Genomic DNA, 71725 nt, shown 5'->3' with positions numbered 1-71725 from the left:
TCAAAAAAAAAAATCTCTCTCTCTCTCTCATCTCTTCCCCACCATAAACCGCCACCCAACCCACCGCCTTTACCTCTGATCACAACCAAAAATTTGTCTATCATCCTTGTTCCATTTTTCAATTTGATGTTGAACTATTCCGATCTTTTTTCACATAGATGCCATGCAATTATCATATTTTTGGAATTCCAATTGCGATCTTTCTCAGTGCTTTCTTTCTTTTGGTTCTACATATTTGTTTGGCAAATTGTCATGGGTCTTTTAATGTGGGCAATCTTTGTGGTACTGCATTGATCCTGCCAATTGAGTATTGGTTCTTCTCTATCCAATCTCACTGTGACTTACACTTTGTTTGTTGTCCTTTGCATTTTTGTGTTGTTTGTTTGCTTTGACTTGATTGCATGATTTTCTAGTTATGGGGGCGACGTTGAACAAAAATGGTGAACCCCAACTGATAAAAGCCAAAATTGCACTGGGGTCACAGCCCCCAATCATCCTATACTGTGTCCGTCTCTACTTGAATGGATTGGAAAAAATATACATGATGCAGTAAACTTGAAGCAATAAGATGCTTGTTCTTGGAACTGAATTTGCAAGTAGCAAGCTCGAAATAATTCACCACTTCATGCGCTTGGAGGGTTGCATTATAGGATTAGGACTTTAGAGCAGATATGTGTGTGTGAACAAGGATGAAACTTGGTAAGCTACATGGATATGCACAAGGATGAAACTTGTACTTGAGTTTGCTCAAGCCTTCAAGCTTCGTAGGATATATACAAAAAGGATAAAAACTTGGTAAACTAGCTCTGATACCAATTACACAAAGGAACTTTTTTATTGATGTAGCTAGAAATTTCTTACAGAGGTATAGACAAAGAAGGAAAGTTTTTATAACTACAAGGAAGCTAAAGAGGTGAAGGGATCGATGATCCTCTTCTCACAACAATGAGTCCTACGTATACAATTGAAAATGAGCTCTAGTTAACTAACTATGATTACAAAATTGTCCTAACTAGGATTACAAATTATCAAGTCACCAACCATGGTTAGGTCAAAGTGACACCTAACGTTATCTACAAACTTCTACCGCCTTCGAAGCGACCAAAGACTTTTTATCTGTTGTCGTTTCTGCTAGAAGTGTCGTGTGGGTCCATACACTTCCATAACTTTTTCTAGATTTTGATAATCCATGTCGTATAATCCTAAACTCGGGTTTGAGTTGGAATTAACTTCTTATTGGCACAGTAAATATGAGATTTCTTCAATCTCTTTTGCCATCATCAATGGGATGTCCAACTGAGTAACATCTGTGGCCATAGTCTTTTGCCTGCTTCTGTTGTTCAGGAGTAGGCTGATAGTTGCTTGCCATGTGTTTGACGAAAACTATTCGTCCATCTGTCAGCTTAAGCAAATTGCTTTGTCTGACTTCTTCTATAACGTGTTTTAGTTAAGCTCCACAGTTGATTGCGTATTGCCCATAAAGCTTGCTCGGACGACTCAGAAAGTAGAAAATTTGGGGTTAGAGCAAGCAATATGATGATTACAGAAGTTGGGCATGAAGAAGAGGAAGAGAGACCTCCCCCTTATGTAGAACCGAAGATCAACTCTAGGCCCCGCTGCATTGCTCTGTTTGTTGAGCCTTCCCCCTTTTGAGTGAGTCCCTGAATTTTGCTTCTTTGACCTTTACTTTATTGTAAAGAACTAATCTTCATGAATAGTTTGACTGCATCTTCATCTGAGATACCCATCTTTGCAAAATGGTTTCTTTTGTTGCTTTTAGTTAGGGGTTTTAGTATTTTAAGCTTTAGTGATTAAAGTTTGTGACTTTAGGTCCTACCATTGGCATTGGATTTGGAACTTTGAGATCGAGCCTGCTTTAGCTAGACTTACATGTGCTTGATGAATGGACTATGAGGGTATGATATTGTAGCCACAATTTGGTTATTTTTTTACTCAGTTTATTTCATTTACAATTTCTTACAAAGGTTGTTTTAACAAGTTCCCAACTTTTGTTTATTTCAAATATCACTTTCTAGATCCGATTACTCACATTTATTTACTTCTGTTTATTAGGAAACTGAGTTTCAAGTTTGCGGTGGTTCAAGACTTCAAGGTATTAAGAGATATAAAATAGGACTAAATTTAGTTTGCTCCCTCAAACTTTAGGACAAACATTAGTTTGGTCCATGACTTTTTTTTTAATCACGATAGTCCTTACACTTCTATTTTTCATTACGCACGTCTAAAATTTAAATTTGTATCCAAACATGACGTCAGATGCTGAGCTGGACCCTACAGCATGACCCACTTTTCAGACTTGTTCCCTAATTTTAGATGAAATGTCCAAACTACCCTCCTCTCATCTCTCCTCACCTCCTAAATCCCACAACCCTCTCTCTAACCCCAAAAATCTAGATTTCTTCACAGCTCCGCTCAACCCCCACCATGAATGCAACCCAACCCTCCTCTCGTACTTCACTTCCCACACTCAATCCTCTTCACCATCAAAACTAGTCTCTGACTACACACTCTCTCTCCTCTCCCTCATCTCTGAATCTCCCCAAACCCACTCTCTCTGTACGCTCCAGAGGCATCCCCACCACCATCCAAACCGTCAAAACCAAATTTCACTTCACCTGCGCCACCCAAATCATCAAACCCAAAATTCAATTTGCCTTTACCATTAAAACTAGATTTTTCCTCTACCTCCAACAAGTAACACGCCGGCAAGTCAACTCAGCCACTGGCAAAGTCCACAAAGGTCCAGAACCCAGATTCCATAATTGAGCTAACCTGCGCACAAAAAAAAAAAAAAAAAACTGAACCAAAGATTGAAACTTTAGCCAAAATGAAAGAAACCCAAAAGAGAAAGATGAAAGCTTTAGAAATGGGTTACCTTGAAAATCGATTGGGGGAGTTTTTGAGATTTTTGAGGTGGGTGTCATCGTTGGTGGGTGTCAATTGGAGTTGACTCGAATTTGAGTTTTATGAAGATGAAGAAGTCAACGAGATTGGAGGACAGGAAGACGAGGATGGATATGAGACCAAAACAAACAGAGCACCACCGCTACACATTTCACATTTGCACACTCATAGTGAAATTCAAGAAAGTGAGGAACACGATCAGATTAGAAAGATGCATGGGAGGCGGGAGACCTTCATATTCTTCATCTTTGTCTTCTTGTTCTTTACAACTATGTCTACCTACACCACCACCTCGGACTACAAAATTCCACTCACCGAACAGAGCCAAGCATAGGCCTAACTCGCCGGAACCTAGCTCCGGCAAGTCGTCTTCGTCGACAACGACTCCAACTACCCAGATTGGACGGTCCTTCTCCCGGATAAGAGAACAAGATTTCTGCAATTTTCAAGTGTAGGAGAGAAGAGAAGAGGCATCGTCGGCTGGGGAGAAGAGAAGTGAGGACAGAGGAACTGGATTTGATCCAAGGGACAGAAAATGTCGATTTGAGCAAGGCCCATATATTCTAGTTATTTTTTTTTTTTTGAAAGAATTATGGGATTTATTATTTATTAATTTTATTTTTTGAGATTATTGGGTTTAAATGTCCATTATGCCCTTCGAAGTCTGAAAAGTTGGCCATGCTGTCGGGTCCAGCTCAGCCATCTGACGTCATTTTTGGAGACAAATTTGAATTTTGAACGTGTGTGATGAAAAATAGAAGTGTGAGGACCATCATGATTAAAAAAAAAAGGTCAGGAACCAAATTGATGTTTGCCCCAAAGTTTAAGGGGGCAGACTGAATTTAGTCCTATAAAATACAACAAAACATGTGGTGAAGTCAGTGTAGAATTGGAATTGCATGTTGCATTAATTTAAAGTTGCTTTGTTGTGCTGAGTTCGTGCAAATAAGAGCAGCATTTAGAACATTACATTTACCCTTAAGCTTGGGGCGATTTTTTCTCTCTATGTTGTTGTTTTTAATTTTGCTTTACTGGGTATATCTCTATTTTGCTAATGGTGGCTATTGACTCATTCTTTTATGTGATATGGGTTTATAGTCGTACCTATTGACTACCTTACGCATAAAAGAAAAAAAAAGAATAGTTGTTTCAATTTTTCATTATGCAAAAGATTGAGGATTTTTAGGTTACATTTGCTATGAACTGCGAAATTGGAATCTTGATTGTCAATATGAACAATGTTTTAATGAGCGAAACAATGTTTTTCTTTTACTGGTACGGTGGTACCAGTGGCTGAGCCATAAATTAATTTCAAGTGGGTCACCCAAATATTTAAAACAAAAATTGAAACTTAAAATATATCAAATTTTAATAAAAACTAATAAATTAAAATAAAGTTACGGAAATATCAATTATTTTTTAAAGACAGTTATATATTTTTTAATTAATTCAATAGTTTTCTTTATGATGGTAACATATTTTATCTTTGATTTTTAAAATTATAAGAAATAATTTTACCAAAAAAAAAATTATAAGAAATAATAGTGTTAATGTTAAAAAGGCAAGAGATTAAAAACAATACTTAGTCTAATGCTGCAAAAGGTCTTGAACCTGAGACCTGCAGTTGCATAAGTAGCGGAAAAATAAGGCGGTGCCACTACACCAAATTGGCATTCATTTAATGAATACTCAAACACTACTTATTCAGTAATCCGTAGAGAAATTTTTTTTTTTTTAAATCCAGTGGGGCACGAGTTCCACGAGTCCCAACGTGGCTTCGCCCCTGTATAATAAAATATGCTCTTTATGTCCTATTAAGGCACCAAAGTTATTCGCATGCAAATATTTGTGGTCCAAGAGTACCACGTGTCATCAATGTTGGTATTACCTTTTTTGACACTAAATCAGAGTTGAGAAAAGAAGGAAAAAAAAAAAAGGCTAAATACTGTTTACTCCTTGAATTTTCACGGAAAAAACAATTCAGTCTCTCGCCTTTTAATTTGACACTTTTACTCCTTGTTCTTTCAATTTTACACCCAATAGGTCCATTCCGTAATTCTCCATCCAAATCCTCCGTTAACTCCACATTTTTAATGATAAAATTACTCTAATACCCCTGACTTTCTCATTCTTTAATTTTTTTTTTAAATTTTTTATTCTTCTGTTCGACATCAGACCAGTATCTACCATATTGAACCCCAGACCTGATATTATTAATCCTTCTTCCAGCCATGGCATCACAAAATCACTCTCAGCCAAGCAGGAAATCCACTCGTAATTCGACACAAAAATCAACCCCCTCATCACCCTGTAAAACCCAGTATCAGACTATCAGTCTTCGATCAAAACTCATTGAAATCCCATAAGACCAACCTCTCTGCATTTCAAGCCATTTCCCCATCTCTGGTGTTACACTTCACCTCCAAAACACACCCTTTTCACTCTCCCCTTACTCTTAACCCAAATTCCCTATTCCCTATTCCCATTCCCATTCTCAACTACCAAATCCTCCCATAGCTCCTCCCCATTCTTCCTCTTAACCAGTTTTGGCTCCCCCACTTCCAGGAACCAGTGAATTCACCGAATCCTTCCTTGTGCCAACATGAACTTCAAATCATCCTATGATCAATACGCATACTCAGGTAATTGAATACCAACTATACATATACACAATATCATCCAAAGCCTCCAAGGAAGAACCTAATTAACTAACCTTGATGCCAAACAACATCAGAACAGATGAAGTTGTCCCTTGACGAAGAACACAGTAGCTGGGAAAAATTCTCCCTTTGCTCACGTCTCAACAAATTCACCAATCTTGTAACCGAAATGCAGTCATCATCATAGAAATCAGAATTCGAGTTAGAATTGGCCGAAGAAGAGACAAAACCACCACAGAACATAGTGGCCACGGCTGTGGCCGTGTGCACCCAAAATGCAATTTCTCCAAAACATAATTGACTTCAAAAATTAATTATAGCCCGACATAGAGTACGACGAGAGGATTGTTTCCATAACTCATGCATCCAAAACCGCCATCGGAGTCACCGGAAAAGGCATCGGAAAACCGAGAGCTTCTCTCATTTGATTTAACTCCTTCTTTCGTCCTTCGGAGAAACCAAATTCAGTAAGCTGTAGGAGGCCGAGGACTTGGCTATAGCCACGAGGTAGTTGATCGCGAAGTGGGTTAGGGTTTCGAGGGCGGAGATCTGGGCGACGACTGTTCTAGATATGGCGGTGGAGAACTCCGACGGGTTTGGGTTTTCCGGTGTGGGAATTATGACTAGTTTTGGGGTTTTGCACTGCTGGGGTTTTGATTTTGGAGGCATGATGGTGGTGGAAGAGAGGGTTTGGAAAAGATAGATCTGGGTTCTTGTGATGAAGAGGCAATCTGGTATGATGTCGAACAGAAGAAAAAAAAGAGAGAATCAATTAAAAAAAATTAAAGAATGAGAAAGTCAGGGTATTATAGTAATTTTATCCTTAAAAATGTGGAGTTAACGAAGGATTTGGATGGAGAGTGATGGAATGGACCTATTGGGTGTAACATTGAAAGAACAGAGAGTAAACGTGTCAAATTAAAAGGCGAGGGACTGAACTGTTTTTTCCGTGAAAGTTCATAGAGTAAACAGTATTTAGCCTAAAAAAGAAGAAGAAGACACAATTGGACAAGTCAACATCAACATAATTCCATATTGGTCAATAAAATTGTCTCGAATGGTGGTCCAAAACTATTTTATAATTTTTTTGAATTAAGTTTATTGAGAAATTTCGATCTTTTGCCTCATGTTCTTCTCAAAAACTTTTCAAAACGAACCTTAAAATTAAATAACTCTTTTATTTTCAGTACTTTAAGTTAACGGGAATAGGAAAAAAGCTCCTAAACCTGCGCCTCCTGTAGCCTTAACTCTATTCCCTCCTCTGTCCGGCGGCACATCCTAGCAACGTTGTCGTCGGACGGGACACGTTCGTCAGAACCCTCTTGGCAGCTCTGTTTGGTCTCTAGTGGGAATTTTTGGCATGAAAGTTGTTTAAGAATGGGGAAGAAAATCTATTCGGCGGAGCGTGTGTGTTTCCGGGATCGATGGCGGCGGGATCTTTGGTGGAAGAAGGATGCGAAGGGTTGGATCACACCGGTTAGCATCGCCGGGGCTCGAGGTTTGGGTATTGGGCTCATAGGGTTGAGGCGGAGATCAGAGATCGATCTAAGCTTGGTTGTTTGCAGGTGGGATCGGGGATCGTCTTAGCTGGGATTGATTCCAGGTGGTACCGGAGATCGATCTTCTCTGTGTGGATCGGTGGTTTGCAGGTGGGGACTGGAGATTGTTCTGGTCCGGCATGTGGCAAATCGGGATCAGCTCAGTTCAGGCAGATGGCTTGGGCTCGATGGTGTTGCAGCAATGGTGGGGAGGTCTCGACGGCGGTTGTGGTTCTGTTTGGATGGTGGTGCGACGTTAGGGGTGAGACAGCAACATTCATGGGCCGGTCATGGTCTTCTCCAAATCTTAAACGACTATTGGGATAGGGTTTAGGAATTGGGTCCAATTTGGGCAGCTATGTTTTTAGCTTTCATTTACTTTATGCTTTGTTAGTTGTTACTTATTTACTGTTTTCAATAAGAAGAGGTGGGCGTTGTCCCGATATGGGCACCTTGCGTGCCTTGATTGTCCTAGTTAAGCGGCGAGTTCCTTGCTTTGTCAAATGGTCACAACCTCCTAGTAGCAGAGTGTCGCCGGATTAGATTCCGTGCGGCAACATAGTAGGAAAACTGTGCTATTTGTTATGGTGCTTCTCCTTTGTAGAGTTATCTTTCCGTTATGCACATATTTGTCAAAGCAAATAGAGTTGTCAAATGTGCACTATTTACCAATTAGTGCATGTTAGAATACCTTACATTTTGTAATATGGGGTTTAGGCTCTATGTCCTCCCCTTGTAGTCTATGGTTTCATTAATCAAAACTTGAGGCCAGCCGCACCGGCCCACTTTACAGAAAAAAAAAAAAAAAAAAAGTTAACGGGAATAAGAGATTAGATGAATCTAACAGAAAAATGAAATTAGAGTCGAGAGGGAAACAACAAAAAGAGAAAAAGAAAAAATACCTCCATATTATTTCTCACATTTATAATTTCTTTTAATTATTGAAAATATCATATATTTTAAAGGGTGTGCTGGCCCAATTCCGGACCGTAACTTTTCTGGATCCCCTTGATCGGTTCGCAATTCACATCTCACAGCAATAAAGGTCTTCCCTCTCTTACTCTCCAAATCTCACAGTCACCCAAACCTTGACATACCCGTAATCGCCGCCTGAAATGGAGCCCGACGGCGCAGCGCCGATGCAAGTCGAGTCCGCGGCGGACAAAAGCCCTAACTCGGAGCTCCCTCCCAAATCCAGAGAAGAAGGCGAGCTCTCTTCGGATGATAATGACGTAAGATTATTACTCTCCCCAAACCCTAGCCCCATCTGCAACTTGTGTGTTGATTTTTGGTTCTTGATTATTATCTGTTTGAGCTTGTTGTTTCAGTGCATGAGTATTGTGTATAGATTTGGGGAAATTCTGGAAATTAGAATCGGATTTTTGATGTTAGATTGTTTCAGTTCCTGGATATTGGAGTTTACTTTAGCTTGGGTAACTTATAGGATTAGATTGAGTAAGAGTGTTGAAATTAGTCTCTGTGTACATGAAATTGGGGTTTGCACTGTTTTGAGTTTTAATTTCTCCGTTACGCTACCGGAAAGTTCTGGATTCAATGAGGGGTTATGGTTAGAAGTTATGTTGGAATGAGTGATAATATAGAGGTATTGGTTGGTAAGATCATAAGGTTCTTCACCTGATTGACTCTGCTTCCGAGCTTCTGTATTAAAACGGTTCTTACCTGATAATGCCTTTCCACCGTTTCTATTTTGCTAATGATTGTGTGTTGTGATTATAGTCAGTTAAGGAAGATACATAATTGTCTTTAATGGGTACTCTTTATCCAATATCCACAGGAAAATCCTGTTCTCTCGGTTGCACGTTCCACTGGTACTACAGGGCCCATGCTGGTGAACAAATTCACCCATGGGAATCAAGTGGGTAAGTCTTGCTTTTCATCACAGGGAAAGATTTCTATTTTGTTTTGTTTGAAACATTAAGATGGAATATTTCATATATATCATCTTGTCGAGCTCCCACTCCTACCAAATTGGCAATACATCTGAGGCTGATGGTTCCCAAAATAAATTTTTTTGACAAATTTTAAGTTGGTCTTAGGCATGTGGGTGAAATGAAAATGTGCAGATGTCAACAAATCATGTATGTAGCAGACTAGTGCACTTATTGGTGACTTTCTTTTGTCGCATTAAATTTCATGGTCCCTCATGATTCAGCATCGTGTACTAGATTTGTCTGATGGACTTATGTTTATCTCACAGGGAAGGCTGTATCTCCTGCAAGCTCTGCTGATATTCAGTGCCAAACCTCCAAGCAACCTACTTCCCAGAAGAGCAATGATGCGAACAGAGTACCAACACCTGGATGGCGTCCTCCACGTGCCCACTCGGGGCCCAACAATAATCTTGTGATAAGCTTCTCAGACGATGACAGTCAGAGTGATTCTGAAGAAAAAGAGCGTGGGAAACTAAAAGCTTTACAAACTAAAAGTAATATGGCTCGAGGGAATGCTAATGGAAAACCACCCATTTCTTCACTTGCAAAACCAAACAAGTTGGGACAGGCTGCCAGAAATGTGAACAAAGTAATGCCCAAAAAGTTGTCTATGAATGGCACATTTATGACATCAATGGCGAATATCCGTGGAGTTAATTCTAGAGATTCTGTGCCTTCATCAGTTGAGCAAGGATCTCGAGCTGGAAATTTCAATTCCGGCAACAAAAATATAGTGAACAGAGAGCGATTATAACATACTCGATTATAATATTTTTTCGCATTCCCTAACATAGAGTTTCATTATCCTGACAGCGACGAGAACGAGGACGTAATTGAATCTTGTCTCTTGTCCTGTATGTTCGGTGGGGACTATACGAGAGGGTTTTGGAGGGTAGACTGAATGCTATTATCTCTAATTCCATTTTATGTTGTGGGCATCACAGTGTGTCCGTTTTTTCAGGGCATCTCAAAGTGTGCTTGCTATGATTTTTGGACCCGCATTTGCTCATGTATGGAAAAGTATTGGTTTTTGTAATTTATTGCAATATTTGAAGGGGAGTGAAATTTGCACTCTCTTTTTTATAAACCACACACCCTTTTTCTCTTTTGTGAATTAAATTTTCCAAATTACCCTTACTGTCTTCTTATATTTTCATCTTCACTAAATGAGTTTCACAAAACAATCAGAGCTTCTCTATGTCTTCCTAGAAGTCGAGAAAACCAAACAAGGCCACGGAGAGATCTCTGACCCCGATCATCACTTGTTCAATCCTAAATCAAAACTCTGTCCAGCCAACAAATCAGATCCATCTAGCTCGACAATGCTCTGGTTCGCGCTACCAAGTCTGGTCCTAACTTGCTAGACCGCCTCCAGTCCAACAAGGGCTTCCCAGCCGGCGACAACCTTGAACTCGACCCCTTCCTTAGCCGAAACCCCAACTCCTCCTCGACAAACCCGAGTCCCAATGCCTAGTCAACTGAGTCAATTTGATCAGTCTCAAATCGACCCGAATCTTCCAATCCGACCCGAGACGACGGAAAAGGAGCTGGGCCTAATGAATGCCGCCATCTCCTTGTTGTTCTTTATCGATGGCTTCAAAGAAAGCTCCGAACTTTCCAACAAAAGAGTCCTCATAAAACAAACCGACCCCTGAGTTTGTGTCACCTACACCACCCACTCCAATAGTAAAGACAAGAGATGGAGGAGCACCAGAAATGACGTGCATGACCTTACCACGATCCCTTCCTTGAATTTGGACAACAATAAGGAATTGAATGAGGTGGAAGAGTTGGCAGACAAAGGGGAGAGAAACCTGAAAGGGTGTTCAAAAAACGAAGTAACTGTGATCGACACGAGTTGCGAGGTTTGGAAGATGGATAAGGCATGTTTAGGAGGTAGAGTGTGTAGAAAGTGAGGGAGAAGAAGTGCAAGTTGAGGAGCTTTGGGAGGAATAAGAGGAAAGTGGCCAGTGGTGAGGAAGGTGATGATAGCATTGAGGATTCAAGGAGAAGATCGAGGAAAGTGGTCAGTGCTAGTGCTAAAGCTCCGGATCCGCCATATTGAAATCATTCTCATTCAGATCCACTTCATCTTCTTCACCTTCATAATCTTCATATATGCCTTCTAATGGAGCCTTCACATTCCACTCAACAAAACCAGAAACAGGGTACCAAAGAAAAGAAACGATAAAAATAGAGATGAAGGACTAACAAGGGGTATTTTTGGAATAAACAGCAAAGAGTGTGTGGTTTACAAAAAGGGGAGTGCAAATTTCACTCCCCATTATATATACGCAACCATAATTTTTTAATACACACCCCTTCAATTTTTTGTCCAACTTTTTCTTTAAGCTTCCTTATATACCCTCTTCATTTTATTAAAAGAATTAATTATAACAATTGTTTCAAATCATTCACCAGTTCACCACCTACCTCCCATCGACAACGCTCGCAGCCTTCCACTGCCACACTCCTTCACATGGTTAACCTCGCGTCCTTCTCTCGTCTTGTCTCGTCAAACACCATGCATGGAAGCCACAGCTAATCATACTTATCTAATTATATGGAGATGTAATGATACAAATCAATATAGAAGTGCCAATACCAATTATACCATATAGGCTTTATAAACTTATTAACCATAGTTGCCCATCAACATCTATACTACGTCTCAGGGACTGCGATGTTGTTGTCGTCCTCCAATCTCGACGGAGTCTTTCATTTTTTTTTTTTTTTTTCAATTGAAGGTTAATGTGGTCATTAAATAAATTAAAAAAAGAAGGGAGGTGTATTTTTTTTTTGAGGGAAATGGAAGACTAATTCATTGATGAAACGTCATTACAATCAGAGAAAATTAGAACCTCCACACTTGGAGGGATGTTGGTAAAGAAATCAATACCAAATTGACCAGCTTTGGCCTCCTGCGCCAAAGTATGCGCTACTAGATTAACCTACCTATTACCAAAAACTACTTTAGCATCTAAAGCAGCATGCAACAAGTTTCGCAAGTCATCAATTAAGAACCCCAACTCCAATTGATCAAGGGAAGAGCCAGAAATAGCTTGAACCAAATCCATACAATCTGTTTCCACTATCACTGGTGTTAAATGCTGATCAATAGCCAACTGCACTCCTAGAAGCAAAGCCAACAACTCCGCATGGCGGGCAGAACTAGACACCATTACTGTGTGTCAAAAGCCCCCCAACACAACTCCTTCATGGTCCCTGAAAACACCTCCCAATCCTGTGATACCCGAATCCAAACAAAAGGCCGCATCAACGTTCAATTTAATAAAACCAATAGGAGGCTTTTTCCATTGGGTTAAAGACCCTGATCTATGAACAGAAGGTGAGGGAGTGCGAGTAGCCTTATAATCCTCCCACCAACCCAATGTTTTTGGCACAATATCAGTAGCCAACTTGCACTCCTCATCCAAAATCCGGGAATTTCTGTTACGCCAAGTAGCCCAGATGGTCATCAATGAAGGAGCAAAAACTGTAGGGGCCTGTGAGTAAATGGATACCAACCAATCCGCAACACAAGAGGCACCTGGGAGATTAGGAATATGAGCTACCTGGAGCATACTAACTGCATGGGGACAATCAAGTATGACATGAATTGGGGACTCAACTTCTTCATCACAAAACGGACATTGGGTATCAATATCAATACCTCTTTCACTAAGCCTGCTTCGTGTAGGAAGAATATTAAAGGCCACCTTCCAAGCACAAACCTTCACATTACCTGGCACGGGGGCATTCCATAATTGTTTCCAAAGAACTGCACTAGGGTTAGGATTAGAAGGCTCCTCTTCAAGAATCCTGTACCTAGCAATATGATAAGCAGACTTCACTGTAAATCTGCCTTTTCTGTCAGCATCCCAAATCCATCTGTCTACATGGTTCTGAGGGCTAAGTGGGAGTGCCTGTATCTTCTGAACAATATGTGTAGGGAATAAATGAGATAAAAGAGTAGTGTCCCACACACTTGGAGCAAGAAACAGATCCGCAACCACAGTAGCTCGATCGGACCTATACAAACTCAAGTCCTCCCCCATTAGCCAGGGATCTGCCCAGATATTAGTGGTTGTCCCATTGCCAATATGTCTTCGGATACCTTCCCGTAGAATATCTCTACCTTGCACGATACTCCTCCAAGCATAAGAGGGTTGCGCCCCCAAAGTTGCTTCCCAAAAATTACAATGGGGAAAATACAAAGCTTTTAAAAGCTGGCCAATTAAAGAATCCGGGTTTTGGATTAACCTCCACCCTTGCTTTGCTAACATGGCAAGATTAAAAGCAAATAAATGTCGAAAGCCCATACCTCCCATGCTCTTAGGTTTACATAAAGCATCCCAAGCACGCCAATGCATAGACCGCTTCTCCTCCGTACTACCCCACCAAAACTGAGCACATAATTGGTGAAGTTCCTGAATAAGAGACTGAGGTAGCAGATAACAATTCATCGTATATAGAGGCATAGCCTGAGCTACTACCTTGATTAAGATCTCTCTACCAGCGCTGCTTAATAATTTAGACAGCCATCCTGTCAGTTTGTTTGACTAGTTGTCTTTAATACAGGCAAATGTATCTGTCTTGGACCGGCCTACTAGAGTTGGGATACCTAGGTATTTCTGATAAGCTCATAAATTTACATGATTTTGTGTTGATTTCTTCATGTTTTCTCAGCTAGTTTTCTATCTATTTGAGTCATTTACTCTATTTTTATGTTTTGTAGGTGTTATGGAGCAAAGTAGAAGAAAGGAAGCTAAATCAGTAAATCTGCCTGTGCAGATCAGTCAACTTCGACATGAAACTGAGAGCAGCTCAGAACTAACTAGATACTGAACTTTATATTCTTGGAAAGCCTTGGATGTCTAGTTTCGAGAACTTTTAACGGTTCATTCATATCATATTTCTACAAGAAGTTATGGCCGATTTAGTACAGCAAGGTCGAGCAGTCCGGGAATCTGACACTTTGACGGAAATCCATGATTTGAGGCCCGAATTCCTTTTAGAAGCCCACCGACGACTATTAACTGAATATCTCTGTTTATTAGAGATATATGACATATTTTTATGGGTGAAAATTATTAGAAATCTTAGAGGAGAAGCTACTTGAATCCTAAAAGGAAAAGAAGTGAAAATTTGCTGACCTAAGCAATAAAGAAGGGAGACGTTCAGTTGAGTAGAGGTTCGGCCGCACAAGAGAAAGGAGAGAACGACATCTTCTGCCATCATCTAGCCGTGATCTCATCTCCTTCTTTCATCTCTATTTTTCTTTTCAATTCTCTTGATGTATGCATTCAGCGAATTCATGACTATGTCTAGCTAAATACTTTTGTAGCTAGGGGCAATTTCAAAGCCCCAAACATGTTCAATTCATATTGATGACAATTCAGTTTTTGGTTTTCTATATTATCAATTGAGTGTTTATGTTTCACTGTGTCTACAAGATGAATCTTTACTTGTTTGTTTAGGTGCGCAACTAAATGAAGAGGTTAGGGTTCTAATGCTAGGAGTAACACTAGATTCGTATATGTCGTGTGTTGATTCCAATTGAGTAGCAAAATGTCTTCTTGAATTACATGTGACTCAAACCCTAGGTTTAGCAAGACTACCAACGTACTTGTGACCCTAGATTTATCCAAACCCTTTTAGTGCTTAATGATTTTGATATGTTAAACTTAGCGAGCTTGTGTCTAGGTTGCATAATCAGAAATAGATTAAGTGGTGAGCTTGTATTCACTTAACGAGGAACTAAGAAAGGGTAATGGGTTAATTCGAGCTTGTGAGTTAACTTCGGGTAAATTCAATTGAGATTTAGGATTCCATAACTGAGCTTTGATATGATTGAGTGTGTTTGGTGGTGGAGAATGAGTCCTTAGCTTTGTTTCTATCAATAGTTTAAAGTTATAAAATCTGTTTCTGCTTTGTTATCTTTCTGTGTTCAGTTTTACGTGAATTATTTAATATACCAAATCAACTCCGATTGTTTTGAAATTTTGTATATGTGTTATTCAATGTGTTTTTAGTGTCATGTAAAATTTTCAGAAAATTCCATCGAGTATAGGTTAGTTAATTAATTTATTTTTGTTAACTGTTCAGTAGCATAGTTTAGAGTAGCTTGTGACATTTGATTAGCAGTTTAGGAACAATCTTCAGCGGGTAATGACCCTTGCTTTATCACTATATTACCAACGATGATATTTGAGTGCAAGGTTTAAGTTGTGCATCTTTTAGATGTACCAATTTTTGGCGCCGTTGCCGGGGATTGTTTTCCTTAATTGCTAATCTGTTTTGTTTTTGTGTTTTTCAATTTTGTAATATACTAACTTAGTTTTTGTTTTGTTTTGTTTTCGGACTGCAATACCAAGGTTATTTCGAGCATGCTACTATAATGTGGGAGGATCCCAACTCAAGCATTTACAACAATGGTTGGACTAATGCTAACTCTTCATGGAATCCGGAAGCGTTCAACTCATGGCAGCCTTATCAAGTCCCTATGTATAATCCTTATCATCATGATATTGATTCATTCATGTGGCCGTCATACCAAGAGCAAGCACTAGTCCTCTTGGTTGATCTAATGAAGCCCTCCCTTGAGGCAATTGTACAAAAAGTTGCGAAAAGTGCGGAAGAATCATCAAGGAATATGGACAAAGCTGTGGAGAATATTGAGCGACATATCCAACAAATTATTAATTCTTTGAACCAAGAAACAGAGGAGCGGGAAACACAATCTTGGGTTCAAGAGTCATATCATGAGGTATTGACCAGTGAGGAAGAAGATTGGGCAGAAGCTAATGAGCCTTTGGAGGCCAAGGTACTTATGGAGTGCCCTCCTACACCTACTACAACTTTAGGGAAGTCCCTTGAAGTGACAGCCTTACCTCAGCCTCATAATGTATTCCATGAGTCAATTTTGGATGAGGATGAGGATACAGATTTGGATGAGCCCTATGAAAAGAAACTTGAGGCTGGGACATGTGAGGATTATGTGTTACACTATACAACCGAGCTTGAAGCATATGAAGATAGTGATATTGAAGAGTCCTTGACAGACGAGGAATTTTACATTAAAGAAAGCAAGGTTCAACTTCATGCGAATGAGTACCAAGTGCCGAAAGCAATCATCATAGCTCATAAAGATCAAGAATGCAAGGATGACATGGAGGATTGCTTAGAAGAGCAGTCCAGCAAATCTCCTATAGACGGGCTTCTAATTCTATCACATGCCCGACTACCTGACCATTACTTGCCACATTCGAGCTTTACATTTTTTCCCTCCATACAAGAAACTCTTGAGTTTGTTGATCATGTGGAGATGGTGATAGGTGAATATCCCAATTCTGATAAGAAGATTCTTTTGGCCATGCTTGTGGGACATAAGAAGAGAACGAGACAATGGAAGAAGAGAAAGAAAACGAGAAAGTTGAAATCCTATCTTTCCATTGTTACCAAGGAGCACAAGTTGCTTACAAGGGATCACCTAGCATCTTTGAAAAAGGTCAAGCATCTCATGGAACCAAGACCAAAACCTCCTGATTACTCTTAAAGAATTGGCCCGGCTGTCAGGCTGAGGACGTTAAACCAAGCGCTTCTTGGGAGGCAACCCAATGAATGAAGGAGGAAAATTGCGGTATTTTTCTAAGGGATGTTTTCTTTATTCTTTTCTTCTCTTTCTTTTCTTCTTGTTTTGTTTGGTTTTATGTTTGTGTGTGTGTGTGTGCAGGTGTCATAGTTGAGAAAGATTTACAGGAGTCACTTTTTATCAAACCAGTTTTTCTGACGCCCAGATTTCAGTCTACTTTGAACAGCTGTCGTTCACAGTTCCTTTGGAACCAATAGACGTAATATATATGGATCAAAATCCCCAGATGTCTATTTTCTAATGGCTTTGGCAGATCCAAATTTCAAGTTTCACACCATCTGTAGTTTCCAGTTGAGTACAGGAGGGTTGGAACAGAAAAGCAGAAAACTGGGCATCAGAGCCACATAAAGTGCAAAACAGGGGATACTTCCGGGGGTCCAAATGAGACAAAGTTATATGGGTTTGAAGCCCCGGATTTCTACTTCATTTCTACCAAAGGGTTTTTGAATGTGACCCCTGTAGCTTCTTGTATTCAGGTTTGAATGGACGAAGGTTATTCTGTCAGCATTTTGCCAGTTTTCTGTAATTTTTTTTGCTAACTTTGCAGGTCTCTATTTTCTACATCCCTTGGAGTTGGAATGCGTGCCACATATGTATGGAAATCCCTAAATATAAACTTTCATCTCCAAGTGGAACCTTTGGATTCCGGTTCTTACTGGATGAGCTATGAACCTCGGAAACAGGGATGCTGCAAGGTTTTAGCTGAAATTAGTTTGTGAAAAGTGATGTTTCCTAATGACTTTGAGCATTATTGGAGTATCTTTGGTGCATTTGGCATAGAGCTTGCCCTAGACTTATAGCCTTGAGGTTGATATCCAAAGATCATTAGCATTGGGAGGTCTACAAGAGGGAGCATTCTCTACTCTTCTTAACTACATTTGTTTGTGATGTGTTTTCTCTTTCCTTCTATACTTAACTATATCATTGCATGATTATATCTAGATCAAACATTGAGGACAATGTTTAGTTTAAGTGTGGGGGGAAGGAATTTGAACTTTTTGTTATTTTTCAATCAAAAAAAAATGAAAAAAAAGAAGAAGAAAAAAAGAGTCTAGTTCTTAGGTTTCACTACTACACAAAGTGAATCAGACGACACGTAACAGACGACATACGACATTTTGGTGTCGTCTGAGTTAGTCAGACGACATGTTAGTTATATTTGTTGTCTGTTCTCAAACTCAGCCAACACATTGTAATCAATTGGAATTTGGTGAAATTGACAACTTTAGGACAACACTTACTAGGACATATGTTGTCTGAGAAATCAGAAAAAAAAAAAAAAAATTTAATTTACATTTATTTTCTAGCCAAAACACAAATCCCTATCTGCTCAATTCCCTCCCTTAGTCGTATCAAAACAAAAAACTTCCCTCCTAAGTTGAAAAAAATTAGGTCATTCTCCCTCCCTTTCACTCTCACCATCTCACCAGCCTATCGAGAGTGAAATCGATACACTCTCGCTCTCACTCTCACTCTTAGTCCCAATCTCTCTCGCTCTCGCTCTCACCTCTCACTTTCGCTCTCACTCTCTCTCTCTCTCTCCGCCGGTCCAGCTCAAAGTCGCTACTTGGTCCGGTAGTTTACTCTCTCCGCCGCCTCAGCTCGAAGTCGATTTCAATTATCTTGAGAAGCCATCGCCGCCACCAAGATCTCTCTCACTATCGCCGCCGGTCTCGGGATCTCTCTCACTATCGCTGCCGGTGTCAGTGTCAAGAAATATAAAGAGCCTCCTTCTTCTATTGGAGATGCCTCCAATAGGGTTCGTTCTCTTCTCTCTCTCTTTCTGTTTATGCCCTGGGGCTATTGTTGGTTACTTTAATCAGCGATTGATAAGCTTCCTTCTGTGTTTGTATTACTGTTGGGGCTTAAATGGTTCTGGGCTTAATTCTAGGTCATTCAATGACCAGTGGGATTTCTTGTTTAGGCGTTTTAGCTTTAGATTGGTATATTCTGTGCTAAAGCTGTTGGTTTATTTGCAAACAAACAAATAGATTAATAAAAGGGGCGATACAGTGGATGAGAAGATCAAGAAGCTTGATGTTGAACTTAATAGATACAGAGAGCATGTCAAGAAGACAAGGAGCTTTCAGCAAAAGTTGCCAAGATTGTGGGAGCGACTCCCATTGTTACAGAAGATCACACTCAGCCATCAAAATCAGCAGCAGCAAACACTTGGTAAGTTGATATAGCTGAAGTCATTTCCTTTTATTAGTCATTTGTTTTCACGTTTTTAGCAACAATTATCAATTTCTCGACTTTTACAATCTGTGAAAGCGAAAGTTTTTGTTATTTCTTTCTTTTGTTAATTGATACTTATCTGATTCAATTCTTCATGTATGTAATTTGGTTTTCTTTTGTAGTCTATGCTCTAGCTTTTCAATAGCTCCGAGAACCAAACTTTTTTGACACTCTCAGAGAGAAAGATTGGGTTGGGAACAAATAGAAAAGAGATGTTTAGTCTGCAAACATTTATCTAAACTCTAAACCCTATTTAATCGATTTCCCAATTTTAATGTAAAATTTGGGGTTTTGATTCTTTGATCTAATATAAAATTTGCAGATATGATATGCTAGAGTTTATATATGATTACCACTACATGAAATTGTTGTGGCTTTGAAACCCCCAGGCCTGAGTTTTCAGGGAGGATACCCGAGAAAGAGAAAGCTATATTAGGCTTATCGTGGACATGTTGAAAATTGTTGAAGGGATGAAGTCATTCAGTCTCCGATCAATATGCAAGTATGTACCACCCACCACTAACTAACTTTGTAGACATTATTTCATTTTATACTAAACATTCAAAGATATCAAATCTTCCTGAGTTCAGACTTTTTCTAACAAACCTTTTAGTACAACTTATTTAAGAGAATGATATTCCCATATTCAGTTGTTTGAATTTTTATCTGCTATTAGAATCATTTTAGCCTTAGTTTGAATTTTTATCTGGTATTAGAATCATTTTTCTGCTGAATTTTTGTTACTTTAATGGTGTAGACACTTGAGATGCTGGAGAAGGAGGAGAAGCTCCTTGGCAGCGTTGTAATAAAGAAACACTACTGTTTCTATGAGTCGCATTTGTAATTGATTGGGGGTTCTTCAAAATTGAATCCTAAAGACGGTCTAGAGACGAAGGGGGAGACTCTTGGTGGATTGGGTATGTCAGTAGCTCCTAAATTTTCATGTTTTTACTCAATTGGGTTATGATCATACAATGAATGCTATGTAAATGAAGGCCCCATTAAAATAAAATACTGCATTCTTTTGTAGAAGTAAATCATACGCCTATTTTAGTGGTTGTACAATTGTGTACTTGCATTTTACGGTATAATATATGTTTTTGAAACTGTTAAAAATGGTGCTGCAGGTGTGCACTGAAAATGGAGCAAGGCCAACCAGAGGTGAGCTAGGTTTTGAGTTCTTGGTGAATAGGAGTGGGCAGCCTTATCTGATTCAGACAAATACCTTAATCAGGTTCTTTTCTTCCTTTTTCTTTTGAGTTCATTAGCATGCATCTATCTATTTGATTACCAAAAAAATTGAGCAAAACGATGAAGGAATGGGAAATTCAATTTGAATTCTTTTTCATCATAATGTATGAAATTGTAGTCTTGGTGTTGTACATTGATGAACTGTTGCACAGAGAATAATGTCTAGATATATATGTGAAGATAAATTTGGTGAGATTGTAGTCCAATACACTCTCTATTGGTAAAGGTGAAGATGTAACAGAAAGAAGACGAACATAAATAAGCATCCCAATTAAATCAAAACAGTAATGATAAAAGAGTGTAAAGCAAAGACATTATCATCTTTCTATTGGACTATTGGTTTAATTGGGTTTAATTGTGTCATTTTTCATATATTGGCATCTTTCTGCTCCTTCACATAGACAAGCATATGTTTATGTGGAACTTCTCTTTTCATTTTGTTGTTTTAAAATTGATATGAATATGGAGCTTCTGGTGATAATGGGTGTTACTAACTATATATCACTGCATTAAACTACTTTGAATCTGAGATGATATAGGAGCAGATTGCGAGCTTGGAGTTGAATTAATCAGTCTCAAGTGCACCTTCAAATATCTTTTGAACTTGGTAAAAATTGAAACCAACAAGAAGGAGACAGATTAGATTAACAATTACTTTGGATTTACTTTCTAATTTGAGTCACACACTATTTCTCCATTTACAGGTACTGCTGGTAGAAACATTCACAATCCGGAAGAATTTCCAGGTCGTACAATGGCAATTATTTTAAGTGTTTCTGCAAATTTAACTCTCGATTTCTCAAATTTCTTTGTTTTGTTTTTGAGCTAGAATCGAAGGAGAAGGGCAATAATGAGCTAGGGGAATCCTTTTTTTCTTGTCTGTTTCATTTTACATCAATTATTACTTGAGGTATTCCCTGTTTTGCTGTGTTATTTCTGTTTTAAGTATATTAGGATATAGCTAGTCTCTTCAATTTCTATATGTAATCTAATTGAGATTTTTTACAGGTAAAGAAGTATTCAATTTGCCAAAACTTCAGTATCTGTAACTGTACTCATCAAGTATGTGTGAGTGATTTTCTGTATGTAATTAAACTTAAAAATATTAAAGTTTCAGTCTTTTCAACTCTTAAACAATCATAGTTTTGGTTTATGGCAATCCAAGTTTCTTTTGCTACTGAAGTTAGACTTTTAACTTGAGAATCCTAAGTATCCTATAGCGGATGTTCAGACTTTATCTACATCAGTTTGGGACATTTTAGTTATTTTGATTTTGAATTATGTTCAGTTTTTGAGGCTGTTTGTTACCTTGTGGTCATTCAGGTTTTGCAAATTTCGGGACAAAATTTTTTGGGAGATGAGAAGGGTTGGATGCCGACTATAGTGAGGGAGGGAGACGGGAAAGAAGAAGAAAAAGAGAGACAGGGAGAAGAAGAGAAGAAAGAAAAGAAGAAGGGGGAGTCGGATCGAATAAAAAGAAAGGGAACAGGGAGGAAGGAAGAGAAAAGGAAGAGAGAAGAAAGAGAAGAGAGGGAGGAGGAGAAAAGCAAAGGAATCAGGGAGAAAAAAGAAGAAGAAGAGAAAAGAGGGAGCACGGGAAAGAGAAAGAAAATAGGGAAAGAAAAACAGAAGAGAGTAGTGATCTGTTTATGATGGGTTTGGATTTCAGAAGAAGAAGAGAATGAAGATTGAGATGATTTTGGTTGTCAGCTGTACAATATAGCAATGGGTGGAGGTTTTGCCATTCGTTTTTGAATGGGTGAGGAGGAAGAACTAGTTTAAAACGGTGAGTGACTTTTATATCTGAAATTATGCTTCTTTTTTTACTTTTTTTATGTTTAGACTCGTAAGAGTAAGCGATTGTTCAGTGAACCATGTTCTGATTTCTCCTAGCACTTATTTTTGGGAGTTTGGGCACTCTGCTATTATCGCTCTTGGATTTTAAAAGGTCTTGCAATTTGACTTTACCAACTAGTTTTGAAAACCATTTATCTAGTTCTTATATCTATGTCCAGTTGCCTAATTGTTTAGCGGAGAAAGTTGTTTTATTCCTTGTTTGGTACCTTATTTTGTGTTCTTTTAAATATCGAAAAATTGGTCAGGGCTAGTTGTTTTGGTATGCTGTGATATTCTGGAAGGCAAACTGTGTTTGGAAGGAAGATTTTGGGGGTTTGGTGCATGATAAAGTTTCTGAAATTTTCAAGTCTCTTGGACTTGGTTGTTCCTGCTTTTGGTTCTGCTCATGAAACTGAAAAGTTAAATTGAGGTATTTGCATGTGTGTATTTGATTGAAAAAAATTCATAGTGGAGATAGACTGCTGTTTGCCTTTACCTTCTGATTTTGGTTGCTATCGTTTTACATGTCTTTTGGTGAATATGTATATATATCATTTTGGTTGATGTTGGTTGCTTAGATTATGTCAGGAAAGTCCAAAGTGCTTGAAATTTTGGTTGCTCGAAAATTTGGTTGTTGTTGTTTTGCATGTGTTTTGGTAAATGTCATATATTTAATTTTGGTTGCTATTGGTTGCTTGGATTATGGTTATTGAAATTTTGGTTGTCATTTACTAAGTGGCATATATGTAATGCTCAAATTACAAAAAAATTTCAAGGTTGGCCAGAATACATAATGCTCAATGACAATTATAGATTCTTTTCTGCAATTTTGTCCATTACTAAGTGCAAACCCTTTTGTTTCAGTGGGAAAGAAGAGGCAAAGAAGCATATCCCAAGAAGATATGGATGTGGTTAGAAATGAGTGGACAAAGTTTGTGGTCAAGACATATATGTAAGCATTGTACTTGGTACTTGGGTACCCATATATTTTTTTAGTTCAGTTGAGACCTTGTTCTTTAGATTTGGTTGGACATGAGTTGATGCTAGTACTTTGAATTGATAATGTAAGATTTGTGAGAATGATGTATGAGAATGTGGTAAATGAAATTGGAACTTCGAATTTCATATCAGTCTATTTCCATATCAATTGGGCAAATTCGATTCCAACAACATATATAGGATTAATAACTGTTGTAATGCAAAATATCACACAACACAAGTCCAAAAAGACATAACACATTGTCTGAGGAAAATTTAGACAACATTTTTATCTAGCAACTTGTCATCTTAAAGCTATTCAGACAACATCGGCGTCTAGCAAAGTGTGGTCTGAGGTTCATTCAAGACAACAAATTCATCAACATCAAATGTTATCTTAAATAACATTCAGACAACATTAGCATCCTCAAACTTGTTTTATAACATTAATTCAGACAACAAGAAAAATAAAATGTGTGGTCTGAAATTCATCCGGTACAACACATGCATCCAAGAGATTGTCATACGAATTGAATTTCAGACAACACCGAAATCCAGATAATTGTTATCTTAGATAAGATGCAGACAACATAAGGTAATCGGAAGTGTAGTCTGAGGTTCATGCAAGACAACACCATTTCGAGCAAATTGATATTTGTAATGCATTTGACACGACATCTGGTAATCGAAAATGCTTGTTTGATGTTTACTTCACACATCAAGTCTCGTGCAATATTGTCGTTGAAGATATTTAGGAGACAACACCAGCTTGGAAAGATTGTTGTGTTTGGTGAATTTCACTCAACACCCTTGCAGTAAGCTGTTGTCTGAGTTCATACCCGACAACAGACTACTATCATGAATCGAAATTTGGTAAATTTAGACAACACATATTTAGATACACATGTTGTGTGAATGACCAGAGAGACAATTAAAAAAGAATGTTGTCTGATGGGGGAGATCAGACAACACGCCAGTTTACAACATCTCCATTTTCATTCAGACAACAGGCTTTTGACTGTTGTCTGATTCACTTTGTGTAGTAGTGTTTATTTTCTGTTGAGTCTTTAGGGTTCTTCCAAACTCTATGATGAGCATGAACTGTTTACGGATTTATATTTTGGTCACAAAAGGAATGCAAGCATGTGTTAGATTCTTGATTTCAAATAATTGTTAATAGATTTTGATGATTATTGTGCTTGATTTATATACATTGATGGTTGGATTAATGTAACACTTGAGAATTGATGGATGCATGCTATGCCATGTTAAACTTGATTTAAACCCTTGTGAGCTTTTGATCCTGTATATGTGCTATTTCTTTTCTGAGTGCTTAGTGTAGAATCATCTTATTTTTTGACGAGGATTTTGCATGATCTCATCTCTTATTCATCTTGGTTGAGACTCGGATTCGACTTGCATATTTTATAAGGACAAATGCTAGAACTTGCCCCAAAGCCTCTTGAAGCGTATGGTTGAATTGCATGATGGATGGGAAGGGATAAAGGCACTAGGATTACCACCATAGCAAAATTAACCTGTGTCCCTTTTATGCACACAAGATGTGCAATCCCCTAGTTAACCCCCTAGAGCCTACATTAAGCCTTTTTGTTTCATTACCCACGAATTCCTTAACCCTAAGCTTAGTATAGATTTATCCTTACCCTATTCTAAGGAATTAGTGGAGCAAATATTTTTAGAGATATATGTATGTTCAAGGTACTTTTGTAAGCAAGTGTGGGGGTAAGACTTGTCCATAAAAAAAAAAAAAAAACAATATATGTATGCCGAAACAGAAAAAAATATGAAGAAAAAAAAAAGTATACGGCAAAAGAGAGGGAAAAAAAAGTGTATGGATTTTAGTCCCCCTTTTGTGAATAAGGAGCTTATTTTTAATTGAAGGCCTGTTCAAGAAAATTTAGCCTTTGTCCTATTTCACAAGTGTTAGAAGAAAGGTTTAGAATGAAGCAAAGGCCCAAGAAGATGACATCTGGCCTTGAAAAATTACTTGCTTCATGTTTGAAGATGGATTACCTTGAGGAGTTCCAAGATTCTTTTATCTCTTATGTTTTTCTGGTGCTCCACTAGGTTCTTTAGGATCTTTGAATTTTCCTTCCTTTTCTTTCTTTTAACCTTAATCCTTGGCCCCATTACAACCCTGAATAAAGACCTTGTTGATCTTTGAAGTTGTGCATTTGATTTGTGGAGACTTGTGTAGAGGGGTGAGCATATGGTGTCACTGGCATTTCATCCGAGTCTTGGCGTTCCAATCATGGGATCATATGTAAAAAAAATTCAGAAAAAACCTTTCTTTCTTATTATTATATGTGAGCTATTTGTTTGTCTTATTACATCATTACTCTCACATATAACTTGAGCGAAATATATGCTTATACATCAAGTCAGAAAATCATGAGTGAAAAGAAATTGAGAGCATCTTTGTGAGAAATTGAGTTGACGCGTGTTTGACCCATGAATAAGTTGGTTCTCCTTTGTTGCACTAGTTTGATTGTTCATGTATTATAAATTTAGCACTATGGTTATCAAAATAAATTAGCTCTGAAGTGAAATTGTGAATTCTGATATGTGACTGCTTGAATTTTGTTGATCATACTAGTGGGCATTATAAGTTCTCTGAGATGTTTGGAAGACATTAGGTCCGTGTCTTTTGTTATAGTAGTTAGTTTCTTTTGTTTTGCTCGAGGACTAGCAAAAGATAAATTTCTCATGCTTGTCTACCATCTGAACTCCCAGAATATTCGCCATATTTTCGCGCAAGTGGGGAAGCACACTCCTACTGAACACCACATTACTTTTCTGCAAGTTAACTTGTTGCCCCGACTCTTTCTCATAAATATTAAGTAACTGACGAATAAGATAACAGTCCTGAGGACTAGCATAGGAATATAACATGCTATCATCAGCAAAGAGCAAGTGACTAATAACAGGAGCCCCATCACAAATGCATAACCCCTGCCATTGACCACTAGAAACAGCATGACAAATAAGAGCCGATAGACCTTCAGCACATAGAAGGAACAAATAGGGTGAGATAGGGTCACCTTGCCTCAGACCTCGCTGCGGAGCAATGAAACCCCTGGCATTGCCATTAATGAGAAAGGAATAATGTACCGTGGACAGAAAAAACATAATCAGTTCCACCCATTGACTAGCAAAACCCATCTTGAGCATAATTTTCTGCAAAAAACTCCATTCCAGCCTATTATAGGCTTTGCTAATGTCCAACTTAAGAGCCAAAAAGCCCTCATGACCTCGCTTCAATTTATGCATGTAGTGAGCCACCTCTGAAGCCACAAGTGTATTATCAAAGATTAGGCGATCTGGTACAAAAGCACTCTGTTGAGAGGAAATAAGAGCTGGTAGAAAGCTCTTCAACCTGTTAGCAACAACTTTGGAAGCAATCTTATAAATGATATTGCACAAAGCTATGGGTCTCAAGTGTGACATATTCACCACTTCCTTAATTTTTGGAATCAAAACCACATGAGTAAAGTTCAAATCCGGGGACATCTCCAATTTAGTCAACATAGACATAACAGCATTACTCACTTCATGACCCACCAAGTCCCAATATTTCTGAAAAAAGAAAGGAGACATACCATCAGGCCCCGGAGCTTTGGACGGGTGCATTTGAAAAAGAGCGTCTCGGATCTCCTCCATGCTATACGGAGCCAATAAGGTCTCATTCATTGAATCCGTAACCCTTGGCGCAATGGTTTGTAGTACCATCTCCTGAGCTTCCAAATCTGAAGGCTGAGAACTAAAAATGGATTGGAAATAATCCAAAACAACTTTATCGATCCCATTCTGTGAATCCTGCCAGACACCATTGTCATCAAAGAGACCCTTGACTTAATTTTTTTGTTGTCGATTAGAGGCTCTCTTATGGAAAAATTTGGAGTTCCTATCTCCATCTTTGAGCCATATTGCACGTGAACGTTGACGCCAGTGTCTCATCTATCGACATCAATTCGTTCAATCTTCTGGAAAGTTATTGCTTAGCTTCCTGGTCATCTTGATCAAAGGGCTTCTGTAATAGGGTGTTAAGCTGTGAGCGAACTACCTCCACCTCCTCCCTCCGGCTTCGGAAAACAGTGCGATCCCAAGTCAACAACTGGTTTCCAACTCCTCTTATTTTCCGACATAACTGAAGCATAGGGTTCCCATTATAAGACTCACTCCATACTTCCTCCACCTTCTGTGTAAAACCTTCATGAGCACACCACATTTCCTCAAAGCGGAACCGCCTTCTCCTTCTCTCCAGCTGCGGCGGCTCACGACGCACCTCCAGAAGAATGGGAACATGATCAGAACGACTAGGGTGCAAGTTCACCACCCTAGAGAAACTAAACTCTGTCCTTCATGCTAGTGAACAAGTGCCTCTGTCCAAATGCTCTTTGATGCTGGGACTGCTCCACATGTAGATACCACCAGCAGCTCCCATGTCCTCCAAGTTACAGTTCGACAAAGCTTGCCGGAACGCCTGCATCTGGCCTTGACTTCGAAGCCGACCGCCTGACTTTTCCCCCAGGTCCAACGTTAAAATCTCCAACAACAATCCATTTCTCCGCCGGATCACGGGCCAAGGATCCCATTAAATCCTAAGAGACATGGCGTTGACCAGTTTCCGGGTGCCCGTAGAAGCCGGTGAAACGCCATTCCATGTTGTCTGGCCCTTTCACCATCGCATCAATGAAATACCTGTTCACATCTCTTACCTGGACAGAGATCGAATCATCCCACATCAATGCCAGACCTCCTGCTCTATCCACCCGATCAAAATGAGCGATGTGAGGGAGTCCCACCGATCGAAGGAGTGTCTTATGCTGCTGTTTGGTGCAATGGGTTTCACTAAGAAACACCAAGCACGACTTATGCTTCTGAATCAATAACTTGAGGGCATGCCGAGTTTCTCTGTTCACAATACCTTGGCAATTCCAAATCAAACAATTCATGGTGTGGAGGCAAGGTGTCGAGCACCTACTGAAGCCGGAGATCGGCACTGCAGAAAACCCTAGAAACAGAGGCGGCAACCCTAGTTTCAAAAAGTTCTCGATATTTTAACTCAAATTTCCGCAGAAAATCAAATTAGATTCTTGTTTAACATGTTTAATATTTTAAAGAAGGGATGTGTATTAAGTGAATGAGTGTGTGTATATAAAATGCAGTATAATTGTTCAACTTTATATATATATATATATATATATATATATATATATATATATATATATATATATATATATAGGTTCAAGGTTTTGTCTTTTGCGAGAAAAACTTCCTCTTGTTTAAGGGAAAACGTAATTAACAGAGAGAGAGAGTAATGTTGCAGAGAGAATGGAGATTCAAGTGTGTTTTCATCTCATACAAAAGAGGTATTTATAGGGATACATTTGAGGTGTGAGTGCTTAAATAATAATGCAACTTGATGGCATCTTCATTTGCAGCTTCACATTGTGGCATCTTCATTTGCAGCTTCACATTGTGGCTGTGATGATGATGATTGTCATACTTGTTCCCCTTTGGCATAAAGCTTGTCACACAAGTCACTATACCTACATTATACACTCAAGAACCTACTCAAATACCTATCTTATACATGATATAGACATTTATACTACAACACTCCCCCTTGGATATTTCATGTCAATAGTATTGTCTAGACCGTGCGCTTCGAAGTTGCCTAGTTAAAAACCTTGCCAAGTAATAAAACCCTGTGGGAAAAAACAACCTTGGTCGAAGGAAAAAAAGAGCACAACGCGCATTGAGTGTGGAGTATGTTTCTGGATACTCCCCCTGATTTAGACTCTTTCTTGTGTCTCCCAAACGTGGTGCTTCTCTTGTTGCCTCATTAAAAACCTTGTCGAGTAACAAAAACCCAGTGGGACAAAAATTACCTCGGTCGAAAGGGAAAAAGAGCACAACACACTCTTCACGTTTCGAGACCATATGTGTAGACATCTCCCCCTCTGATTGATCTTTTGAGGAGAGTCAGTTGTTGCTGATTTATGCTTGGTGTTGTCGCTTTTGATGTAGCCTTGCTTCATTCGTTCAATAATAAGCAGCATTATCCTAAATGCTTGTAGGCTCATCTGTGGTAGACTTTAAATTAACCACAACTGTTCGTACATGCGTAACTATGGATTCAATCCATATACATTCATGATCTTCTTCGTGAAGAGCAATAATCTCTGCATTGTTCGAAGATATAGCGACTAAGGTCTATTCTGTAGACCTCCAAGATATCGCGATCTTACCCATGGTGAACACTTTACCAGTTTGGGAAGACCTTTGTATGGGTCAAGAAATACCCAACATCAGCAAAACCTTCCAAAACACTGATGTCATTTTGGGGTAGAGATAGAAAACGCAGGCCAGCGTTTGGCGGCGTTTCTAGTGTGTGATGGGTCCGAATCCATCATCTTTCTATAGGGATAAAATAAGCCCATATCGATCGTACATCTCAAGTTATTGAAAGATATCTTTTACACCAATCTAATGGCGTCGCGTTGGCGCAGAGCTATACCTTTAGCTAACAAGTTCATGGCAAAGTGAGATGTCCAGTCTTGTGCATTGAGCTAAGTACAATAATGCGCTTTATTGTACTTGAGTAAGGCACTTCAGCCTCTCTAACACATCTTCGTCCGATCATCCATTTAGACGAAGAGGATCCTTTTCAGGATCAAGACTACGAATGATCATGAGGTGCTTGAAGGCTTGACCTCGTCAAAATGCCTAAGCATCTATCAACACGGTGCTCAAATTCAAAAACCGAGGCTTAATCGTGTTCCCCAAGAATCCTTCATCTCAAACTCTGATTTCAAGTGTTCAGCGGTTTCCCTTAACTCTTTAAGGGCTTCTAATAAAGATCATGTCCAACATGAAAATAGCAATAGAATCCGAAACTTGTTATGGAAACGCGCGGGCATATCCCTTCTCAATCAAGTAGTCACTTTAGTGAGCGTTTCAACTCTATTGCAAACGCGCTCCGTGGCCTAGAGCCACTTGATTTGGGTAAATAAAGTTTCACTATGAACTTTCATGTATATTTCGTATCTAGATCCCCATAGAGATACGTAGTGACCACATTTATAAGCTGCATGTTCAGTTATTTGGAAACTACCAAACTGACAGGGTAGTGGATGTAATGTCATCCATTACGAGAGAATATGTTTCATCGTAGTTAATTCCAGTGCGTTTTGTGAGAAGCCTTGCGCCATAAGGCGAGATTGCCATCTCGTTTTCTCAACACGCTTTCTAACGAAGACCCATTAATCAATAGGTTTTATGTAAGGAGGTGTTGGCATCACTGGCTCAAAAACCTTCCTCTTCGTTTAATCTGGATTGCATCTTTCCATTTAGGCTCAATTTCTCTACGTTGGTATTCATACTTCAATGGAGTGTGGTTCGATATCATTGGTTTCAACAAACTCATGCGCAACTACATCATCAATTATGATGGAGTTTCTTTTCCACGTCTCATGTATACTAGTGTAATTTCATAGAGCTCTATATTCTCAGGAATAGGTTCTGACGTTGAGGTGTCCCCCAACGATAACCATAATCTGGAAGATACTCATGAGACGGATGTTGAGTGTCGATGATCCAAGGATGCCAAAGTCTCCTTCGAATCCACGGGCTTCCCACGCATTCTAGCTGGGGCCATGGCCTATAACGCCAAAGTGCCACTTTCTATGGCGTTGGCGCCTTGCCTACCTCTGTGTAGGGTGGCGCTACGTCCTCTTGTAGGGACGTCCTTCCTTGCAGGCATTTTTGCAGCAAATGTGTGTGATCTCGTCACTTCAATAGGTAGGGATCGAGATGAGACATAGTGGGGACAAGCTACGACTTTTCCTGTCGTTCCTGCTGAACATTCATGTTCTTATCTCCCCCTAACGACGGGAAGACTGTCTCATCAAAGTGACATCCGTAAATCAAACGGTAAGGAGATCGCCTGGCAAGAGCATTAAGTGACGGACGATTGTTGGAATCTCAAATCCAACCAAGTTGCTCACTTGTTTTTAAGGACCTACCAGAGGCGCTGTGGCAGCGCAATTGGCACATAAATGGCTCACATTGGCACATAAATGGCTCACTCGAATGTGCGTAAGTACAAAATATTTGTACCCAGTCACTAGCTGTAACGCATGGATACATTGAGTGGCGGTAGGTCGTAGAGGAATTAGCATAGTTGTATGCGATATTGCATCACCCCAAGTAGATATAAGGAGATTGGTGCGCATTGCCAATGTCTGAACTACCATCGTAGTTATTTCTGCGAAACCATTTAGGTGTGTATATGGGAATGTGATGTCCAACATCAGTCCCTTTGCAATAACCATCGAAAATCTTCGATGTATACTCACTAGCATAGTCAAAACCCAATTGACTGAATGGATGATCCGGGGAGTGAGCCCGTTGTTATATGATTTGTGCTAGGAGTATAGCATACGTAGCTTTTACATGTGGATAATGGCACAACATGTGATCAGTGTGTTTGCGTGTCAACCAACATCATGAGATATTTAAACGTCCGCAAGTTAGTTGAATAGGTCCATAAATATCACCTTGGATTCTTTGTAAGAATGGTATTTTCTTTAGTGTCCTTTGCATAGGATGGTCTCGATCCTATCTTTGTGAAAGAGCAAGCTTTGCAAAATGAAGTAACTCTTTGGACCAATCTTTGGTTCGTACTTCTTTTCGTTTTGAGGAATGGATGTCCGTGAAGTCTTTAATATACGGAACATCATATCACGACCTGGATATCCCAAACGGTCTTGCCAAAGCCTATATGTGTCAGAATCCCATAAGTCATCTCTTATGACATGGTTTGATTCAATGACTCGAATAGTGGTTGCATGCAACCCATTAGAGCGACACATAAGTTTCTCTAATACTCGTTTATGTCCGTAGTCATTAGAGGCGATGCAAAGGAACTCTTGTCCATTCTTACAATGTGTTTCCACATAAAAATCATTGGCTCTTATATCTTTCAAGTAATAAAGTTTGAAATTTAACACATGTCCATGACATTGAATAATAATGCTACACTTTATTAATAGCCAATGATTACATCAAAGTTTCCAAAGTCTATTCCAAAATAAAATCAAATTTATACAAATTGTAATTGCTCAATCCGTTTGGTAATTCCATTGAAATATGACCAGGGAAGTAGAGAGATGTTGGTGGAGCGAGGCTCGCTTAAATACCCAGATCTCAATTACTTTCCTAGACATCATACTTCATTGGGTACGCCACATGAGAAAGAGTCAATACAATTGTTATTTATTGACTAAGGCACATTTGCCGTTTATTGGAAAATAGAAAAGACTATTCTAATCAAAGTCTGCGGCATCCTCGTACTCTTTATTTGCAGCTTTGAAGTCCTCAGTGGTGAGAGTGATATCTTCACCATCTTCATCTTCAGCAAGATTGGTTTCTTGCTCTCTCAATTGCCTATACTCCTTGTAGCTTTCAGCTAGTTAGGTACTTGCATGGCATTGCTTGAGCCAATGCTCAATTGATCCACATCGATAACACATGTCATTGTGGTTACCTCCCTTCATTTGAGGTGCAGGTTGTCCACGTTGTGGATATTCCCTCGGAGGGTTGCTGCTACTACCACGTCTCATGGTGCGACCTCCACGGCCCATATTGTTACCATATCCTCGGCCCATGTTGCTACTGTATCCACCTCTCCCACGTGTGTCCGCTCTAAAGTTCAGGTTTCCTTCTTTATTGGGGCGGTTATATGGACCCATTCGTCCTTCTTGTCCCCTGTTATTAGGGTACCGCTCCCTGTGCCCTCTCTTGGGTGCATTATAATTCGCCTCACGAACGTTTTTGGTTCCAACGGGCCTTGAATTATAATTCTTTACGAGGATGTTGTCGTGCTTCTCAGCTACCGACAAAATATTGATGAGCTCATTGAACCTCGTAAGTCGTCCAGCATTGATAGTATAATTGCTATATTGCTTTGATGAATTCAATGCGATATTGCTTTGATAGTATAATTGCTACGACGGGAAAGGTGGAGAGAGTCTTCTCAATTAGCTCTTCTTCTGTGAGAGGTTTTTCACAGAACTTCAACATGGCTTTTAGCCAAAGAGCTTCTGAATTGTATTCAGCAACAGACTTGAAGTCGGAGAAGCGTATATTGTTCCACTGAACCTTCAAGTCAGGGAGGAGGGAATCTTGGATATTATCAAAGCGCTCTTCTAGCGCTACCCATAGGTCCCTTGCATCTTTAATGGACATATACTCTAATCTGAGTGCTTTGTCCATATGGCGTCGCATCAAGATAATTGCTTGTGCATGCTTTATGGGTGGTCGTTGGAACACAAGGCCCGCGTTTGGTGCCTGGATTATGGGCAATATCCCTTTCGATGTGAGATGGTTCTCAACGTCGGTTTTCCAACTATGGTAATCCAAACCTGTTGAGTCAAGGATTTGAAAATCGAGTCTAGGTTCATTCGACATCCTGAAAAATAGGAAGAGAAGATATATTAGTTTCGGAGTTTAAACTTCCACGAAAACTAAAATAATAAGATTTCCGAGCTATGCTACCAAGAAATCAATTTTCAAGAATATTTGGATTAGACCAAAACAATGATGTTTGCGGACGCTCTTAGTCCGAATATTATGAACACTCTTAGTTCATTGATTACGAACGCTCTTAGTTCGTTTAGGTTGAATCCCCACGATTCCGCTTTTAGTTGATAAATTGATACTTGCGGACTCTCTTAGTCCGAATATTATGAACACTCTTAGTTCATAGATTACGAACATTCTTAGTTCGTTTAGCGTGAATCCCACGATTCCGCTTTTATTTCATAAATTGATGTTTGCGGACGCTCTTAGTCCGAATATTATGAACGCTCTTAGTTCATTGATTACGAACGCTCTTAGTTCGTTTTGCGTGAATTTCTATAATTCCGCTATTTAATTGTAAGTTCCCGAAAAAAGAAAAAGGAGGAGAAAAATAAATAAAAACTCAAAAGCAGGAACTTTTAGTAAAGAATACCTTGAAATAGTGTTGTCAGAAATGACCGAAAAGTTGCCAAAAAGTCGCCGGAAAAGTGTCCGAAAAGTTGTCGGAAAGTCGCCGGAAAAGTCGCCGGAAAAGTGTTTGGCAGGTGGCTCGGCAGCTGCTGCGCAGGGACTCGGCAGGAGGTGCTGCTTGCTTTTGGCGGAATAGTGAAGGTCCCAAAACAACTCTGATAAGGCTGAAATTTGGAGGTCAGATAGAAGAGACAGAGACGAACAACTTTGGTGAAGGAAAGATTTTAATCTGAGGTCCCGATCAAGATGTTTCGGGGCATGCAAGCAGGCTGATCTGCACAGGAACCAGCATGCTGAACAACTCCGACTTCAAATGATGTACAGGTCTCAAAACCACTCCAATAAGGCTGAAATTTGGAGATCCGATAGAAGAGACATAGATGAACAACTTTTATGCAGAAAGTATTTTGATCAGAGGTTCTGAACAAGATGTTTCGGGGTGTGCAAACAGGCTGATCTGCACAGGAACTAGCGCAGGGGCAGCGCACGGTATGGCTAGCAAGGGCTAGGAGCTCGTGCTGATAACGTGTTTAAGGAAAAACATAAATTAACAGAGAGAGAGAGAGAGAGTAATGTTGCAAAGAGAATGGAGATTCAAGTGTGTTTTCATCTCATACAAAAGAGGTATTTATAGGGATACATTTGAGGTGTGAGTGCTTAAATAATAATGCAACTTGATGGCATCTTCATTTGCAGCTTCACATTGTGGCTGTGATGATGATGATTGCCATACTTGTTCCCCTTTGGCATAAAGCTTGTCACACAAGTCACTATACCTACATTATACACTCAAGCACCTACTCAAATACCTATCTTATACATGATATAGACATTTATACTACAACACCTCTCTTTTTTTTTATGTGGTTTTCTGCTGGAAAAAAGATTGTGTATTGATGCACTCGAGAGATGCGCATCAGTTCAGAACAAAGTCAAAATTGCAAGTATTTTCTATTCAGTTATCATCATCAATTGAACAGAAGATTACTTCATTCTCATTCTCAAAACTGCTCGAGGTTGGGATGAGTATGTAATTTCATGCAAAAGCCTGATAAGTAGAATACTGAATACTGAGTAATTACATAAAATGTCGATCAAAATGACAGTAAATCAATAGGTGATTACAACTACTCACTAGTCATAATGCAACTAGTTGCCAAACTCAGACTGCCTACCTAAACTGAGCAAATCTTCTCTCCGACTAGGCATCCGTCTCTTTCCTCACCTCTGCTGTGGAACAACACAACAGATTCGTAAATCGAGTTGCCATCATCGTGACCATTCAAGCTCCGAATCTTCTCCAAAGCACCATTCTTGTCATAAACCTCTTGCAAAGAGTACACAAACCCTTTCCATCCTTCCCCAAGACCCTCTCTACTCAGAGCTGGTTCAGGAAACTTGTGAAGTAGACTGAGAGGGTGAATTTCAGAGTTGGGGAACTTGACGAATAGCAGTTTGACTTCCGATCAAGTATTGGATGCATGCTCATTTGCCCCATCCTCTGCAAAAGAGAATCTCCTATTAGAAGTTAAATCAGCAGAAGGACACACAAGCTAGCAGGAACTAGTATAGACCAAAGGAACAATCTCAAGTCTAAATTGTCCGATGGCAGGTCATTGTTACAACCTTGCATACCTTCCCAATAACTCTAATAAAGTCCAGACGCTTGGAAGAGATGCTCTTGACTTAGCTCCATCATCGGCCCATGTGATTAACCAAAAGATTTTCTGTGACATAGCTAATCAGTCCAACTTGAAAACCAAAAACTTCAAGTTATGATATAATATACAAAAAGGCATGCACGTAGCTTACCAAACTCTGATAGTCTGATGCCATTCTGAATGCATCAAGCTTCAATATGAGCAGTACAAGTAGCCTGGTGCGATTCTCATCTACAATATATACATAATTAGATAAGATGCTCAGCTGCCTGACTAAGCTACTCCAACCTCGGTATCTGATTAATGAAAAAGGTAAAAAGAAATTAGTAACATAGCTAATCACTCCAGCATGAAAACGAAGAACTTCAAGTTATGCTATTATTATAATTATATGCAGCGTACCAAATTAGCATCCCATAAACTCCAATGCCATTCTTAATGCTTCAAGTTTCAATGTAGTAGCATCTACACTATATATGCCAAATTATGTAAATAGAAGAATTGTATAACCTGAATTTGAAGAGGATAATCAATTACAATTTATAAACTATCCGAGTATTTATTGAAAATTTTGTATCTGAAATGTCAGTGCAAGAGAAAGACAAACCTGAGGAGGTGAGGATCATCTTGTCCTTGAGAAGTCCAGAATCCTTTCAGCTCTATACATGACCGAGAATCATCATTTCCTATATATAAGCAACTTAAATTGGCTAATAAGCCCAGAGACTTCATACACAAATCAGACATTGCAGACAAACATATATAGTAATCACACTGCTCTGCAATTACCTGTATGTTTAAGAAATCAAGCCGCAGAAGTAATTAAAGCTGATAGGGAGTTCAGTTCAGTATGTGAGGAAGCCATGAGCTGCCTAGCTAATAGCTACAAAGACAATGCTTGATGCTCAACTGATGTGAAGGTGCAAGAACAATGTAATGAAGATGTTTGTTATTCGTACCTTCATTCCTGGAACAGTCACTAGTACGGTGGTAGTTAATGTATCCGTCTTTGACAACAAGCTAGTCAACAGTTCACTCATTTCAGCTCGTGCTGTCTTTGTTTGGCGGACAAACTACAGGGAAGATTCTGTTGATGAAGGAAGATGTAGTGCTTATCCTCTCTGCATATAAGTACAGAATCTTTAAGGCAGGTTCGAAGATGTCGGTGATTCGATTTCAGTCTATCACTCTGTCGCATTAATAGGGAAGTGAGACGTGTTTGGAAGTTGGTCGAGCTGGGATTACTATCACATATTGGCAGATCATTATTCCCATCCTCCACCTAGGTACAACCAAACAACCAATAAAAGTTAAAAGCAATCTCTGATGCTCGATTTAGTGCGCTACTCATAATCTAACAGAACAATGTTCAGAGTCAATAATACAGACAAAACAAATGCTCTCTAGTAAATTGTATACAAATAAAAAGCGAGTAGACATTTCTCAGAAAATACAGCTGCATGCAGTTGCAACTTAAGTCACAAGTAACAGCAGTTCCATGCCGCAAGGCACCAGTTATGAACTTATGATATAAATCATATAATAGCTTACCAAAGTACAATTCGATCAGGCTCTCAACTCCAAGGCGATTCTAAATGCTTCCAGCATCGGTAAATATTAGCTTTACATGTATCTTGGTACGATTTTCTTCTACATTAGATACAAAATCAGAGGACTTAGTAACCTGAATCAAAAGAAAATAATAAATTCTAAACAACTTGCGTCAGAGGAAGCGGAATATTATTAACAGTATATGAAGATATAAGTTATAATCAGCAGTAAAGACACAGGCACAACCTAGGTAGACCAAAGAAACAATCCCAAGCTGAACAATCTTCTATGATGGCTCATAGTCACACCTCACACCTCAAAACCATGCACAGCTTCCTAATAAAGTTAACACACTCGAAGAGATGCCTCAGCTGCTTGGCTAGGCTCCATCCATAATACATCGAATTAACCAAAAGGTTAAAAGCAATCTGTGATACCGAACCCAATAGATAATAAGTTGAACTCATAAATCTATGTGGAACAACATTGTTGCAGCAATGGGCTAAATGCTAATCTCAGTCTTCAAAACATGGCAAAAGTGAATTTTCATGGAATGGACCTTATGGTCATATCCACTCTTTTCTTCCACACCTCGAATATCTTAAGCCAATAGCACAACTATTTCATGCCATGGGATCAGTCTAGTTTGTAACATAGGCTTACTTAAGATGGTTATGAAAAATTACCTAGTTTAGGTAAGATAGCCTGCCTCATCCATCAGTCAAATAGGTGATACAAAATAAGTTTGTAATTGCATGTTGTAATATTGTTGCTTGACATTCTACCGCAAGGAATGGTGGTTTGACTGCACCTGCAATATATTAATTGGATTACGGTAAGAAACTTGCTTAAAATAATGTGAATATGAAGACACACTTGTCTTAAATAGTAAGAGATGATTTTGAAAGAAACAGATATGAATCAAATAAAGCTGGTTGCAAGAATTTCAAGCCAATGCCAGAGACACTCAAAACTCAAGAACTTCAAGCAAGTATATACAGGCATGTAGCTGTTTTGATAGTATACTTGTAACAGGCCTATGATACTGTAAATAATTAGTACTAGAAAGTCCATAAAAGTTTTTTGATATCAGTAGAAGTTTTGATAGTCATGTTACTTTACAGATTTCTATAGGAATTTTCTCTGCTCATCACTGTTTTTCAGTTGGAATGACAGCACATATAACAATCTTGCACCCTATAATTCTCTATCTATATATTTTCCTTAAAATCAACTTATCTAAATGTAAAATAATAAAAAAATCTGTTACTCATACCTTGATTATCCTCTCTGCACAAGTAGAGATCAACATACAGGCAAATTCGTATCAGCAAAAAGGAATAGGGAACGGAGACCTGGGCTGGGCTCCCAATCAAATATTGGATGCATGAGTACTTGCCCAATCCTCTGCAAAAAGGAATTAATCTCCTAGTGACGAGGGGAAACAAAAGTAAATGAAGCAGGCTTTGTGTCTACAAGCAAATTACCCTTCTTTCATCTATCATGGCCACCCCACAGCTTGTCAAATGTAGGTCTGATTGGTGCCTCAGATGCATTGCTCCAACAGTCCAACCTAGGTGCACCCAAATAACCAAAAAGTTAAAGCAATCTATGATCCTTAACTCAGTCTCACAGTCACAGTCTTACAGAGCCATATATGTGCCACAAACACACATGAACTGAGAACTTTAGGTTATGACATAGACAGCTTATCATATTAGCATCCCATCAGCTTTGCAACTCCAAGGCCATTCTAAATGAAGCCTCAGTGTGAGCTGTACATGTACGTTGGTGCGATTTTCTTCTGCAATACTAACATTAGTTAGACTTGACTATATCTTGAATCAAAAGAAAATGATAATTCTAGGTAACATAAGGTTTTGTTATGCTACCTAAAGATTTCTTTTGAATTATTCTGGAACTTTCCACACAACATGAAGAGTACCTGAGGGTTATCTCATCTTCAGGAGTCTAACCAACAGAACTTTGAAGCCGAACCTCCCAATTCCATACACAGAAGGGTGCTTGCAATCTTTCTGAAATGTACTTGATAGGGACCCAAGTTCCAGCATTAGAGGAAGAAGAGTATCATAACCAAACAGGAAGGTCTTCAAACTGGCAGCCTTCAGTAACCTCATGCCTTCTTTCAATGCTTTAAGAACATGTCTCTAACTGGTGCTGTTTGTAACCTCTTAAGCTCCTGACAGTCATGATCACCTATATCACACTCAAACATTAATCTCTCAAGAAAACCATCTGATGCATCATTCTCATGTCTATATAATGCATCAATATTCTCACTTCTTTTTCCTTGCTAATTACTGATAAACACCAAATATACTAAAACATGCAAATTTAGAATTCTATGGCAGGAGTTATGTACCTATATAAACAATGACGATATAACTTAGACGAGCAGAAGGATACACAAGCTAGCATAACCTACTTAGACCAAAGGAACAATCCCAAGTTTAACTTCTCCAATGACAGCTCATTGTCATAACCTTGCATAGCTTCCTAGTAAGTCTAATAAAGTCCAGACAATGGAAGAGATCGATATTCTTGACTAGACCGTCCTCGGTCCATGTAATTAATCAAAAGGTTTTACGAGACTTGCTAATAGTCCAACTTGAAAACCAAGAACTTCAAGTTATAATATAATCTACAAGTTGGTACTTATGCAGTTTCCCAAATTCAGATGCCATGATGAATGCTTATGCATGCAGCTTCAATACGAGCAGTACAAGCAGCCTGGTGCGGTTCACATCTACAATAGATACATAATTAGAGGACTTATCTATAACTTGGTTTACAGAAGAAAATCAATAAACTACCAATTGTCAAAAGATTTAAGGGGAATTCCCTATCTGGAACGTCAGCACAAAAGAAAAACAAACCTTAGTGGTGAAGATCATCTAGTATTGGAATTGGAAGTCCAAGAATCCCTTTAGCTATTCACGTGGGCATGAATGATCATCTGCTGTATAAAAGCTACTTAGTTTTGCTAATAAATACAGAGACTGGGCATAAAAATCAGAGCATTGAAGTTACCTGTATCCTGAAAAAATCAAGGTGAATACGGCTAAAATTGATAGAAAGTTGAGCATCGATCTGAGGAAGCACATGTATGACCACCTCAAGTGTTTGACCTCTTTCGTACCCTCCTAGGTTTGGTCTATGCTATAACTCTGCTAGCTCATGCTCAACTAATCACTGATGTATCTGAAGGGTAGGGGGGAAGACAATGCCTGATGCTCAATTGATGTTCCCTTGTCCCCTAGCTCCAATATTGACTTCCATTGGACATGCATCCCTAGAATACATAATGGTAAAAGAAATGATTCAATTATATAACTAGGAGTCCCATGCATGTGATAAAAATAATAACAGATAAGTGCACATATTAAGCTCACCAGGTTGAAATATGACGAATGATAGAGAACTGTGCTTGTTTCAAGAGAAGCTGAAGCCTGGAATGTGTCGAATGATGGAGAAATTACACATCCAAATAAGAAATATCCCATTAATTAAATGAAGCAACTGTCACTCTAAACATTGAATCAAATGTACCTTTGAGATGCGTCATCCAGATTAGTCTTCTATCACGATGGTTGGGATCTTGGCCCACTTCTCACTTATTCCTTGTCTGTAAAGGTCTTGGAGAATTGGAGATCTAAAGATGTGCAATTTCTGTAGTGGTGTCTCCCACAGGAAGTCCGGCAGTGCTTTTAGCTTGTAGCAGTACCCAATTGTCAATTGAGAGAGGCATGGCATGATTGTAATATTATTATTTTCCACTCCTACCCACTCTTCCCATGCCCCCATGTTGTAGAAGCCGAGTTGTTTAAGCTTGGGGAATGATATGAAAATGGAAGACGAGGAGGAGGAGGTTTGCCCATCATCTATTCCCAAAAACTCAACTCCTACCTTTGAGACTCCATGGAGTTGCACAATATGCAATGATTCAAGGGACGCCAGTTTCCCTAAAGGAGGCAAAACCCCACATTCCGTGCAAGTCTCAAGGATGAGCATTCTCAAGCTGTGTAAATACGACAACCAATGGGAGAAGGCACCACCTTTATAAAACCAGATGTATAAAGATTCCAAATCTGGATGGGGCTCTAAGCCATTCATAATTTCTCCATGATTTCCTTCATTAACCGAGTAAAACTCTAGTCTCAATTCCAGGAGGTGAGCCTTATTCACCATGATTGCTGCTGCATTCTCCGCCATATTTGGATTTCCCAGAATACGAATAGCAAGACTCCCTTGAAGCTGGTTCAAGTCTTTCAGATGTTCCAACTTGTTTCCTTCATCACCACCGATAATTGGGACAACAAACTGATCTAGCCTTTGCAGATCTGTTAATTTCTCAATCCCTTCAGTTAACTTTAGCTCCCAACAGCCTTCAACATAAAGATGCCTCAAGTTAATCAGCCCTCGGACATCTACTTTTTTCAGATTCACGCAACGAACAAGTCGCAAGGTTTGCAGGTTGTATAAGCTGCCTAGGGCGCTGGGTAATTCCTCCAACCCCAAATTCTCGGATAAATCGAGATACCTCAAATGTATCAATCCACCTATCATCTCGGGAATTTCTTTGAGACAACCCTTCCCCCGCCAACCACGCAAGTCTAATGTTCTAAGGCATTTCAATTGTACTATCAACTCAATTATTGGGCCAATGGAATATTCGGATGATTGTATAGCTATCAAGGTACGTAATTTTTTATAATTAGGGAGAAAAGTTTGCAGAGAATCACCCTCGGTTGCATGCACTAAGGTCAAATGATGAACTTTATCCTTTGACACATCTCTTCTCTTACTAGCATCCAACTCAAAATCCAAAATCAAACATTCATTTTCTGTCAAATATCGTAGAAAGTCATGTACAATATCATGAATTTTGCATTTTATGTTTCCATACTCAAACTGAACATCATCAATATCTTGAAAAAATGACCGCATTGCTAAGTCATCAAAATAATTTTGACCAACCACTATCTTTTCTTTACTTTCTTTGACATTCAAATAATCTTGCGACATCCACAACTCAATCAAACAATTCCTATTGTACACATAATCTTTTGGAAATGTAACACAATACAAAAGACAACGTTTGGTTGCTGGACTCAAATCATGATAACTTAATAGTAGTGGTCAAAAAACATCTTGTTGAATCTCTTTCAATTCCCATGTCTTACTCTTTAAAACAGCTTGCCATTCATGAATCTTTTTCTTATTACGCATGAGGCTTCCTAATGTCTTTGCAGCAAGAGGCAACCCATTGCACCTTTTCACAATCTCTGATCCAATATTTTTAAACTCGGTGGACACACTACTCTCATCCATGTCTGCACTGTAATAGAACAATGACAAACAAAATGCTTCACCCAACTCCTTCAAATGGATCAATTGAGTTGTTGCTTTCATTAAAGTAACAACCTCCTCCTTTCTAGTGGTCACCAATATCCTACTTCCTATACCACCATTATGTAAAGGTTTGATCAATTCTTCCCATTGATCAGAGTTTGGGCTCCAAACATCATCTAAAACTAGGAGAAACTTTTTACCCTCAATCAATTTATCTATACATTGCGTCAGGGTTTGCAACACATTTGAGCTTTTTGAACTATTATCTTTATCTATTTCTTCAATGATAGCTTGAGCAATCTTGATCTCTTCAAAAGGGTCCGAGACACAGACCCATATTCTCTTGTCAAAATGAGATTTGACATTTTCATCATTATAAACAAGTTGAGCAAGAGTTGTTTTCCCCATTCCCCCCATCCCTACAATAGGGATGATAAGAGGAACTTCCTTTTCTTGACTACTCTCACTTATCAACTTGCTAACTATGAGGTTTTTCTCCTTATCTCGACCAAATGTTTTAATATTGGGAAGAGAAGTAGTTTTTTGTCGTTGAGGTAGAATCCCTTTAAGTTAGTGAATCCAATTCAACATGGATCGCATCTTTCCATTTAAGCCAATTTTCTCTACGTTGGCGTGTGTTTGCGTATCAACCAACACCATAAAACATCTATACGGTCTGCAAGTTGGTTGATCAAATCCATAGAATTCCCTTAGATTCTTTGTAAGAATGGAATTATTTCCTCAATCTCCTTTGCATAGGATGGTCTCAATCCTAAATAACAGGCTTTACAGAACGAAACATGGGCTTTATAATCAACCAATGAAGGTTTTGGTGAAGCCATAATGTCACAATAGACTTGAGAAGTAGAGAGAGGAGTTTATGGCGTCAATGCCATGTATTTGCTGCAGGGGGTAGGCGGCGCCGACCATGTATGGCCGGTCTTTGCACAATCATGGCGCCATGAGGCGCATGTGAATCTCCTCAAACCAATTCGTGGTTCTTACTTTGCTTCGTTCTGAAAATGGATGTCCGTGTAAAGTCTTTAATACACGGATCATCATGTCAAAGCCTATATGTGTCAAAATCTCATAAGTCATCTCTCATGACATGGTTGGATTCAATAACTCAGATAGTGGTTGCATACAACCCACTAGAGCGACACATAAGTTTCTCTAATACTCGTTTATGTCGTTTATTTTTGGTTGGATTCATTGTGAACGCTCTTAGACCGTACAGCGATCTTATAAAATGGAGAGGGTATCGATAAAACACCAAAAATCCGTTCTCTTTTTTCTTTCAGTTGGCCAAAAGAAATGAAAAAGAATAATGCTTTTTCTTTCATGTTTTGCTTTGGTCAGAATTCTTTGAGTAACATGAAGGTCTAGAATTTTGTTTTGCCTTTTCCCTGAAGATGTTCTAACACGCTCAAAATTTTGGTAGAAGTTGGCCGGCCCTGTCTAGCATCAACATCTATGCACTTGAATAGATCTGCTTTAGATCTTTCATGGACCCAAATGAACATTTACTATTCTGCTTTTGGGATGAGGACTCGAATAATGGAAAAAAAAAAAAAGGAAGGGTCGATTCTGCTCTTTCAATATTGTTTTTGAGTGACCTGTACCATACCAGAAAAGAAAGGACCGGGGGGGGGGGGTCTTAATGCCAAGATTGGTGCCTCAGCTGCTTGACTCAGCCATCCAAATAACCGAAAAAATCACTTAGAAACCATCTGTAATAATGCTCGACTATGTTGAACAATGATGAAAGTCAAGAATACAAATAATAGCAAGCTGCCCTTTGTCTAGAAATTGGTAAAAGATAATGACAAAAAGGATTTAGACATGAAAATGTGTTTCTTCTTCAGAAAATACAGCCGCTTGCAGTTGCAACTTAGTTAACTCACATGTGACATGCATGCAGTTCCACTCCCATCCATCCCTTACAACTCCAATGCCATTCTCAATACTTTGAGCTTCAATATTAGCTGTACATAAGGTGATTTTATTCTGCAATAGATACAAAGTTAGAGGGTTTTGACTATCCTGGAATACAATTAATTAAATAATCAATTCTACAGAAACATAAAGGTTTTCTTCTACTACTTGCCTAAAGATTTCTTTCAAATTACATATTACATAATCTGGAAATTTGCATGCACACAAAATTAAGAGTACCTAACGGTAATCATCTTGTCTTGGGGAGTCTAGCCATCACGAATTTGAGGCCTAACATTCCAATTCCCTAGCCTACAGAAGTGTTGTTGCAATCTTTTTACAAATTTCATGGCCATATAGTGTGGATGGATGACTAATCTGACCAAGAATGTCAGGATGTGGGGCTACTTGATAAGGAGTTCAGTTGAAGCATCTGAAAAAAAAAAGTATCACAATCAACCAGGAAGATTTTCGATCCTGCTTCAAGAATATGGCTCTGCCTGATGCTGTTTGTGACCTTAATTCACTGATAGACTTGATCGATATTAATGTTTCAAGAAAACCATCTGATGCAATAATGCGTCCTGCTAAATGTATAATGGTTGTATGCAGTCCGGAAGAAGCAAATGACCTCGATGTGGCCTGTCCTCTGGAGTAGATACATGAATTATGCTTGATGCATGAAACAAATGCTGCCCTAGATAGAGAAAGGTCTGTTGAAGAAGTCATAGAAGGAAATAGGTCATAAGAATGGAATCGTGTATGAGCATCTCCTAAAAGTGCAGTCTGCCAATAGACTTTTAACAGGCTGATGAATAATGTAATGTACAAATACTTATTAATGTATAAATACTTGCTAAATGCTGACTAGTAATTATGTTTAGCAGATGCATACCATCTTGCATATGAAATTGTCTTAAAAGTTCCATATGAAGGTACGTTCTTCTTATCTTCCTGTCAAGACTTCTGAAAGTAATCGACAGTTCCATGTAAAGAAGTTTCCCTGCCGTCCATCACTTTTTTTTTTTCTTTTTTTTTTTTTTTTTTTTCAAATTGGAATGACACAATATTGAGCAGACAATTTTCAGCGTGAGGAAGTGGGATCCAGAAGGTGCAAGAACAATGTAATTAAGAAATTTGTGATTTGTACCTTCATTCCTGGAACAGTCACTGGTTCTGTGGCAGTTAATATTCTGGCTTCGACAACAAGCTAGTCAACACTTCTTCCTTAATGTATCTGTACCAACGAGCTGAAATGAGAGAAGAACTGTTGGTGGACAAACTGTAAGGAAGATTCTGTTGATCAAGGATAGTGCTTATACTCTCTGCAAAAGTAGAGAATTTCCAAGGCAGGTTCAAAGATGCTGGTCATTTGATGTTAGTGTATCACTCTGTCACAACTGTTTGGAAGTTTATCGAGCTGGAATTACAATCAAGTATTGGCTTATCATTATTCCCATCCTCCACCTAGCTAGGTACAACCGAACTACCAAAATAAGTTCAAAGCAACCTCTGATGCTCGATTTAGTGCTACTCATAATCTAACAGAACAATGTTCAAAGTCAATAATAATAGACAAAACAAATGCTCTCTAGTAATTGAATATAAATAAAAAGCGAGTAGACATTTCTCAGAAAATACAGCTGCATGCAGTTGCAACTTGAGTCACAAGTAACAGCACTCTTCCACTACCTCCATGCAGCAACGCACCAGTTATGACAGTAAATCAATAGGTGATTAATTACAAGTACTCACTACAATCATAATGCAACTAGTTAATTACCAAACTCAGAGACTGCCTACCTAAACCGAGAAAATCTTCTCCATCTCTTTCCTCACCTCTGCTCTCTAATTCCATTATTTGTTGTGGGAGTTACAGATTGTCCATTTTCAGGGCATCTCAAAGTGTGCCTGCTATGATTTTTGGACCTGCATGGTTTATTTTTTACTGTAAATACGTTATTCTTCAGGTAGTTGTTGATTGTTGTAAAATGGCTGTTGAGAGATTTTGCTCCTCTAGTGACATCGAAGCGATTGATTTTCTGAGAAAAGTATTGGTTTTAGTAACTTTCTTGCAATATTTAACATGAATTGTAAGAGTATCAGCTGGGAATGCTAACATCTTTTAGGTTTTTTTTTTTATGATTGTTCAAAGTTTCTTCTTCTGCGAGAAAGACTTCCTTTGTTAGTGGTTTTCTTCTGCAAAAAAGGTTATGCATTCACGCTGTGAGAAATTATCATCTGAAGTTTAGAAAAAAATTGAAATTGTAACTACTGTGTTATTCAGTTACCATCATTACTTGAACAAAAGATTACTTCATAATTATAATTCCTATTCTCTAAAGTGCTCAAGGTTGGGACGAGTAGGTAATTTCATGCAAAAGGTAGGCAAGTAAATACCGTATACCGAGTCAAACATCACATCAAATTTATATATAACGAGAGTCTATTAAAATGACAGTAAATCAGTAGGTGATCACAACTATGTCGAGTCTCACTACAATCATAATGCAACTAGTTACCAGATTGAGACTGCCTAAACTGAGCAAATCTTCTCTCCGACTTGGCATCCATCTCTTTCCTCACCTCTGCTGTCGATCCACCATAACAGATTAGTAAGCGAGTTGCCATCATCGTGACCACTCAAAGCACCATTCTTGTCATAAATCCCTTGCAAAGAGTACACAAACCCTTTCCATCCTTCCCCAACACCCTCTCTAATAAGAGCCGGTTCAGTCCACTTCACAAGTTCCCTAACATAGCCAACATCAGAGAACAATTCCTCAGTAATAGGTACAATAGGCAGCAGCTGGATTCCAAGCAGGCACTCTCTCCGCTGTGCAGGCGCAAACCAAAGATTACTGTTTCTCTTATTAGCCCACAGCAGTACTCCAACTACCCGACTTTCCTTTGTGTAATCTGGTGCATAAATGTTATCTCCCTCTCTTACATGGCACCACATTTGAGCTGCCTGGATTTCCAATGCTGCAAGCATTGACCCTGTGGCCACAAGATCAGTGTCTCCATATGCTAATCCCAACAATGCAGCTGAGTAGTTAGCATTCACCACCACCTCGCTAGTGCTCTCCTGATTCCTGCTATCTCCAAATTCAGTCACCCCTCCTGCCCAAGAATGCAGTTTATACAAATCAAAGCACCTCAGCCTTGGATAACTCGAACCTGACCTCCTCTCTAATTAAGTTCATAAAATCCGCGGCAAATGAATAAGCTTGAGGCTTATACTACATCCCCCATTCCAAGTCAATCTTAGCGAGCACTGAAATGCCATACGGAAAGTAACCCAAGTGATAATGGTGATCATTGTTGTTAGTATAGGAACTTGTATGTTGGCATTCCCTTTATACAAAACTAGAGAGTTCTGTCTTAAGAGGGTGTGTGAGAAGAATGTTCTTAGCAATTGGAATTGAAGGTTCTTGAGGATCATGTTCTAGGCCTTCGCACCCTCATTCTTGGGGTTAATGCTCAGCTTGACACACTGGTTGTTAGAAAAATAATTAGGAAATTGCTATATTGTGAATCAGTATGTCTATAAGAAATCACTGTAATTCAAATCAAATACGATATAAGAAAACTAAAGTATGAAATCTTAGAAAAACCTTTGACAGAACGAGGCTAGAATTTGATTCTATAGCCTTAAGACAAATCGCCCCTCACAGGTGCTTGAAGGTTTGAATTGGCGAATGCCTCCCAGGATACAACGATCTTTCTTCTTGCAGAGAAAGCACTTTAATCAGCAAGAAACGGCGAACCAATGTACTGTTTGAACCTTCTCTGTTTTTAACTCTAATATGAAATGCAGAAATTCTTTGAATACTAGATGAATTTTCTGATGCAAAAGTTGGATGCAAAGTGGTGGGATTGGTTCTGTAGATATAGGAGTCTGAAGCATCTATTTGAAAGGTCATACATTTCTACACAACAACTTCCACGTTGTGTTTAGTTTGAAAGGTTATAACCTTTGGATAAGATGATCAGTTACTTCTTTCATATATATCAAAATTGTTAATTTGAATTTTCATTCAAATGAATTTAATCTAATTTAAATTAATTAAATTTCCAACACTGGTTACCCGAGTTGGTGGGCTTGAGCACTTGTTTCTGGATTACATTCGTGCTTCTCATCCACCCACTGCTGTTGGTCATTCTGATCCTCCGCCTGGCTCTAGTTCTGCTACTGTCCCTGCCGATACTGATCTTGCCGCTGACGAGGCTGCAGTGGTTGCAGCGGTTGAGGCTACTACTCTTACTGAGGATGCTGTTGAGGATGTTCCGGATCCCCTCGCTCCATTTTCTGTTGACATGGGAGGTTATCACTTTGCTCTCCCGGCTGGTGTTCGCATTGAGTATATTGATTAGGTCCCCTTGTCATTCCTAGACAAAAGGGGGAGAATGATTCTTGCTAGCTTGTTCTTACTTTTCTGTTTTGGTTTCCTTGTTGCTAGATGTTTGTGTTTACCTGAACTATTGGTTTGAAGTTGATCATGTGACTGTCGACTGCTTTGAACTTTTGATTAATGCAATATCAGTTGTTTTTCACTTGGTATGTTGATTGAGTGTTTCAGGTACAATGGAAGTGTCTGTTATGATGGAAGACGGTTACTTTGAGTCTATGATGAGTAGAGTGTAGTTTTGTATAGGAATGCCAAAGGGGGAGATTGTTAGTATAGGAACTTGTATGTTGGCATTCCCTTTATACAAAACTAGAGAGTTCTAGCTTAAGAGAGTGTGTGAGATGAATGTTCTTAATTAGCAATTGGAATTGAAGTTCAAGGCATGTAACGCAAGACAAGACCCTACTGATTCGTATGGAAGTTCTTGGTAAGATTCATTCATTACATTGTGCATGATTGAGTTCCAGGATTGTTAGCTGTGGTTCAATCCTGAGGTGGTCGATCTATTTAGTATTCTTACTTACGGGGGGGGGGGGGGGTGTATTGTATATGGAATTAGTGGAACTTTTAAAGAAATCTATGGAATTTAAAAGTCTGGGTGTATTCAATATAGACTTTTAACAGTCCATGAAAGTCTTGAGGTATTCAATTAGGATTTTTAAAGACTTCATGAATTCCACCAAAATCTAGGAGTATTCAATTAGGACTTTTAAAAATGAATAAAAGTACAGAGGTATTCAAAATATCATTCATACTTATGGAATTAGAAAATCATGGACTTTGTAGTGTTAACTATGCATACCAAACTCCAATAATTTTCCAGCCTCCAGACCAAAGATTTCAAAAAGTCTATCAAAGTTTCTTCTTCTTCAAAAAAAAAAAAAAAAAAAAGGTCTATCAAAGTTCTTCTCTCTACGCACGAAGAAGTTTGTCCTTCATCATCCCTCTTTATTAATTTTTTGTCTTTTTTATATTCTTTTATGATATCAACCTTTTTTGATACCCAACATGTTCATTGTAGTTGTTTAATGTGATTTTTGTTTTGTTTTGCTTTTTTTTTTTTCAATTGTGATACTTCGAACCCTAATAGCAATAAAAATGATTTATGAAACCTTAAAACTCAAATATTGTGGTCTAACCCTAAGACCTTGAACCATACTAAATTTTATCTTATTAATTAAATAATTAATTATTCTCATTAATTTGAATTTATATTATGGTTAAAAAAAAGGTTGAACAATTGAATTTCAATTGATTGATTATAGATCAAGACATTGACCAATATTGCTACAATATATGTTAATCGGCGAAAATGAAATTGATGAGAATAATTAATCATAAACATCAAGTGATCTATATTGTATATTTATGTTGTTGGGAGATTAGGAATGAGAACAAACTCCTAGACAGACTAACAATCATTTATTTGAGTCAGTTTCTATTAGAAGATACTTGAGCATTGAAGAGACAACAAGTTATTATTTTGTTTTGTGTTTGGGTTGCATTTGTTTTATTTTTGTTTTTGTTTTTTTATATTTTGTACATCCTAGGAAATCTGTAGAAGTCATTCATAATAAAGTATATAGATTTTCATGAATCAATAAAAGTCTGTTGCTAAAATCAATGATTTTAAGAAATCCATAACAGTCTATCAACTTTTTAAAGAGTCTGTGGACTTTTCAAAAAGTCTGTCATTTAAAAAAAGTCTGCACAAATCCAAATACAATACACCCTCCTACGTGTCTGGGTTTTTAAAAGGGTTGTCATATCAAGTGTTTCTGTCAATGTTTAATTCTCTGATTTGGACGTGTTTTGTTTAGAGCACATATTAGGTTAAAATCAGTTTTTATTGCATATTATCTTTTAGGGAAATTTGTTTCCTATTAGGTGTCAATTTACTTTTATTGGTTGCTTGACACGTTGATTTCTACTTGTTCTATTTTCATTGTTTTGGGATAACAATCTTATTATAATCCTTGAGATCAGTTTTGAGTGTACATCCCAGAGTGTTGCCTATTCACAGCCCACCCTCACCCCCCCCCGGCCATTCTAGTACTTTCAATTGTAAACTCCAAACCCGACATCTGCACCAGAATCCAATGATCCTTGTTTAGTAACAATGCCACCCCATTCACTCTCATACAAAAACCCATTCCCACCAAAAGTCCCATCCAAAACCATGGCTCAATTGCATCCCTCAAGTACTTCTCAATCGCCAGAATCACATCAACATAACCCACCTCCTCAGCAATCAAAGCCACCCTCGCCGCCCTGGCAACCAACTTCCCTAGAAATACGAAGACTCTGTCACAACTGGTGTCAAACTCAAACCCTCCACATCTTGGCACAATGCAGCCATGATCTCACTTTTCCACTCTTCCTTAACACCCTTAATTGAATGGCAAGTAACCGAAACAGGCTCTGGCCTCAGCACCCACGAGTCCCCTACAACACCAACAAGCTCACCATCAATGTTCCTATACTTAACACCCTCCAAAACAGCCACATGCATAGTCATCATTCTTAAGAAGCTTCACTTGTAGAGGATGAGCCAGCATAAGCAAATCCCCAGACCCTTTTGCTTCCCACTTATACTCCAAATTAAACCCATCTCTGGACACAGCCTCACCCGAAACAGGGTAGCGAGATCGAGCCTCAGATTCTGGGTCCGGTAGCACGGCAACCCTCACAATGCCTGAAAATCCAGAAGAAGTGATCACAGACAAGTTGTGGTCAGTCAAATGGATCGGCGAAGAGGTGTAGACCAGCCATGTCTGATCGTTACTGAGCTGGATGGTGTGCTTGGTGTGATCTTGGCTCGAAGAGAGAGATAGAATGGCGTGGATGGTTGAGAATGATATTGAGGTCTGGTTCGAAACAGAGTATGTGAGATATGGGCTTCCCCGGACAAGAATGAATGTGAGATTGGAGGAAGGGAAGTCGAGGGTGACACCATTACACCAACAACGACCGGGTTAACGGGAGGGATATATCATCATCACTGATGGAGGAGTCCGAGTGCCTGAACTTGAAGGATGATATCTTAGACTACCTTGGGGTTACATCTTTCATATTTAGGCACTAGTGACTTGTTAGAGTTGCTGTACGAGTTATGGCGCGCAAATTTTAAATATACTAAAGCTCTGTTGCCCCATTCCCTGTTCATCACTGTACACAGTGGAGTGACGGTTTTGCCCTTATTATTTTGATGATGACAGTGTTGCCTGAGAAGTTCGGCTATAATTCTGGGTTCTTCTTCTTTTTGGAAGTATCTGTTTTCACTATCTCCACACCGACATCGGTTCTTGCAGACTGTCAATGTGGTTTTTGGTTCAATTTTCAGTCTATGTTGGGTTTCTGTTTGATTACACTTAACAAAACCTGTTTTTTGCTTTCCGATTTTGTTGAAACAGAAGAAGAGGAGGAGGAGGAAGAAGAAGAAGAAGAGGGAGACGGGAAGAAGATGTCGCTCGATTCGAACAAATCATCTCAGGTATTCTATGATGGGTTCGAATTTGTTTGATTTATTTTTTTTGTCGGTCTCTCAGCTTTTCCATCATCATACATCACCGTTTTGGTGTTTCCTATTCAAGAACCAATCTACGTAGTTTTCAATTTACCTGGGTTTGGGTTTTGTAGGGGTATTGTTCCTGCTGCAGTTTGGGGTTTGAGTGATTGATTTGAGGACGTTGAAGGTGAGTTTTTGATTTTGGGTAATTTCAGAACAACTGAAAAGAGAGAAATTCGCATTATTACCTGAAAACAGAGTAATCTGAAAACAGGTTGAAGTTTGGATCTTGGTTGTAATCTGAAAACAGAGTTCTGCCAAAAACAAGTAAAACAGGTTTGATCTCTAATGAAAATCTTTCACTACTATTACAGTTCAATTGCTTTGGGAGTCATTTCTGTTGAGAAGGTGAGCCTCTGTCTATTTATATTCAAATATGTAATACAGTAATAGTGCCCTATGTACTATTACTGATACTCAAATACATCCAAAACTCTTTCCTTCTGAAATTTGAACCTTAAGTACAGAACTGCTATATTCATCCATTGTTATTCAGTTTTTCTTGCATTAGTAAAGACTTGGGGGGAGAGACTGAGAAAAAAGACATAAACGATTAGCATCAAAGTGATCAAAGGGAAAAATATTGGTCATACAATATGCGGGTTCTGACCACTAATAGGAATGAAGTTGTTTCCATTACTCGAAGACAAGCTTAATTATTTGAATGATGTACTTGAGTATCAGTAATAATACATAATATATATATATATATATAATTTTTTTTTTCTAGAAACTCCGAGGTGTTTAATGGATTTAGGATGGAGGTTTAGATAAGCTAACTATACTTTCACTACTATTGTTCTTTCAATTGGATGATTTACTGTTGTTAGTTTTGAAATGATATTAATTTTTATGTTCTATATACTTTATTTGTTCTATAGTTTCAAATTTAGGTAATTGACTGCGACAGCTTCAAGGTATGAATCTAATCATGGGATGAATAATAGAATGCTGTAATTGCTTTGGTTTCTTGAGTTAGTGTGAAAATGTTCAAATGGATAAACCTAGGAAAGGATAGGTTGTTGTAATTGCTTCGGTTTTTTTTTTTTTTTGGTGAAAAATGTAACAAAGTTTTAGTCTTTCAATTCCATTTATGATGTCAAAATGTTATAGTTTTCAATTTATGTACAAATTTGGGTTAGTTGATGCACTTATCTGGGTAGGTGAGAGTTTTTGTTATTTCTTTCTTTCGTTAATTGAAGCTCATCTGATTCAATTGTTCATGTGTGGAATTTGGTTTTGTAACTTCTTTGTTTATGATTGCAGAGATGGAGCTATCCCTGGTCTCACTTGAAAGAAACCTCCTTAAAGGTATACAATGCCAATTATATATCGAAGTATACATTTTCTAGATTCATGTGTAAGATAATTGGCTGATTTGAATAAAGTAATAGTAAATTAAGTTGGACAGAAATCAAGTATAGTGGGTCTGTGTCTAAAATTCTCAATTTGTTCTGACATTCTGAATTTGTTTATATTGGACAGATTTCCTATTATTCATGCTAATTATATAGGTCTGTTTTCTTCTTTGGAAGGGATGAAGAAGCCGTGAAGAAATCAACGCTGGTCTGCGCCGAAACATTGAAGGTATTAGACTCTCAATTTGTTTATATGGTGTGAAACCAAGTATTGTGAGTATGATCATAGTGTTTATTTGATTTGTTTGTGCCACTGTGATAGCTGAATTACCATCATTCAGCTAACATATACTTTTTATGTCCCTTTTCTCTTACACAGAACGAGGCAATCCAAGGATCTTTTCTAGAAGCATACTACACCACAGTAAGGACTGGTATAATAATATGAAGTTTACTTTATCTATTCGAAATGATATGGTACTTACTGTTTCGTTCGGTTTCTAATATAAATAAAACTATATGATTTATTTCTCATGGCATACCATCAGCACTGGTATATCTTTTTACTATTATCATTCTGCCTCAAAGTAAAACTGTATAATTGTACCAAAAAAAAAAACTGTATAAGATAAATGGAATAGCAGGAAATTGGCTTTTAAAAATCATGTTTAGTGTCATTTAACCCAAACAATTAAGAAAACATGTGCAATTTCTGTTGTCAATCTTTCTTGTAGTACATTATCTACTCCAAACAGTTTTAGACATATGTCTGATAATCTGGTTTACTTAGGATTGAGGAAATTATTTGTTCAGTATCTTCCAAATTTATAAGTTGTTATAATTTTTTTTCGGCAAGCTTCTTTTAAATGTTTGCAATTGTTGAACTTTTTGTTTAATGGGAATGGGAATGTCGATCTAATATGTTTCACTTATGACTACATGCATATAGCCCAAGTTTAGCTTATTAATAGACTTAGAAAAGAATATGCATATGATTCTAGAATAAACCTTAACTAGCTAGGCATTCTTCATATGTGTCCTGACCTTTACGTAGTTTTGTCCCATGCCTGAGGTCAACAAGCAATCATCTAACTGTTTCTTCATTTTCTTTTTACATTTAGCTGCCTTCTTCCTTGCCTAGCAGTTTTTGGTTTCTCAACTTTCTCTCTATTTACTTTCCTTGCTGCTGCCTCCATGCACTTTGGCATCCGTTACTGGTGAGTTTTGCATTTGTTGCTTTAAAGCGGTTTCCCGTAACATGATCTCTCCTTCAAAAGAGAAGAACAGAGTGAAACTAATCCATATTAATAGTCTGTGAACTCTATGTAGCATGTTTCAGTGAAATGATCAATTTTGATTAAACATTAAAACTAATATACATTAATAGTCTCTTTGAATCTACACTACTGGTTACAAATTTAGACCGACTGTTTTTGTATCCAGAATTAATTAAAGTTATGGTTCATCTACTGTTTAGCTCACTTGAAGAATCAACTTTTATCAATTTTGATGAGATGACTGTATTTTCTTTGTTTTAAAGTGACAGGCAAGCAGAAAAACATGGAACTACATCATCATCATCAGCACCATTGTCAGCTGCTAAATAGAAAAACAATTGAATTGAAATAGCTATGTTATATAGCTTTTGCTAGACTAATCAATTTCGTGCAGCTGCAACTACAACTCCAATCGGAGCCGTCACTTTTTTGAACCAACACTAGCATTTTACAAAGCTGCAACTGAAACAACCAACTGGAGTACTTTGTACAAACTGACTCCTTAAATTCACTCCAGCAGCTCCTTTTGATAGATTAACCTATCTCTTATATCCTTTTTGTAAAGCTACAACTAGAATAGCTAGCCTTTTTGTGCAGCTAGCATGTTTGCATCATCTCCTTTCAAATAGACTGCAGCTAAAATCTAAGATGTATGAAAACTGTTTTCACTATTTGAATGAAATGTGATGATTTTCCTTTTGTATGTTATTTTTCTAAATTACTCACGAGAACAAATTCCGCAGCAAAGCGCGGGTAGTATTTCTAGTTCACTTATATTTGAGAGTCCCATTAAGTCTTGGGTTTGGAAGCCCAAGGCCCAAACTCAACTCCAAATTGTGTTGTTAATTTTTGGTCATCACGCATGCGCAATTGCATAACATGAAAAATATTGAATAAAATGGAGTTAATTACATACATTCTTTGTCCATGTGCTTCACCTGTTTAGTTAACTTGGTGTATAGGTTTTTCCGTTTTATTTTTGTCAAATTGATCTATAGCTTTATCTCTACTAATCAATGCGGAGGAAATAGGTGCCGACTTCAACACCAAATGAACGGAAATGACTCCATTGATTAACCGAGATAACACATAGATCAAATTGACCAAGTTGAAAACACAAACCAAAATAGCTAAAGACTCAGAACACATAGACCAAGAAATGTAATTTCCAACAATTAACACACTGTATGTATGCTTAAACTAATAAAAATGATCAATCATAACAGAAGTGACCAGCAAAAAATAATAGCAGAGGTAGAAAATCCCCTTGGATATATATGTTTGATAGCAGATGGCACTGAGGTATCTGCGATGTCCTTGTTACTAATTGAAGGGGTGACTTTGTAACAAACTTCTTTTGCATCCCAGCACAAAAGTGGTACTAAATACCAGACAAACTGTAAGATATAATTCAAGGGAGCAAGAAATGCTAATAGGTAGTGCTCCATATCCATCTATATGTTATATATTACCAGTTTGCCTTCCCCTAAACTACCATGTCTGTCATCTAACTGTGATTTCAGTTTACCGGCCTACATTTTAGGCGGTATTTTTCCAAATCAGCATCCAGATCATCAAAAGTCACAGTTGTATCTCCATAAAATGTTTTCTTCCTTTTAACAGATTCTGTAATCACATTCTTCCTATGCTAATTTTCTGCAGTCACATTCTTCCATTGCTGAGATTCTGTAGTAACCTTCGGACCACCATTTCTCACCTGTCCACAGCCTCTTTCAAGTCCAACACCACCATGACCATGAAACGATCCCCTTGAACCAGCTCTTCCTAGCCTGTTCCCCAACAAAACAAGAAAAAGATCATGTTCATGACTATGCCTTTCCTCAGTAATGGCTTTCCCAGTGAAGTTAAGCCGCGAAAAAAAAAATAGTGAACACAAGTAAACGGCAACATCAGGAAGACATCAGCTAGCAAAGTTCTACTTAACATGTCTTTTCTTTCCCACTTCTCCAAATCCAAATAATTGTCTGCAAACAACATATAGACTGCATTTTGCAAATGCTAATATCAGTACATTTTTGATCTGTGTGAAAGTGTTCACACATTCACATGTAAACTTTCACACACACAATATGTAACAGCCTATACATTATACATACACTCATCAGTCATCACATTTCTTTCACTGCCATGAATAATGTTCTCCCTCTCTTTAGCAGGTTCCTTCAATAGTTTCAGACTGCTATTTCATCACACAGGTGCTTAATAGAAAAATTTCATAAAAGAGAACAACTATAGCTCAAGTTATTAAAAATGTTTTCAGTATGCTGCCTTGGTTAGAAATACTTTAGCCAATGTATTGGTATAAACATGTTTGACTACCAGTGAAAACTGGATAAAGTCGGAAATAAAAATATCATAGATACACAGATGCTCCTTGTGGCTTGAAATCACTGGCTTAAGTTGATACAAAATAAATTAGTAGGCAACATAAAAACAAATCTTTATGATGAAACTGTGAACAGGACATCAATGATAGCTCAGACCAAAGTGAAGCGGGACTGATATTTTCCTCATTAGCTTATTTTCCAAATGCATAGGGAGATCAAGATAACCATTTCAGACCAAATAAATATGACTTCATGTAACTCAACTCAATGGAAAGTCCTATATTTAATTGCAAAGACACAACATACAGAGAGATCATAATACCGATTCCCAACACAGAAGCAGAAAGAAAGAAACATTATACCTCTGGAAGACGGGAGTTGGATGTTCTTGCATGAAATTTGTATTTGGAGGCAGAAGCAGAGGAACAGGAGAAACAACATTGAGTCCCACAAGCTTAATTTCCACTTTCTTTCCATCAAGATGCTGATTGTTGTATCTCTCGATTGCTGCTAGAGCATCTGAATAGTGCTTATAGACAACTTCAGCTGTTCCCTGAACAGAAGCAACGCAAACCTTCTAAGCCAAAGAAAAGAAAAACATTCTTTAAAGAATTCCATGGATGTCAAGCTGTGAAGATACCTTAGATCTTCCACTTTTATCATAATGGATTGAGTGCCTTTCCAATTCGCCAACCTCAGAGAAGAGCAACTGCAGATTGCATTGTAGTTATAACCTTTTCAACTTAAATGCCAAAAGAGTTGTGAAACCAAAAAGTTCAAACAATTACAAGGCACATTTTTTGAGTCTAAAACTGACCAAACAACATAAAGAAGAATAAGAACAATCACTCATACAAACTGGCAGATTGAGCAGCATCCTATATATACAACTTGACCTTATGAACACATGCACATTCATTTGCCCCACAAACATGTTTACATATACACACCCCCTGCATAGATTACAGTGCCCATATCAAAAGAATAACACTATTTCCTTTTAAAAACCCAGACAGGTGATTCAGGGTCACAGATTACAGTGACCATATCAAAAGCAAGACACCATTTCTTTTGAAACAAGGGATAGAGGGTCGTCTGGTAAAACTCCTACCATGACAAACAGAGTTCATAAAAGATTGCAAACCAAAACTTCAAGTTGGGATCTTTGTCACCCTTTAGTTAAAACCCCAATTCCGCTTTACTTCACTGAATCATATAACCCTCTTTGACAGCTCTGGGACTAAAAAGGCCCCCTCTTTTCCCACATGGATTATACATTTATACACCACAACACAAACAGAGAAAGGACACAAAAAATAACCAAATTCATGTCAAAAAATAATAAATACCTACCTCTATATCTCGATTGGTAACATCATAGTCCAAGTTAGATATATAAAGCTTGGTGCTTCCCTCACTGTTCATCGCTTGGCTCAAAGCCAATGGCAGCTCAATCCTTCTGGGTCCAGGCTGTCCTTGCATTTCCTGCATCAAAATCACTAACACACATCAAACACTAAACCAAAACATCATACATGCAAACCCTAAACCCTAAAGCCTACGCCTTTTTGGTTCCTGATAGCAGAAGAGAGTGAAAAAATCAAAGAAGCTCGGAAAACCCAAAAAAGTTGAGAATGTGGGGAAGCGTAAACGGTGGCTCACCGGCAGAGTGGGATACGGCGCCGTTCTGTAGGCGTTGCGGTTCATCGGCCGACGAGAGGGGCCTGAGGTGGAGCCTCCGCCGCCGAAATGACCGTTATGCCCTCGTGGCTGGTGAGCGTAGCTGTTGTGACGGCGTTGTTGCTTGGATTCGGCGATGAGGGCGTCGAGAGGGAGGTCCAGGCGGTCCTGAGGGAAGGGCATTTTGGGTAAAAAGTAGAGAGAGAGGTGAGGGGTTTTGGAGGACAGTGAAGCAGGGTTTTTGGTTTTGCAGAATCTCTACAGTACGTTCTGGTGGTGAAGGAGAATACTGGCGTGGTTTAAAGGCGGGGGAAAGATTTGTCTCATTAGGGACACGTGTCGAACGTTGAAAAATATGTGTTCTTATTTTGCCTGTTTTAAAAGTCATTTTTGGATGATATTGTTTAAGAAAAATTAGTAATTTCGAGCTTATAATTATATAGTTTCTATTTTTCAGTTTTTCATTAATCTTACTGGAGTCACCAGTTTTATGAGGTTTTCATTTTCGAAACTCAAGCTCTTTTAGTTCATAGATTTTATTATCATTAGAAGTTGATATGTTTATTAGTTTAGCCTCGATCTTTTTTTTTTTACGGCAATGGTGATGCTGCCGCTTGGTGCTTGTTTTCAAACCCCAAACCCAAACAAAGGTCCCTTGAGTTTGTTTGACTAGGTTATCATAATGTCACACACATATACACACCTATAAATTTACAATTATTTTGTTATAATCTGATAGTCGCGTTATATACTTATTAAATCTATGTATATTATGATCATCACTTAAAATAAGTTTTTTTTTTAGAGAGAATGGGCTGTCAATCCATTAATAATGAATATGTAGGTAACATTACAGAAAAACAGTTCACCCAATCCTCAGGCTACGACAAGATTGAGTCATTCTAAAGCAACCTAAAATGCAACATCACCTTGGAAATAAGTCCAGAAATAACCAATAACCAGACATGACTAGTGAAATGTTTGAAACAGCTCAAGAGCTAAACCGCTTAGAGTAAATTATATTTATACAAAACCCGATTGACCTAAAGACATGTGACATATCGAATAGAGGCCAGATGATCAAGAAATGAAATAGTAAAATAAATTAGGGACTTTAAAATACCAAAAGAAGAAACCAAGAGCTTAAATAAATTTACAAAAAAATAATAATAATAAACAAGGGCCTTGAAACAATTTTACATTTTCAAAAACGCATTTACTTCTCACGACACCAAGAGTAGACTATGAGTGATTTAGGGTTTAACGAGGGCTTTTTTGCCAAAACAAATTTCAGTCGATTCTCACATGAGTAGATTCAAAACACTGAATCTAGGTGGGTCTGTCATGAAAAGATGAAGGCTTAGCACAAACTTGTCACCAAAGAAAATTGTCACGTTCATGTTGTTCGAGAGGCTCCCAGTTGTTATTCCCAAAATTGACCCCGTCGTCTATGCACTTTAGGAGTTCTCATAAGTTCTTATCTTTAAATCTCAATCTTTTTTATCAAATCGACCTTTAGATGTTTAGAACTTCATGAGTATATAATTTTTGTAAATTTTTAGCCAAATAAAAAATCGTAAAAACGTTCATAATCGTGATTTATCATTTATGAATACGGAAGGTTCAAAGTGGCCATATTTGGTTTGTCTATTGATTTGATATAGTTCGTCACCTTTACGATTAGCAATATGGAAGAAAACTTGCAGCAATGATATACTCATGGAGACCTAAAATATTTAATAGAGGATTTGTTGAGATGTGATAGAAACGTAGGTCTCAAAATCATTGATTTGAAAGCTCTCATGATGTTCTCATTTTTATGGTCTCATTAGAGCCTCTCCCTACATGTTTATAACATCTGAAAAGGCAAACAAATTGGTCGACCTTTTGGAAGAAAAATATAATTCTTTGTTTCCTATTACGATCTCTTGGAACATCTCTTCAATCATGTCTCTCATAAGAAAAATAAATGAAAAAAACGATGTTCAAAATGATGAAAAAAGAAATAAAGTTGCAAACTTTCTCATATGATGATAGTAATTAATGAATTTTTTTAATCAAAATGAAATTTCCATTGAATAAAGTAACTCACACAATTAAACCAACACATAAAGTAAATCAAAACAAATGTTAACATAAGAATGGGATGCATCATACATAGCTTGTGAGACCTTTTCTTATTGGCTTTTGCCCACCAATGGTTGGGCAGTTAGCCCCAAAATTAAGGGAAGAAAGAGCAGACAATAGTAGCCTTTCTAGATCAGGGAATTTTAATATTTAGCTGGTGCTACTATTCATTTGAAAGATTACATAAGGAGTTGGAAGCTGCCGCCACTGCGACAAGAGATTTGCATAATTTTATATTTTAATAAATAAGAACATCAATAAAATATTAATATTGTTTAGCTTCATTTCCTTACATAAATCAAACACTATAGTGAGTTTTTTTCCTTGTTATTGGGAAAACGTTCCAAAACACCGGAAAGAAAAACTAGCGAGACGTTTATTTTCCCTTCATATGAACACAAAGGAATTGATTTCATTTTTGAACCAAACAAGGCTTTAGTGTTTGTTACACCATATTTATTGAATGAACTATTGAATTTTTTTTTTTAATAGAACGAAGCTAGCAAGGTTTAACGTATTGATTCACAATTTTTAATCACACAAAGTCACAAACTATGAAATCTCTATCTTGAATTGCAATTTGAATGTATCTATATGCACTCACTTTGAGGTACCATAGCTTTTTGGCCAAAATAATATTTGAGGAACTATACAGAGCGTTTCTTGCCTATTGAATAAGGAAGGTGTCATGTTGTACATACTGCATATTGTACCGCTTCATAGTGATAAAAAATTGACTCTTATAAACATTAAAGCTTCTTTTTTCCTTTAAATACTTTTTTATTATTGTTTTAAAGGATATGGATCTTCCGGCTCCTGAAAATCCAAATGTCCAATAACTAGGCCAGGACAAACATGTATTCGTCCCAGATACACTGATATCTCTAGTGAATTATATGGATGCTCAGCACGATCTAAATCTGCATTGTGTGGCGCACACTCGAGCACAGACCCTATGTGGCCCCAGGTAAAACCAAAGAAATTATTAATTATCAGGAATTAAATCAATATCATCATCAACAATTACACTTGTTGAAAGGATAAATAACAGGTCTGCAAAATGAAATCGACCAAATTAATGGATAGGTGAATGCATTGAACCTAAGTATACAAGAGTCTATTGATGCCAAAGATAACAGGAACGAGCTACTTGAACAAGATACTAATCTTGCAAATCAACTTCAACAACAGTTGATGGATGTAGACGTCATCACTGTTGGATCATATACGCAAATGGAATACATTGTGAACAACATGTTACCTTTCCCCAACTAAAAGCGAATTGCTATGTTTTCGTTTGTAACTGTTCTCAAAAAACACTGTATACAGAATCTAATAATAGAAAACGGGGTGGAGTTTATGCCCTAATCATTCCTCTGGCATAATTATATGTGTTTAACCCAAATGCTATCCCAAACATCTCTTAGAAATGGTGTATGGAATTATCTAATTTTTGTGTAGTTCGAATGAGTTACTACTACGAATAATGTCTGAGTTTATACCCTAATCGTTCTTATTTTTACTTGTTTTTAAAGTCTTTTGAATGATATTATTTAAGAAAACTTAGCAATTTTGAGCTTATTGTTTGTATTTTTCAGTTCATAAATCTTATTATAGTCATTAGCTTTATAGCTTCCATTTTTTTCGAAACTTGAAGACTTTTAAGTTCATAAATCTTATTGTCATGAGAAGCCAATATGTTTCTTAGTTTATCCGTTTAGTATTTTTAGAAGTTGAAGAGTGTTCGAAAATTCGTATCATATTGGTGGTGCTTATGCTGTCCTTTAGTGTTTTGTTCCCAAACCCAAACAAAGATCCATAGTTTTTGTTTGGTAAGCTAGTTCTAATGTCACAAAGACACATTTACACAACTACAATTAGGGGTGGGCACAACCGATTTGGAAACGGTTTTCTGACCGAACCGGCCCGAAAATATCAGTTCGGTTACCGAACCGAAAAGAAGAAGGAAAGAAAGTGTTGGAGCAGAGCCGAAACCGAATGAATACGGTTCGGAAACGGTTGTTGGATGTTTATCGACCACTTTTGCACCGAACCGACCAAATTTTACATATACTAAAGCTCCTACACTGTTCAACTAACAGTGATTTGGCTCCAAGTGATTTGGCTCCAAGTGATTTGACTCTTTTGTCCTCGCTTCAGATTTTTTTTCCGGCTCTACCTTATCTGGATATATCCTATCTTCGCGTCGTTTCTTTCTTCTACAATCTTCTGACCATCTTTATCAATTGTTGAGAGACAGAGATCGGTTGTGTGTGTTTGCTTCGCACGAGGAGGTAGAGAGATAGATCGGAGGGTAAGTTTGAATCCTCAATCCGGGTTGAGAGATAAAGAGAGTTAGAGAGATCGGTTGTATTTGTTTGCTTCGGACGAGGAGGTAGAGAGATAGATCGGAGGAAAAGTTTGAATCTTCAATCCGGTAATTGCCTCGCCTAATTATCAGGGCTGGTTGCACTTGGATGTGAATATTGTGGGTTTTGTTTAACTTGGGGCCTCCGATTTGTGAAATTTTCATTGCTTTGTTGTTTGTTTGTTTGATTTGGTGTTTTTGCTCCATTGTTCCTGGTTTCTGTGATAATAGTGTTTGTTTGTTTATTCTAAATAGGAGTCTGGGTTTTGGGTCTCTTGCCTTTGTTTTTGTTCTGATCGAGTTTCCAACCTTGGAATTGATTGTAGGCTATGTAGAAATCTGATGGTAAGAACCCTCTTCTTATTGTTTCTTCTTTTCATGATCAGAGTAATCAGCAAAAGAAGAAGCGGTTTCATTTTCAGCAAAAGCAAAATAAGAAAAGCGGTTCACTTGATTTGATGGCTTCAATTGCATGATGGCTGTTTTCATTTTTCTTTTTATTATGAACAGACATAATGTTTCACATTTTAACCTTCTACTTAAATGCATTATTCGCGGGTGAAGCTATTTGGTTGGCATTGATTGCTATTGATCTTTCTTCTGTTAACTGAAGCTTATCTGATTCAATTCTTAATGTATGCGATTTGGTTTCCTTCTGCAGCCTGGGTTTTAACTTTTCAACAGTTCCAAGATCCAAATTTTTTGTTTTCAATCTTTCATCTTTGTTATGATTTAGTAAATTGTCATTCTTTTCCATTACTAAAAGATTTTCTTCTGCTGATAAGTGATAAGATTGTGAGTTTGTGATGATGTGAGAGGTTTATTACCAACTGATGTATGAATATGGCCGAAGAACATATTAGATTAGTACTTATTTATCCATTGTTTTCTTAGTACTTATTTATCCATTGTTTTCTTCTGCAGCATTGATTGTAATTAGTAATTATTATATTATCTAAAGAAATTAATTCATATGGTGGTTTCAAATATAAAATGCAAGAAGTTGTTCTCACTTGGTTTCCATAATGAGAAGTTGTGCTTCAGTGTTGTTGTCTTATTTATGTTTTATGATTTCTTGATATCTAAGCTACAAAGTTATTAAAACCAAAGTTCACAAATCAATAGAGATGAGTCCTGTTATACTTCTTTATGTATGTAGAATGCAGCTTCCTTCTGAAGCTTAAATTGTTTTTCTGATATTTCCATTTGCTTTATTGTGCAGACCACAATAAAGTTCCTTGGTTTGCTGAGTTCTCCTTTGGTTTGATCAAAGGCTGTGGTTTTGGTGGATTTCGACAGAGTGAGGATTGCAGGTTTGGAAGTTTTTTTTAGCTTTATTCCTTATTATTATTATTATTATTATTATTTTTATTTTTTTATTTTTTTTTTATAATTTTTTTTTGAAGTAGTTGGGTTTTCACGTTGTTGTTTGTTTAGAATTCATGGATATATGGGTTTTTTGGTTTAGGGGTTGTGATTGTGTTTCGGATTGGGATTTCGGAATTGATTGAAAAGGTTTGAAGTTATGTTTGTGATGTTTATGTGTATCGAACTGATGTACGGTTTGACGCTATGTTTGTAAAGATTATTGTTGTTTGGGTAATTAAAACATATGCCTTTATGATCACAACGATAGCTATTAAAGACTAAACAATGAATACAAATTTTCTATCCATTAAGAAGATTATTTGCAATAATTAGTGATTGGTTTGCATATCTCTTACAACCAACACTATAGAGTTTTCTATCCTATACTCTTGAAATTATCAGTTACATTCAATCCCATACTTTTATTATTTGTTGTTCTTAATATTTAAATAATATTAATTTTTATCTGTTGCAGGCTTTGTTTGTGCTACAGTTTCAACTCTGGGCAATTGATTGCAATACCTTCAAGGTATCGTTTTTATCTTTCATAATTTAAAATCTTTCATTAATTTATATATTCATTCAACTGTGGGATGAATGATAGGATGCTGCTGCTGATTTGGTCTCCTGATCATTCTTTTGTTCTGTATAAGTTTAGTTAATTAAACTATGATTGACTGAATTAATGGAAAAACAATTTTATCTTTGGACTTCAGCACTGAACCTGCAGGATCACATTTTTGTTAGGATTAAAATCCTGTTTATTAAGTTTAATTATCTGAGCTGTGGCATACCATGTATTTTTGATTGTTTCCCTCTTTTTGAGCATTTCTGTTTTGGATCAGTCTGTGTCATATTTGTGGAATTAAGTTTTGCTTGGACCTTTAAATTGTTAATCGATTTCTATATAGATTGAGGTAAGTTGGGTATTACTATCTTCTTCATTGACAAAGAAAGAATGGTTTAGGGAGAAGAAAGAATGGTTTAGGGAAAAGAAAGAATGGGTATTTTCGGAGAGTTATAGAAAATTTTTGAACTAAAGCCAGTCAATTGCAGTGGGTATTGAGTAGTTTCTTTTTGTGGTAATATTTTAGTTTTGTACAGATTCAAGTTTGGAAGAAGATAATAAAGTGTTTTTAGTTTTATTTATTTTCTGTTCAGTTTAAAAATAATAGAGTGGCTATGGGTGTTAGTATATCTGGAGAAGATTATGGTGTTAGTATGTTTTTTTTTTATTTATATTTCTTCTGCTTTTCGATGACAAGTACTAATACATTTTGCCAAGGGGTGTTTCTTTCTTTGGTGAATGCATTGTCTTATCTGATTCAATTCTTAATGTTCTGGGTTTTGGGTTTCTTGCCTTTGCTTTTGTTCTGATGCATTGGCTTAGACATTTTAGCATTGTTCATAATAAAAAGAAAAATGGTGAAAATTGAGAAAATTGTTTAATTGTATTTAAAATGGTGAAAATTGTTTTATTGTTATCATTCACATCCCGCAGCAAAGCGCGGCACTGTTGCTAGTTCAAATATATTCATATAATGAATATATTTATCAATACGTGTCCAACGTTGATAGGGTTAGATTTTCTAATGGTTTAGATGAATAACACGACAGCCCTAGGTCTATCACTTTCTCATTTTCCCTACCCTTATCCCCTCTCTCAAACTCGGCCGCACTCTCTCAGTATCTCAGACTCTCACTCTCTCAGTGTCTCACTACACTCTCTCTGTCTCTCAGTCTCTCTCAACTCTCTGTCAAGTGTCAACTCGCAGCAGCAACAACAGTTTCTTCACTCTCTTCAACTCTTCCTCAAGCTGTGATTATGTGAAGCTCGGTGAGACGGTGACTCAAGCTCGGAGAAATTTTGGGATCGATTTCTGGGTTCGAATTTCTTGAATCTCTTTCTCTTGTTAAGTTGTTGGGTTCGATTCACTTTCTCATTCTTGTTTTGGAATTTGGGCTGTGGTGTTTCTGGGTTCGATTAAGTTGTTTAATACACAAGTACTTTTAAGCTTTGGGTTCGATTAAATTGTTTCTGGGTTCGATTAAGTTGTTTCTGGGTTCGAAAGAGAAACTGATCTTGATTTCATATGTTTCTTGTGGTGTTTCTGGGTTCGATTCAGTTTCTCAAGATTTCTCATTCTTGTTTTGAAACTAATCTTGAAATAATGATATTTGGGCTATATTTTGGATGGGAATTAAATTACATCGATTTTGGTCTAATTTTTTGCTTGCAGGTTAGAGCTGCTGAGCTTCGGCAAATACTAGTAGAACTTGGACCGGTACTGTGAAAATTAGAATAAACTTTTCTACTCCCGGCTTCTTCTTTGTTCGTTGAGTTGGATTTCTTATATTACTTCTTTTGTTAATTTTACAGGCGTATATCAAAATCGCTCAGGCTATTTCGTCTCGACCTGTAAGTTGACTCTTTTCTATGAGCCAAGTACTCTCTTTATAGTTGTTGAAGCATGCTGTTTCTTTTGAAGAACCAATCCTACATTTTTGCAATGCATTTCTTAGTAAATGTTATGTTAAACTCATTAGGAATTCTTAATGATAAGTCAGGCTTTGTTTTTTTTATTTTTTCCTTCTTCTTCTCTAATAGACTAATACTAAGTAGATTGGATATTGATGAAGCCTTGGAGATGGTTTCTCTCATTTGTTGCTGGTTTGCAAAGTAGATTGGATATATGTGTGTAGATATATTTACAAGATATATTTAGGGACTTTAAACCAAGAGCCAAAATAAAATTCACAAAACAACAAGGGCCTCAAAACAATTTTACAATTTCAAAAAACGCATTTACTTCTCAGCGTAGCAGTGTGAGAGTGATTTAGGGTTTAACGAGGGCTTTTTTCCAGAAAGAAAATTTCAGTCGATCCTCGCCGGAGTTAGATTCAGAATGCGGAGGTCGATTGCGAGTCTGGGTCGGTCCCTCGTCAAAAGCCGAGGGTTTAGCACGAGCTTGTCGCCGGAGAAAATCGTCGCGTCCGTACTCTTCGAGAGGCTCCCGGTTGTTATTCCCAAAATCGACCCCATCGTCTATGCATTTCAGGAGTTCTCGTAAGTTCTTATCTTTAATCTCAGAAATTGAATTCAGATGCGATTTGATGATTGTGTTTTGCTCCGGAATTTGATTAATGAAAGAAAAAAGTGAAATTTTGATTGTTTTGGAAGAGAAGTGAAAGAAAAGTTTGAAAATTTGATTGGTTTATATGGTAGAAGAGTGTATGGAGTAGCTGATTTGAGCTGGGCTAAGCTCAGTTTTACAGTTTCAGAAGATTGAAGAATGCCAATTCAGTGTTTTGCTTTAATAAGTGTGTACTATGGTGATACCTGAATTGGTAGAATTTTGATTCAATTTCTGTGAGTGATGTGCTTTTTTTGTTTAGTGGAGCTCATGTTACTTTGTTGTTTTGGCCTTTGGGATTGTAGGTTTCGGTGGCGACAGCAATATCGACGCAGATATCCAGATGAACTTTTAGACAAGTCTAATGCTAGGTGAGGTTTAGAGGCTGATTACTTTATTGGATTTGTTACTTGATCACAACTGCATTGCATATGAATGATGGCCCTCCTTCTATTTCTAATTTATCAAGCACATTTGTGGCTTTTGCCTTCTGTTCTAATTGCTGAATCGTAAAGGTGCATTTCCCAGTAAAAAATATTCTCGGGCGTATTTGCCATTTTAACTAAATTTCATACTGTCGTGCATGATGATCAGGAAATTTTTGATTCCCGATATGTTCATATTGTGTCCAGTATTAGATTAGTCTATTTTCTGGTTTCAGTGGCTGCCACACCTTAAAGGTAGTTGATGTTTATTTGTAAAATCTAATTGATAAAGCTCATATGCAATTGTTCCACTTATTGCAGTATAATTGGTAATCGCACTATATACGTACTGAGTTAATAGTATATGTTTTGATTCGTTCTGGACTTGTATCTTATTAATCTTAGTTTTGTGAGTCTTCTTTTTACGGAACACAAGTACTTTTAGGTCCCTTCTTTTGCGAAAGCTAATGTGCCAATTAAATGGTTAGTTGTTTAATCTTTTTGTAAGTTTAAAGGCATTCAAAATCTTGTATGATGACGGCAATAATGACATTTTCTTTTGGAAACCCAATTTATGTCTCTTGTTTTTGTTTGACGAGGTAGTCCTAATATCACACACATTTACACAACTACAAATTTACGATTATTATGTTATAATCGACAATTACATTATACTAGAAAACGTGCCCGCACTTTACTGCAGAAAATAAAGACACGTCAAACGGAGCTCAGACAATCAAGAAATGAAATAGTAAGAGAATTTAGGGACTTTAAACCAAGAGCCAAAATAAAATTCACAAAACAACAAGGGCCTCAAAATAATTTTACAATTTCAAAAAACGCATTTACTTCTCAGCGTAGCAGTGTGAGAGTGATTTAGGGGCTTTTTGCCAGAAAGAAAATTTCAGTCGATCCTCGCCGAAGTTAGATTCAGAATGCAGAGGTCGATCCTCGTCAAAAGCCAAGGGTTTAGCACGAGCTCGTCGCCGGAGAAAATCGTCGCGTCCGTACTCTTCGTGAGGCTCCCGGTTGTTATTCCCAAAATCGACCCCATCGTCTATGCATTTCAGGAGTTCTCGTAAGTTCTTATCTTTAATCTCAGAAATTGAATTCAGATGCGATTTGATGATTGTGTTTTGCTCCGGAATTTGATTAATGAAAGAAAAAAGTGAAATTTTGATTGTTTTGGAAGAGAAGTGAAAGAAAAGTTTGAAAATTTGATTGGTTTATATGGTAGAAGAGTGTATGGAGTAGCTGATTTGAGCTGGGCTAAGCTCAGTTTTACAGTTTCAGAAGATTGAAGAATGCCAATTCAGTGTTTTGCTTTAATAAGTGTGTACTATGGTGATACCTGAATTGGTAGAATTTTGATTCAATTTCTGTGAGTGATGTGCTTTTTTTGTTTAGTGGAGCTCATGTTACTTTGTTGTTTTGGCCTTTGGGATTGTAGGTTTCGGTGGCGACAGCAATATCGACGCAGATATCCAGATGAACTTTTAGACAAGTCTAATGCTAGGTGAGGTTTAGAGGCTGATTACTTTATTGGATTTGTTACTTGATCACAACTGCATTGCATATGAATGATGGCCCTCCTTCTATTTCTAATTTATCAAGCACATTTGTGGCTTTTGCCTTCTGTTCTAATTGCTGAATCGTAAAGGTGCATTTCCCAGTAAAAAATATTCTCGGGCGTATTTGCCATTTTAACTAAATTTCATACTGTCGTGCATGATGATCAGGAAATTTTTGATTCCCGATATGTTCATATTGTGTCCAGTATTAGATTAGTCTATTTTCTGGTTTCAGTGGCTGCCACACCTTAAAGGTAGTTGATGTTTATTTGTAAAATCTAATTGATAAAGCTCATATGCAATTGTTCCACTTATTGCAGTATAATTGGTAATCGCACTATATACGTACTGAGTTAATAGTATATGTTTTGATTCGTTCTGGACTTGTATCTTATTAATCTTAGTTTTGTGAGTCTTCTTTTTACGGAACACAAGTACTTTTAGGTCCCTTCTTTTGCGAAAGCTAATGTGCCAATTAAATGGTTAGTTGTTTAATCTTTTTGTAAGTTTAAAGGCATTCAAAATCTTGTATGATGACGGCAATAATGACATTTTCTTTTGGAAACCCAATTTATGTCTCTTGTTTTTGTTTGACGAGGTAGTCCTAATATCACACACATTTACACAACTACAAATTTACGATTATTATGTTATAATCGACAATTACATTATACTAGAAAACGTGCCCGCACTTTACTGCAGAAAATAAAGACACGTCAAACGGAGCTCAGACAATCAAGAAATGAAATAGTAAGAGAATTTAGGGACTTTAAACCAAGAGCCAAAATAAAATTCACAAAACAACAAGGGCCTCAAAATAATTTTACAATTTCAAAAAACGCATTTACTTCTCAGCGTAGCAGTGTGAGAGTGATTTAGGGACTTTTTGCCAGAAAGAAAATTTCAGTCGATCCTCGCCGGAGTTAGATTCAGAATGCAGAGGTCGATTGCGAGTCTGGGTGGGTCCCTCGTCAAAAGCCGAGGGTTTAGCACGAGCTCGTCGCCGGAGAAAATCGTCGCGTCCGTACTCTTCGTGAGGCTCCCGGTTGTTATTCCCAAAATCGACCCCATCGTCTATGCATTTCAGGAGTTCTCGTAAGTTCTTATCTTTAATCTCAGAAATTGAATTCAGATGCGATTTGATGATTGTGTTTTGCTCCGGAATTTGATTAATGAAAGAAAAAAGTGAAATTTTGATTGTTTTGGAAGAGAAGTGAAAGAAAAGTTTGAAAATTTGATTGGTTTATATGGTAGAAGAGTGTATGGAGTAGCTGATTTGAGCTGGGCTAAGCTCAGTTTTACAGTTTCAGAAGATTGAAGAATGCCAATTCAGTGTTTTGCTTTAATAAGTGTGTACTATGGTGATACCAGAATTGGTAGAATTTTGATTCAATTTCTGTGAGTGATGTGCTTTTTTTGTTTAGTGGAGCTCATGTTACTTTGTTGTTTTGGCCTTTG

The 71725-nt window shown here is 37.8% G+C and overlaps 3 protein-coding genes, 4 long non-coding RNA genes and 1 pseudogene across 14 annotated transcripts; 3 read left to right on the top strand and 5 right to left on the bottom strand.

Annotated features, from left to right (window-relative positions):
• The first annotated feature begins 8122 nt into the window (after positions 1 to 8122).
• Positions 8123 to 10151, top strand: LOC133736409 (uncharacterized). The gene is made up of 3 exons (XM_062163887.1): positions 8123 to 8355; positions 8919 to 9003; positions 9342 to 10151. The coding sequence occupies exons 1-3, from the start codon at positions 8239 to 8241 to the stop codon at positions 9827 to 9829; spliced, it is 690 nt and encodes a 229-aa protein (XP_062019871.1). The 5' UTR covers positions 8123 to 8238; the 3' UTR covers positions 9830 to 10151.
• A 7656-nt stretch (positions 10152 to 17807) lies between these two features.
• LOC133724794 (uncharacterized) lies at positions 17808 to 23184 on the top strand. Of its 6 annotated transcripts, none has more exons than XR_009854018.1 (10): positions 17808 to 18488; positions 18721 to 18904; positions 19357 to 19469; positions 19725 to 19884; positions 20095 to 20201; positions 20758 to 20825; positions 20923 to 21128; positions 21227 to 21286; positions 21542 to 22004; positions 22919 to 23184. It is a non-coding gene; the product is annotated as an uncharacterized LOC133724794 (long non-coding RNA). The 6 variants fall into 6 exon arrangements; XR_009854020.1 differs by having other exon boundaries at positions 19290 to 19469; positions 21227 to 21280; XR_009854019.1 differs by having other exon boundaries at positions 17809 to 18488; positions 19371 to 19469; positions 21227 to 21280.
• A 12616-nt stretch (positions 23185 to 35800) lies between these two features.
• Positions 35801 to 37516, bottom strand: LOC133736502 (uncharacterized). Of its 2 annotated transcripts, XR_009859591.1 has the most exons (7): positions 37324 to 37516; positions 36732 to 37054; positions 36562 to 36655; positions 36380 to 36458; positions 36175 to 36282; positions 35924 to 36068; positions 35801 to 35838 (listed from the first exon to the last, which is right to left on the bottom strand). It is a non-coding gene; the product is annotated as an uncharacterized LOC133736502 (long non-coding RNA). The 2 variants fall into 2 exon arrangements; XR_009859594.1 differs by lacking the exon at positions 36175 to 36282.
• Positions 37517 to 38647: 1131 nt separating this feature from the next.
• On the bottom strand, positions 38648 to 41347 carry LOC133736403 (uncharacterized). The gene is made up of 8 exons (XR_009859554.1): positions 40894 to 41347; positions 40737 to 40793; positions 40375 to 40636; positions 40221 to 40300; positions 39707 to 40090; positions 39269 to 39540; positions 38811 to 39127; positions 38648 to 38730 (listed from the first exon to the last, which is right to left on the bottom strand). It is a non-coding gene; the product is annotated as an uncharacterized LOC133736403 (long non-coding RNA).
• A 1136-nt stretch (positions 41348 to 42483) lies between these two features.
• LOC133727103 (putative disease resistance protein RGA3) lies at positions 42484 to 43113 on the bottom strand. The gene has a single exon (XM_062154733.1). The coding sequence runs from the start codon at positions 43111 to 43113 to the stop codon at positions 42484 to 42486; it is 630 nt and encodes a 209-aa protein (XP_062010717.1).
• A 4054-nt stretch (positions 43114 to 47167) lies between these two features.
• LOC133727093 (glucan endo-1,3-beta-D-glucosidase 1-like) lies at positions 47168 to 52000 on the bottom strand (annotated as a pseudogene).
• A 455-nt stretch (positions 52001 to 52455) lies between these two features.
• Positions 52456 to 55327, top strand: LOC133736398 (uncharacterized). 2 transcript variants are annotated; one of them, XR_009859539.1, is made up of 7 exons: positions 52456 to 52536; positions 52683 to 52738; positions 52926 to 52959; positions 53878 to 53922; positions 54147 to 54198; positions 54349 to 54403; positions 55091 to 55327. It is a non-coding gene; the product is annotated as an uncharacterized LOC133736398 (long non-coding RNA). The 2 variants fall into 2 exon arrangements; XR_009859536.1 differs by having other exon boundaries at positions 52926 to 53922.
• Positions 55328 to 56560: 1233 nt separating this feature from the next.
• Positions 56561 to 67751, bottom strand: LOC133724799 (THO complex subunit 4B-like). The gene is made up of 5 exons (XM_062151645.1): positions 67421 to 67751; positions 58948 to 59079; positions 58235 to 58303; positions 57957 to 58147; positions 56561 to 57036 (listed from the first exon to the last, which is right to left on the bottom strand). Exons 2-5 carry the CDS (start codon positions 59074 to 59076, stop codon positions 56895 to 56897), a joined length of 531 nt encoding a protein of 176 aa, XP_062007629.1. The 5' UTR covers positions 59077 to 59079; positions 67421 to 67751; the 3' UTR covers positions 56561 to 56894.
• Positions 67752 to 71725: the final 3974 nt, after the last annotated feature.

Source organism: Rosa rugosa, chromosome 1, assembly GCF_958449725.1.
Source record: "Rosa rugosa chromosome 1, drRosRugo1.1, whole genome shotgun sequence".
In the NCBI taxonomy this organism is placed as follows: domain Eukaryota; kingdom Viridiplantae; phylum Streptophyta; class Magnoliopsida; order Rosales; family Rosaceae; genus Rosa; species Rosa rugosa.
The sequence above is the reverse complement of the archived record's forward strand: the minus strand, read 5'-3'. Positions and strand labels throughout refer to the sequence as shown.

Coding starts and splice junctions, on each gene's coding strand:
- LOC133724799 (XM_062151645.1), bottom strand. CDS start 59,076: ATGCAAGGACAGCCTGGACCCAGAAGGATTGAGCTGCCATTGGCTTTG. Junction 58,304..58,947: donor TTACCAATCGAGATATAGAG/GTAGGTATTTAT, acceptor TGCAATCTGCAG/TTGCTCTTCTCTGAGGTTGG. Junction 58,148..58,234: donor ATAAAAGTGGAAGATCTAAG/GTATCTTCACAG, acceptor GCTTCTGTTCAG/GGAACAGCTGAAGTTGTCTA.
- LOC133736409 (XM_062163887.1), top strand. CDS start 8,239: ATGGAGCCCGACGGCGCAGCGCCGATGCAAGTCGAGTCCGCGGCGGAC. Junction 8,356..8,918: donor TCTCTTCGGATGATAATGAC/GTAAGATTATTA, acceptor CAATATCCACAG/GAAAATCCTGTTCTCTCGGT. Junction 9,004..9,341: donor CACCCATGGGAATCAAGTGG/GTAAGTCTTGCT, acceptor TTTATCTCACAG/GGAAGGCTGTATCTCCTGCA.
- LOC133727103 (XM_062154733.1), bottom strand. CDS start 43,113: ATGGGGGGAATGGGGAAAACAACTCTTGCTCAACTTGTTTATAATGAT.